Source organism: Pygocentrus nattereri, chromosome 21, assembly GCF_015220715.1.
Source record: "Pygocentrus nattereri isolate fPygNat1 chromosome 21, fPygNat1.pri, whole genome shotgun sequence".
Taxonomy (NCBI): domain Eukaryota; kingdom Metazoa; phylum Chordata; class Actinopteri; order Characiformes; family Serrasalmidae; genus Pygocentrus; species Pygocentrus nattereri.
The window spans coordinates 1739590-1807455 of record NC_051231.1 but is presented as its reverse complement, the minus strand read 5'-3'; the positions used below and the strand labels follow the sequence as shown (position 1 = coordinate 1807455).

Sequence of the window (67866 nt, the reverse complement as noted above, 5' to 3'; positions counted from 1 at the left end):
TCTTGCTTAGTCATTTTGGGTCATTTCTTTTAGTCTGTTCATCATGAAATTTACATACAATGTAAAGGGTAACAGGCATTTTCAGATTAGGTCAAAAAATGTCAAAAATGGCGATACGAAGTTTTCTTTCAGCGACTCAAACTGTAGACCACTGCTGCCAAAGCAACTGGCCTGCTATGTTTGAGAAAGCTTGCTGGTGTGTTGGTGAGGTTGCCAGCCTTATGAATAGCAACAGTCGTATTTTGACGCCTAAATGACCTCATAACTGAGCCACACATTTGGTGGAAAGAATGTACATACAGGAAAATATATGTGGTTTGGAATATTTTAGTTTACGACAGTAGCAACTGCCTTTATTTTTCTCATAGAGAAAACCAGATTAGAGCTCCTAATATGAGCATGACTCAACTTAACCTCCACTGACAGCAGGTGATAATCTAGCTCATCTCAGTAGCGTGTCGAGTCTATAGGCCGAGCCGTTTCTTTAGCATAGCGATCTATGCCATCTGTTCTAAAACTGTGGAGGTTTTCGGTGCAGCGATTCATATTTGCTGAAAGCACAAAGCCAGTGTTTACATTGGTACATTTCATCGTAACGGTACATCATAGTTCCTTTCTTTCCATTGTGTTTCTAACCACTGGCCCTGAGGTTTACGTCTCTGTAGGAGGCTAACTGCTCCATTCGTCTCCCTGTTTCAGTTTCTGTCCATCCTTTCATTTACTGGAAGGCTGCATAGACCTCAAGAGTTGGAATAAATGAGATATGATGGCGAGAGTGTGAAAGAATGTTATGCAGAGCGAGTCGGCCTTGCTTATTGGCCTTTTTCATATGGACTGTCTCACCACAGGACCAGTACTTCTCACCACAACTTACACACGCCGGAATTTATAGGTATTTGTCATCCGTTGCAGGTCACGATGAGGCCTCAAAAGGTGCTAGGCCAGATGGCTTAATGGAACGTGTAAACAAACTCTCAACAGCCGTCACTTCGCAGGCCGGTTATTAAAATAATCGTTGCCATCGTTGAGCTGGCGACAGTTGCATTATGCGGACTTCATCGCAACTGCCAATGCGCTCGCTCACTATTGGCAAGTATAAACATGATTGGCCCTGCACTGTAGTCCATTCAAAACCCCCTCGATAAAAACTGAGGGCGACGGCAAGCTGTGAACGGCATATGCTTCCAGTCTCTGCAGAACCGTTCGCCAACTGTGTGCCAGTTGTAAAATGCAAGCGAAAAACCATTATGTCTCAGTATTACAGTGATCATGGCAGTTGAACGTAAACACAAGCTGGCCCTGGCTCCCTCTCACGGCTCTGTGTTGTGGCCCGTGTCCTCCAAATATGGTCAGAAGCGTAGTTTCAGAGAGAAAATGGCTCCTGAACACACTGCCGTCGCTCACAGCATAAGAGCGTCCTCTGGTGGCGGGATGGCAATACTGCAGGGTGGCCGTGAACGAGCTTCCCTGAGTTTCAGCCCTGTGTCTCCTCACAGGGCAACTGGACTTTCCCTCCGGCCGGCCTGTGCAGAGCACCGACCACTGTGACAGACATGGGAGGTCCCGTTTCGATGTATAAAATGTACATTTGACTGTAACCCTGTGAATGATGTAACAATTTCATTATTTGTAATATTGTTATTGGTTTATTTTCTAAAAATTGAGCAGCCCAACTTGACTCTCCGCATTAAAAAGAAAATGAAATGAGATCTGTTATAAATCTTTGTCTTGGTGTCATTTTGTTTAACTGATTTAAAAGAACAGTTTGGTGAAAAATTCAATTTGCAGGTCTTTTGTTTTTTCTGCTCAGCGTAGATCCCATCAGTCCGCTGAGGTTTGGGGTATGAAGTTTAAAGTTTCTGAACGTTTTTTCACTGTCTGAGTTAAAAAGTAGGATAAATCCTCAACAGAGAACACCTGCACACTTTCAGGCACAATTATTGTTTATTTGCTGAACTTTTTTTAGGGAAAATAAAAATAACATAAATTGTGGCTTGTGCTGAAGTAAAAGCACCTTTTATATTTTATTTTTTTTCCAATATGTGCAAAAAACGGAGTAAAAAATAAATAAATAAATCGCATGCTACAGTTTGGAGAAATGTGCCATATTTGAGCTTTATCTCTATGGAGGTTGTGTTAACTTATTAACACGTAGGAAATCAACATACCCTGTCATTTCAACTAAAGTGCTTCCCTCAGACTGGTCAGGTTGTTGTAATAGGCTTGCTTGTGTTTCTGACACTGTAAACATGGACAAAAATATGTTGCACTGCTAAAAACACCAATTAAACACTAACCAGGGTCGCCACCTGCCCAGGAACATCCTGGATCGTCATGGATTTTCGTCTGTCCTGGAAAAAATAATATTAATACCAAAGCATTTCATTTTATGACACAAAATGTCCAGGGGTCCAAGCATTTCCATCCGTTAGCTTTTCTTAAAAATATTTAATTAAATGTTTCTTTTCTTTCACATCAGTTTTGGATGTGGTTAGTCTGTAAACCATGACGCAGAAAAGTCTCTTCAGGAGTTCAGTCTCATGTTAGCCGGTGGCTTCGTCCGCCCCAATTCACGTAATGCCAAGCCAGTGTTTCCTTGGGCTGTTTGGGTCTGAACAAAGTGCAGTCGACACCACCCACCCCAGAACACTGCCTCCACTCACCACCCCCTGCCGATCCCAATGCCCGGCCTCCAGCTCGTCCCGCTTTGGAGCCCTCGTTAGTGCCTAGACGTGTGAAAGCCTGGTGACCCCTGGGTGACCTCCCTGAGAGTGGCATGCTTAAAAAAGGGAGGGAGTAGCTCCTGTGAGGCGAAAGGAGTTCAGGAGTTCACCGTCAGAAACCCGCTGACACTCCAACAGTTCTGTGGGCTAATCCGGCCCACCCGCGTTCCCCCCTTTATGCCTTGTTAACCACCGCCGGCCCAGCAGGAGCGGCACAGCCGAGAGGTCTCCAACGCGCCCCAGAGAACCTAGAGCCGACTCGGCCCACAATCGGTGTGTGCCGACTGTCCACTCGGGACACATCCGAGCCGGAATGATTCCTGCGAAATAGCTATAGCGCACTCGCTAATGTTTCCGGCTTTAGGATTTCTGAGAGGGGCAGAACTTTTCCATCATGTGGAGGTCATTCAAGTTCTTCACTGTCACACATTTACAGAACCGGTTCTTTGAAGAATCACCCTCTGAAAGGTTCTTTAGGGAACCAAGAGTGGCTGTTCTAAGGGGTCAGTTCAAAGAATCATTTTGGGAACCTTGGTGCTTTAGAGTGTAGAAGCACCTACAGCTAAAAGTGGCAGTTAGTTATGGCAGCCGTTATCTAATGAATATAGAAATATGATTTAAATATGATATATCATAAGAAATGTGATGAATTTGTTGTTGCTTGTGTTACAGCTGTATTCTCAATGGCATGAATCTCACACACACACACACACACACACACACACTACTAGTGCTACTACTATTATAATAATAATAATGCAAGATGTTACTATTCTTCTTTTCATTATTATTAATTTTATACCTATATAGCATGAATATGAATAACAGTCCAAATATTATGATTACAATGTGTTTCTATGCCCTGCATTTTGTTCATTTATTCATATGTTTTTTTGTTTATTAATTCATCCACTTATTCATGCATTTATAATTATATAATATATAATTGTATAATATTAGAAGTATAATCTTTGTGTTGGAGAACCTGTTCTAAAAACGTATTTTAATAGTTCTTCCAAAAATTGTTCTATGTAGCACCAGCAGGAGCTCTGCTGTTGTAAAACGCCCTATTGCAAATAGAACCTTTTTAATGGTACTATAGAGAACCTCTGTATGTCTGGATGTATTTTTGAAACTCAGATTCTAAAGAAACTATAACATTAAAATCTCTTTTTACTGTTGTAGATCAAAATGAAATGTTGCAGAAACAGAAGCAGCCCTGGTGTTATTGAAATCCCTGCAAATGATGGACGGTAATGGACGCACTGATGGGCCACAGGAGGTTAACATGGAGCGATTCACAGAAAGGAAATCGGAATGATGGATCTCGCCATTCCAAACAGTTTGCAGTAAAGTGCTTCGTTCCACACACCATTTCTCGTCAAGATCATTTTTAACACATTACGTCTCAGTCAAACTCGCTGCGAAGGGAAGCCGCAAACCCAACTGAACGGTCATCTCGCGTTTCCCTGTGTGATTCACTTCTCTGAATAGCGGCTAATGGTGCTTCCTACTATGTAATAGTGACTGATCAATGCTGCGGCTCTTTCCATTGTAACTCATGTGTGTCCAGCAGACATTTAATAGCAACTCCGGGCAATTAAAGAGCGATCGCCGGGCTCTGCTCTCCGAAGGCTGTGGTGTGTTCCTCCCATTCGACCAGAAGGACACTTTTCCAGCCAAGTCCAGCTGTGAGTTACCATCCATCACTGCAGAGAAATGTTTAGCCTATAACGAGCCGTTTATTCTGGCTTACTTGCCTGTGTATGATGCTTTGAGCCCATCACCTCCTGCCATGTTCAGATTCTCTAATGTGGATAGCAGCAAATTTACAGCTCAACGTTTAAAAAAAATGGACATGAATCTTTGGGGAGATTTATTTCAAAGGTCCGTTTGTTGGCAGAAATTATAAGGAATCATAAACTCTCAGAAATAAAGGTCCTAAACCGTCTCTGGGTCAGTTCCCCTCTGGTCACTGGGGTGGTTCCCTCAAGGCTCCGTCTCAGTGCCTTTAGTCAGGGAACATAACTGAACCATAATCCACTGAGATGATCTGTTCTAAGCTGGACTGACTCCACACACCCCGCCTCGCCTCGCCTCCAGGCTTTTACTCTACTGCTCTGTTTTAAAACATTCGGTTATGAAAAGGAACAAATACCAACTTTTCACCTGGAGGACCTGATTTAAGCTCCACAATCAGACCTTAGAACCACTGCTGGAGCTTTGAGGGAACATCTACACTGTTTGTACCTTGATGAACGAAAAATGGACCTGAACAGAACCTTCATTTCTAAATGTGTGTTGAAGATTTTTTCTTTTCTTTGTGTCTACAATCGCACACTTTTAAAAGGTTCCTCAGTGGTTCTTGGCTTGGACATGCAGTTCTAGGAAACCGGCGTAAAACTGGCAGGTTCTTTGAACTTCAAAAAGGTTCATCGTACTCACATCAGATTTAAAAACATGTTTTTAAGAGCCGTCCACCGAGCAGACCAAAAGTGGTTCTTCCGTTTGGGGCGGCGTCCTGAAGAATCTGTATTCTTAAAAAAGCAGCACAGCTTGGTTCTCTGAGAATATAACATACGCCTGAAGATACAACTGGGTCGTTCTACAGAAGCGTCCACTTTTCTGTCTCTCCACAGGAGTCACTGGTGTGACTGACCGTCATCGGTGTTCCTCATAATAAAGGAAACACCAGAGACGTTTTTAATGATCAACGCATTTTACAGAACATCAAACCACACGCTGTCCATCAGGGAACGTCCACTAAAATATGGAATTTAATCCATTTGCGTTTCTATTTTTCCACAGTGACCTCAGAATAAAGTCGGTCACACCAGTGACGTCAGCTAGAAGCTTCATATGAGATCATGAGCTGAATGAGAAGATCTCTGAGAACTGAGAGACACAGTGGACTCACCATGAGCTTTTCTTCATAGATCCTCAGAAAGCAGGTCAAAGGAGGTCGAGTGACGTCATCAGTGTGACTTATTTCAAAATAAAAGACTTTTAGATAGGCAGTGACACCAGTGACACGACTCCTGGGGGACTTTCATTCTATAGTTTATAATGTTTATTTGGTGTTTGTTTTCTATATTTCATATTCATGTAGAGATTATTGTAGTTAAAATATGGCCTCAGCCTTCACACATGACTGTGGGGACGAGCTCTTCTGTGGTGCTTGGAGTTTTATGTGATTGATTTAAAAACCAATATTGCTAAATTGAGGCTGAAAAAGGTGGAATATTTTAAAATATAAATAAATTGTAACCCTAACAAGTTTTTTCTTTCAAGTGTAACATCTATAAACGCTTGGGACACAAAAAATGGAAGTTTCTGTAGAATGACCCAGATACATAAAACATGCCTAAACAGGTGGAGCAGGGCTGGACTCCGGCAGGAATACACAAGGAAAGTCTCCGCTCCTCATGTTTAATTGCAGTTAACCAGCATGTATTTATATGATACTTCATAAATCCACGGAGAGCACTGGCCGCAGCATGATCACATGTAATTGGGCTTGAAAGTAACGTGGCCGCCTGCCAGCTGTGTGAAAACTTTTTCAGGAACGTTCTCATGGTTTTTGAGTGCTTATAGAGGGAGGAGAGCCCGTTAGCGGTGGGAGATATTAACACTCATTAGGGGGCCTGAAGTACAGCATGGCAGCACTTTGCCTGAAGAGCTTTCATTTGGTTATGAATATAGAAATATCATCACTGGTAAGGTTTGTTTTTATTCAAATACGCATCATTTTTCTCAAAGTGTTCTTAATTTAACTGATTTCAAATATATGTTTTATATTTACATGTATTTCATATCAATGCTGTCAGAACAAAACCTCAAAAATATAACAACTTCATGTATTAGTACCTTTACGGGAGAAATAATAAAATAGCACCTTTATGGGAGAAATAATAAAATAGTACCTTTACGGGAGAAATAATAAAATAGCACCTTTATGGGAGAAATAATGAAATAGTACCTTTACGGGAGAAATAGTAAAATAGCACCTTTACGGGAGAAATAATAAAATAGCACCTATACGGGAGAAATAATAAAATAGCACCTTTACATGAGAAATAATAAAATAGCACCTTTACGGGAGAAATAATAAAATAGCACCTTTACGGGAGAAATAATGAAATAGCACCTTTACGGGAGAAATAATAAAATAGCACCTTTACGGGAGAAATAATAAAATAGCACCTTTACATGAGAAATAATAAAATAGCACCTTTACGGGAGAAATAATAAAATAGCACCTTTACGGGAGAAATAATAAAATAGCACCTTTACATGAGAAATAATAAAATAGCACCTTTACGGGAGAAATAATAAAATAGCACCTTTACATGAGAAATAATAAAATAGCACCTTTACGGGAGAAATAGTAAAATAGCACCTTTACGGGAGAAATAATAAAATAGCACCTTTACGGGAGAAATAATAAAATAGCACCTTTACGGGAAAAATAATAAAATAGCACCTTTACGGGAGAAATAATGAAATAGCACCTTTACGGGAGAAATAATAAAATAGCACCTTTACGGGAGAAATAATAAAATAGCACCTTTACGGGAGAAATAATAAAATAGCACCTTTACGGGAGAAATAATAAAATAGCACCTTTACATGAGAAATAATAAAATAGCACCTTTACGGGAGAAATAATAAAATAGCACCTTTATGGGAGAAATAATAAAATAGCACCTTTACGGGAGAAATAATAAAATAGCACCTTTACGGGAAAAATAATGAAATAGCACCTTTACGGGAGAAATAATAAAATAGCACCTTTACGGGAGAAATAATAAAATAGCACCTTTATGGGAGAAATAATAAAATAGTACCTTTATGGGAGAAATAATAAAATAGCACCTTTACAAGAGAAATAATAAAATAGCACCTTTACGGGAGAAATAATAAAATAGCACCTTTATGGAAAGAGGAAAAAACCCGTTTTACTTTTAATGTAAGTCGATGGAACAAGAATTTCTTTCCAAGTGATTTTGGGCTGTTTCTTTTGGGTACATTCTTCATGAAATTTACATCTAATATAAAGGGTAATAGGAATTTTCAAATTGTGTCAAAAACTGAAAAACGTGTATATATATATATATATATATATATTCTAAATACCAGAAAATGTTTATGTAATGAAAATAAACATGAGCAACAAGAACAAAAAATATAAAATTTTACATTTTTACTTCATTATAATTTAAATAATTGAAAAGTAATGTATATTTTATTTATGGTACGTGTTGATGATATTATCATCATTATTATTGTTAATATCATTAAAATTTTACCAATCCAATTTATGAAAATATCACTACAATAATCTATTTATAGCTTGTAAAAATATACGATTCCTTTACTGTTATAAAATATTACTGTGGCAATGAATAACAATTTGTTATTTATACATTAACAGTGTAAAGTACAGAATATCTGACTTTTTATGTATTAAAATAAATGTATAAGATCAGATTACATTATATAACGCAAAATTATTCAATTTAATATTGTTATTATAAACAACAGTTACAACAATAGGACAATGTATATTATTATTATTATTATTAATGTTGTGTGAACACAAAATGATTTATTTGAAATAAAGAAAATATTTGAAAAACACTCCTAGATCTGCTTTGTTTGATGTTTACGCTCGCTTTGTTGTGCTTAAGCTGCAGTTTGTAATCCCCCATTTCTCATCCTCATGTTCTGTCCCTGCCATTTAAATTAAATGAAGGATTTCTCATGAATATTCAATCAAAATATCAGCCCTGATGTATTTCAGCACTCTGTAGTTTGTCATGTAGGCTAAAGAGAAGAAATATTAGAATAATGTATGATTTAAAATAACTGGGTTTACACTAAAAACTCACAGATTATCAGCATGAATTTAAGGCTTTAAGGCTTTAATCATTTGTTTTCCTTTTTCTATGTAGTAATGGGCTGGATGTAAGTTTAATGTGAGCCTCTCTAATTTTTAGACTTTAGTTTCGATTTAAAGCAACCATTTTCCATAACGGCAGGGAGCAGACCGGAGTAATCAATGGGCGAAAATTGCATCCTCTGGACCCAGCGAGAGTGATAACGATCACACAGCAGTGCAGACACTGAGCGCCTGCTCGGTAATAATTTCCTGTACGTATACGTGCCAGAAGGAGAGACCACCGGTTCATAACTATTAACATCACACACACAGTGGCTTCATGGGTCTAAAGCAGCCCTGGTAGTCGATGAACAGGGTCCAGCATTTCACAGCTACACAGGTAGAGCAGAACATCGCTCAAATCATCACTGCTTTGGTTAAAGGGTTAAACGGGAACCCCACTGTATTCAGCCTAATCTCTAATCTGGGCATCAACAACATATGGTCACTTTCCACAGACACTCACTTACACATTTCTTAGGCCGTGTAAAATAATCATAAATCTGTTCATGCCTGTAACGTGTCAGTGGACAGAGGACGAAGCACCTCTCCAGTGCAAGTACAGAGAAAAGCATTATAATCAATAATAATCAATAAGTACTAACTGACCACACGCTACAGGAAAACAGACTAGAGATTAAGATGAAAACACCCTTTAAAGAGACAGTGGAGACAGTCATGAGGACGTTTATACGTTTAATATTTATTATCACAGTCACCGCCACTTCACTGTATTCATAAGAGCTTAAATCTCGTGGACATTTTGCAATTTTCTCTTTATCTTTGTTTTAAATGATTAAAGTGTTTATTCTTTTAAATGGTTGCAACTGTAACAACAGCAGTTTCCCTCTGGGATCAATAAAGGATTCGGATTCGGATTCTAAAGGTGGATGTATTCCTTCTTTTCCTCTCAAAGCACATTCGAAACACGTTGATGACGCTCTGGGTGGAAGGCAGTTCCTCTGCTGGCAGGTCACTCAATCATCTGTGCAGTGCTCAGTGTGGAACCACAGACATTCAGAATGAGTTGGAAACTCATTACGACGCAGATTCTCTTAATCTCAGCAGCTCGTTTTGAGCAAATTTGTCCCAGACGTACATTTGGCTAAGATACACAAACAGAGAGTGAGATAAAGCATACACTCACTCACACACACACACACACACACACACACAGACACACTTTCACACACCCTCACATAGACACATACTTCCACTCACGCTCACACATAGGGAGAAAGAGAGAGACACAGAGACAGAGACAGAGGGAGAGGACTGGAAGAGAGAAATGGTAAAGAGAGAGGGAGAGAGGGGGAGGAAAGGAAGAGAGAATTGGTAAAGAGAGAGGGGGAGGAAAGGAAGAGAGAATTGGTAAAGAGAGAGGAAGAGAGGGCGAGGAAAGGAAGAGAGAAATGGTAAAGAGAGAGGGGGAGAGGGGGAGGAAAGGAAGAGAGAAATGGTAAAGAGAGAGGGGGAGAGGGGGAGGAAAGGAAGAGAGAATTGGTAAAGAGAGAGGGAGAGGAAAGGAAGAGAGAATTGGTAAAGAGAGAGGGAGAGGAAAGGAAGAGAGAATTGTTAAAGAGAGAGGGAGAGGAAAGGAAGAGAGAATTGGTAAAGAGAGAGGGAGAGGAAAGGAAGAGAGAAATGGTAAAGAGAGAGGGGGAGAGGGGGAGGAAAGGAAGAGAGAAATGGTAAAGAGAGAGGGGGAGAGGGGGAGGAAAGGAAGAGAGAAATGGTAAAGAGAGAGGGAGAGAGGGGGAGGAAAGGAAGAGAGAATTGGTAAAGAGAGAGGGGGAGGAAAGGAAGAGAGAATTGGTAAAGAGAGAGGGGGAGAGGGGGAGGAAAGGAAGAGAGAATTGGTAAAGAGAGAGGGGGAGGAAAGGAAGAGAGAATTGGTAAAGAGAGAGGGGGAGGAAAGGAAGAGAGAATTGGTAAAGAGAGAGGGGGAGAGGGGGAGGAAAGGAAGAGAGAATTGGTAAAGAGAGAGGGGGAGAGGGGGAGGAAAGGAAGAGAGAAACGGTAAAGAGAGAGAGGGAGAGGGGGAGGAAAGGAAGAGAGAAATGGTAAAGAGAGAGGGGGAGAGGGGGAGGAAAGGAAGAGAGAAATGGTAAAGAGAGAGGGGGAGAGGGGGAGGAAAGGAAGAGAGAAATGGTAAAGAGAGAGGGGGAGGAAAGGAAGAGAGAAATGGTAAAGAGAGAGGGGGAGGAAAGGAAGAGAGAAATGGTAAAGAGAGAGGGGGAGAGGGGGAGGAAAGGAAGAGAGAAATGGTAAAGAGAGAGGGGGAGGAAAGGAAGAGAGAAATGGTAAAGAGAGAGGGGGAGGAAAGGAAGAGAGAAATGGTAAAGAGAGAGGGGGAGAGGGGGAGGGGGAGTTCATATGTGCAATAACAACAATTGTGTGCGCAAAAACTCAGAGGGACTCTAACTTAATTTAAATCATTGTAACTGCTTTATACCTGATGTTTCACATTACTGTCACAATCACCGTCACCTTACTATATTCATAAGTACTTAAATCTGGTGTACATACTGTACATTTCTCTATATTGTCTTAAATTATTAGTAAAGTGTTTATTTTTACATAAATGTAACTGCAACTGTAACAACTGCAATTAGATCAATAAAGGAATCTGAAAGCAAGAGAGAAAAGGTAAAGAGAGAGGGAGAGAGGGGGAGAGAGGGGAAGAGAGAAATGGTAAAGAGAGAGGGAGAGGACTGGAAGAGAGAAATGGTAAAGAGAGAGGGAGAGGACTGGAAGAGAGAAATGGTAAAGAGAGAGAGAGGGGAAGAGAGAAATGGTAAAGAGAGAGAGGGAGAGGACTGGAAGAGAGAAATGGTAAAGAGAGAGAGGGAGAGGACTGGAAGAGAGAAATGGTAAAGAGAGAGAGGGAGAGGACTGGAAGAGAGAAATGGTAAAGAGAGAGAGGGAGAGGACTGGAAGAGAGAAATGGTAAAGAGAGAGAGGGAGAGGACTGGAAGAGAGAAATGGTAAAGAGAGAGAGAAATGATAGAGTCAAAACAGTGAGGTAGTGTGTTATAAAAATTATTTGTGTGCTAAAACAAACATATTTTAAAGGGAACGACTTCAACATGAGTATTTCAGCATATCAACTTTAAGTATTGCAAATTACTGAATCAATATATCGATGGGAATCGAGCTCCATTCAAATGTCATGCAATGCTATGATAAAGTGCCACAGACAGCAGTCAATCTCAAATCTAAAACTAGTACCACACTGCCATCTGGTGGTCTGCATGTAGTGGTACACAGCCAGAAGCTTTAAAGGGAAGTCCATCATTTCCATTATTTATGCATAATTAAATGGTCAGGATGTAAACAAGGTCAAGGGGTTTGGTGTGAAACTTTCAGAAACGTTCACAGTGGTGGTGATGGGAACCAGATGTCTGAAGTGTTTCTCTCTTACAAGCCGAATCATAGAAAGTTATATGAAGTGATTACAGATACACTGCTTAAGATATTGCTTATAACTTTTACTATTATTGACACTACATATGTTCACTGGTCAGTTGGGATAGCAAATAAAATGGCTATATTTGCATTGTGACCCCTGGCTCCCATCACCAGTTGAGCTGAGTGAAGCCTGAGCTTTGAAGCAAAATATACCCAAAAGAGGAATTGTTTTGTGTTTTTTGTTAAATAAAATAAAGATACTCTTATTGACCTGTTACTTTCATGTTTACTTTCACCGACTTAGAACCAATATCTAACAATAATAAACCAATATAATAGATCATAGTTAACAATTGTTGGTTATATTATGCTTTACATACTGGTGATGTCAGATGATAAAAAAAAATAAAAAAAAATTCTACATTTGAGTTTGTGACATAATCCGAAAATAACAGTTGTTATTCTTGAACAATGGACCAAAAGAAACGGCCCAAAGTGACTTGGAAATATGTCTGGCTCCATTGATTAAATTAAAAGTAAAGTAGGTTTTTTCCTCCTCCTGTGAAGTGACCATTTTGAACATTGAGATACGAAGGGTAAGAGGAGGGGCTGCTGATGTCTCAGTACTTAAAAAAACAAAAAAAAGAAAACCCACACACAACCATGACTGAATACAACAGAGCGAAAGATGAGGCCTTTTGTCCAGTATACAAAATACAAACAAAAACATAACCGTCAGGTAACCAACAATCACAACAGTTGTTCTTTACCACAAATATACTAAAATTAACTCCAGAACTAGCCATCACCTCTAAAAACAAATGAGGTGCAGATGGCTTTCTAATAGACTTCTATATAAAAAAATTTAAAAAAAGATCTAGACATAAAAAGCTCCTATATTGAGTTTTATTTAGAGGCATTCAAATCTGTATCCCTGCCTGCAACATTCAACAAAACTTTATATCCATCCATCCATCATCTCTTTTTTGTGTTAATATAAACACACTGCTTTCATTGATGAGGGCAAGGGGTACAGAATTAGAATGACGGTCTTGGTAAACTCCCTGACCCATATTCTTGTACGCAAGGCTTAACTTTGGCATAAAGCCGTTTGGCTAGACCAATTCTGCACAGTAAAATACTCCAAGAGCACACTTGCACTTAAAACAAGCATGCCAAAAAGAATGCAGATATTTAGAAAAGCTTTGAATTAAAGCTCAGTTGCTGCAACAACCTAACCTGAAAGCAGAAACAGTACAAGTTCAACAAAGGCAGGTGTAGAAAAATGGGGCAAGAACTGAAACATTAAAAACTGACTTACCATAGGGTGGAAGTTAACAGCTACTCCAGCACCTTGAGTAAATGTTAAACTTGGAGAGCCAGAAGAGGGTTGAGAGCTGTCTACAGAACTCAGGAATAGGACTATGGTGATCTGAAAGCATGAGCAAATACTTGAGCCAAGCCAGGCCTGGAAGCCATGTCTTGGGCAGGCTAGGCCAAAGCTAGCTGTTGTAAAGGGCCTTCAACAGGCATAGAAATGCTAGGGAGGGGGAGAGGGGGTTTACAGCTTGAACCATAGGAACAACCTGAAGAGCTGTACACCCTTGAGTCACTTGATCCTAGTCCAATCCCACTAGAAACCAACATTTTGGGAATAGAGGCCAGTGTGATAGCTGCTCACTGCAGGCTGAGCTGAATATACTCTCTGGGAAGCAATTTGGAAAGGCTGGTCCAAAGGTCCTTGCTAGTAGCTGCTTTGCACAGGCTGTGAACCATTGGCAGAGGTCTTAAAGCTTGTGGTGTCCTTGAGCAAAGTGATCCCGCTGCACTAGAATCAACACCAACATTTGGGGAAACAAAGCTAGATGAAATACTCCACACAGGCTGGGCTGAAGCTACATGCTGGCAAGTGCTTTGGACAGGCTGGACCGAGGCTTGCTGTAAGGAGGTGCTTTGGACCAATTGAGAAGAACTAGTAGAGGGTTTATAGCCTGAGGTGTAGAAGTAGTATTAAGAACTGTAGCCACATGAACCACTTGCTCATACTGTAGTAAAATCGAAGACTACTAGAGGCATATGAGCCAAGTGCAGGTTGAGCTGAAGTGACTGCCCGGTAGTTGCCTATGGACAGGCTGGTGGTAGTGGTAGAGAGCTTAAGGTTTGCTGGATAGAAAGACATCCTCAAACCTGTTCCCATTGCTGCACTAGAATCAAAGCCAATATTTGTGGTAACAAAGCTGGGCAGAGAAATACTCTGCACAGGCTGACCTGAAGATGCTTGCAAGTAACCTGACTAGATAGGCTGGGTTGAAGCCTGTTTAAAGGAGGTGTCTAGGGCAGGCTTGGAAACACTAGTTAATGGCTAGAAAGCTTGAGGTATAGGTAGACCCCTGAAATCTGCATGCCCCAAAAGCCACTTGATCCCACTCCCTTAGAATCAAAGCAAAGACTTGGTGAAAAAAAGGCAAGTGCAATAGCTGCTCTGTACAGATTAAGAAGAAAATGGCAGCTGCTTGGGACAGGCAGGGCTGAAGCTTTGTTGGTATGTTATCTGCACAGATTGGTCAGATTGTCTCCATATATTCCCTCAAGCCCTTTCCCTATAAGGCAGGCTTGACTTTGGGCTAAAGCCATCTGGCTAAACAGCAATTCTGCACAGTTAAATACCTTATTGGGTAATGCAGATTTTAGAACCCCAAATAAACTTCCCAAACACTTGCATTGAGAACAAAACACAAGACATCCCAAAAGAGTTGAATATTTATTTAGAAAGTTTTGAATCAAAGGTTCAGCTGCTGCGACAATCCCACCTGAAAGCGGAAACAGTACAAATTCAACACGTGCAGGTGCACAAAATTGAGACGAGCTGAAACAAATTAAGAATAGACTTACCATGGAGTGGAAGCTATCAGCTACTCCAGCACCTTTTGTGTCCATGTTAATCTTGGAGAGCCAGCAGAGGGTTGAGAGTTGTCTAGGGAACTCAAAGCCTGAGCATAGGAATATGGTGATCTGAACGCTTGAGCAGAAGCCACCGAGTCTGAAGGGGTATACAGACTCCTTGAACCAGTTGAAGTCACACCACTCAAACTAGCACCATAGCTGGTTTGGGAAAAAGGCACATCTTGGTATCGGCTCTGAACGGGCTGGGCTGCAGTCACCTGTCGGCAAGTACTTTGGGAAGGTGTAGATATGCTGGTGAAAGGCCTGTAGTTTAATCCAGTTGTAGCTACTTCAGAACCGTAGTCATTTCTCAAGACACTTCCTACCACTTCAGTCAAAGAAGAATCCATTCTAATATTTTGGGAAGCAGCTTCAGGCGGGTAGCTACTCTGAGCTGGCTGGGATAAAGTTACTTGCTGGTAGCTGCTTGGGACAGGCTGAGCTGAAGATATGCTCTGGGAAGCAGTTTGGACAGGCTTTTGCTGGTAGGTGCTTTGAACAGGCTGTGAAGCACTAGTAGAGGGCTTCAAGCTTGTGGTGTAAGAATATGCCCTTGAGCCACTTAATCCCACTGCACTAGAATCAAAGCCAACCTTTTGGGAAACAAAGCTAGGTGGAGAACTACTCCACACAGGCTGTGTGGAAGCTACCTGCTGGTATGCTGACTGGACAGGCTGGGCTGAAGATACTCTCTGGGAAGCAGATTGGACAGGCTGATCTGATGCTTTTTGCTGGTAGCCGCTTTGGACTGGCTTTGAAGTGCTAGTAGAGGGCTTAAAGCTTGAGGCGTACGGATATGCCCTAGAAACAAAGCTGGATGGCAAAGTGCTCTGCACAGGCCGATATGAAACGCCCTGCTGGTACGTGCTTTGGGCAGGTCCTAGAGCGCCAACAGAGGGCTTGTAGGTTGAAGTAGAGGAAACGTCCTGAGAGCTGTACAGACTTGAAGCACTTTGTCCGGTTCCCACAGCACTAGAACCAAAGCCAACACTTGGGGAAGAAAGGCCAGACTGATAGCTGCTCTGTACAGGTTGAGCTGAAGATACTCTCTGGGAAGCAGATGGGACAGGCCGGGCTGAAGCCACGTGTTGGTAGCTGCTCACTACAGGCTGGGCGGAAGCAACCTGATGGTAGCTGCTCGCTACAGGCTGGGCGGAAGCAACCTGATGGTAGCTGCTCGCTACAGGCTGGGCGGAAGCCAACTGTTGGTAGCTGCTCGCTACAGGCTGGGCGGAAGATACTCTCTGGGAAGCAGATGGGACAGGCTGGGCTGAAGCCACGCGTTGGTAGCTGCTCACTACAGGCTGGGCGGAAGCAACCTGCTGGTAGCTGCTCAGGACAGGCCGGGCTGAAGATGCTCTCTGGGAAGCAGATGGGAAAAGCGGGGCTGAAGCCACCTTTTGGTAACTGCTCGCTACAGGTTGAGCTGAAGCAACCTGTTGGTAGCTGCTCGCTACAGGCTGGGCTGAAGATACTCTCTGGGAAGCAGATGGGAAAGGCGGGGCGGAAGCCACGTGTTGGTAGCTGCTCGCTCCAGGCTGGGCGGAAGCCACCTGTTGGTAGCTGCTCGCTCCAGGCTGGGCTGAAGATACTCTCTGGGAAGCAGATGGGAAAGGCGGGGCGGAAGCCACCTGTTGGTAGCTGCTCGCTACAGGCTGGGCTGAAGATACTCTCTGGGAAGCAGATGGGACAGGCTGGGCTGAAGCCACACGTTGGTAGCTGCTCGCTACAGGTTGAGCTGAAGCCACGTGTTGGTAGCTGCTCGCTACAGGCTGGGCGGAAGCCACCTTTTGGTAGCTGCTCGCTACAGGCTGGGCGGAAGCCACCTTTTGGTAGCTGCTCGCTCCAGGCTGGGCTGAAGATACTCTCTGGGAAGCAGATGGGAAAGGCGGGGCGGAAGCCACCTGTTGGTAGCTGCTCGCTACAGGCTGGGCTGAAGATACTCTCTGGGAAGCAGATGGGACAGGCTGGGCTGAAGCCATGCGTTGGTAGCTGCTCGCTACAGGCTGGGCGGAAGCCACGTGTTGGTAGCTGCTCGCTACAGGCTGGGCGGAAGCCACCTTTTGGTAGCTGCTCGCTACAGGCTGGGCGGAAGCCACCTGTTGGTAGCTGCTCGCTACAGGCTGGGCGGACGATACTCTCTGGGAAGCAGATGGGACAGGCTGGGCTGAAGCCACGCGTTGGTAGCTGCTCGCTACAGGCTGGGCGGAAGCAACCTGTTGGTAGCCGCTCGCTACAGGCCGGGCGGAAGCAACCTGTTGGTAGCCGCTCGCTACAGGCCGGACTGAAGCCACGTGTTGGTAGCCGCTCGGGACAGGCCGGGCTGAAGCTACCTGTCGGCAGCTGCTCTGGACAGGCCGGGCTGAACCTGCCTGCTGGTATGCTGTCTGCACAGACTGGTCTGAGGCTTGTTGGAAGGAGGTGCTTAGGGCAGGCTTAAGATCCCTAGTTAGTGGCTGAAAGCTTGAAGTGTAGGTAGTTCCCTGAAAACTGAATGCCCTTGAGCCTGCATTGGTCAAACTACTATCAAAGGCCTGAGTTTTTGAGAAGTCCTGGGTTTCCTCAAAATAAGCTTCTTGACTAGGCACAAATCCAGAATCAGAGCTTGTCTGAGCAGTAGTACTTTCAGTGCTCCCATCCTGAGCACCATCTTTTGTACAATGATGCCTGTAAACTAAGTATAGTTCACATTCAAAGCATGTAGTTTGTTAGAACTTTTCATCTTGCTAATGGAGAGTGAAAACTTACCACTTCCTGCATCAGCATAACTCAGTACTAGTAACAAAATCCTGTTGAAAACAGATATAATTAACAAAGAAAGCAAGCTGTTTTCTGTTAAAGATCACTAAATGAAATCGACATACCACAAAGGCTTCCAGAGTGTTTCTGCCATTGCAAAAATCAAAGCTCCAAAAACAACCCTGGCCACCCTCAAAAACAGACAAATGTTTCTGTCCTACTTCTCCAAGCAGCCACATGTTCCTTTAATATCATCAAAATGCACCTGCCCCACCTCTCCCTATTGGCTGCTTGGATGACGTGCTCACATCACCTGTTTGTTGAGGTGATGAACAATTGACAGGTCCCAATTAGGCCTCATTACCTCATTGTTTTCAAAGCGCAAGACCTTGTGTTGCAAAAGTCTTTTAAATGTTCATTACTTAGTACCAGTTAAATGTGCTTTTTCATGAAAGAAATGCATTTGGGAAATGCTTTTTGAAGGATTTCTGCTCATTTCCAGTCAAGGATATTGCATTGCTAATAAACACATTATATGATAATCAAATCAAATCATGTTTATTTTCACATCACATTTACACAGATGGAAAGTGAGTGAAAATCTTAGATGCTTAGCCCCCTTATAGAATTTAAATACCATACCATAACAATGGAGGCGGCCTCCGGGCACGCCGTCTCCTGCCAGTTAACAGCCTCGAACAGTTTCCCAAGCAACAGCTCTGTATGAGCCTGTGATGGGATGTACAGGGTGGTGACAGTGAGCCCTGAAATCTCTCTAGGCAGCCACATCGGTCTGCACGAGATGATTAGATATTCCAAGTCTGTGGAGCAGAAAGACTCGATGAAGTGCACATTCCTCTGATCACACCAAGCATTGCTGATCATAAAATATACACCTCCCCTTTGCTCTTCCCAGACAGGTCCTTTGTTCTGTCCATGCAGTGCACAGAGAAGCTCGCGGGCTCAATGACCTCGTTGGGAATCTCTGCTGATAGCCAGGACTCTGTGAGGCAGATGACACAGCAGCCCCGTGTCTCTCGCTGGAAAGAGATTCGTGCCCCGAGTTTGCCGATTTTGTTGTCCAGGGACTGCACGTTTGCCAGTAGTATGCTGGGGAGTAGGGGGCGACTAGCACGCCGTCTCAGCCTGACCAGAACGCAGGCTGTCCTGCCTCTTTTCCTGCGTCTGCGGCGTTTCCTCGGCCGGTCGGCCCAGATGAACGGTGCCTCTTTGAGGTTCCTGAACAATGGATCTGCGTTCAGGAATTCAAAGTCTGGTTTTCAGTGGGTGATCGTCAAACTGATTTCCACAAGTGTTTTTCTGTCATAAACGAATGTGCTGGCAACATCGACTGCAAAAGTGTCACAAATAAAAACAAAATTGCACAACAATCCGAAGTCAAGGGAGCTCGCAACACGGCAGCCGTGCTCGGCACCATCTTGGACAGGTTACTTTCATACATGTCAGTCACAAAAGGATGTCAGACAAAATAAGATGCCAGAATACCCATTTAATATGTCTTTTGGAAGATTGAGGGTGTCTGATTTCTGAGCGTACACTTGCAACAAAAATTTTGTGCAATTTTATATCACTACGTTGCCATCTAAAAGATTTTTGCTCAGTAAAAAGGTTTTAAACCTTCATGACTGCTGTTGCTTGATGAATCAGATTCAAAATTGATTTTCTTTTCAATTATATTGTTAGAGAAATATAGCACAGAGCAACTTTGGTTTAATCTTTATTTTATGAGATTAAAATATGAGGCAGACTACCTGTGATAATGAAAGCTAGTGGCAGTTAGTTACTGTAGGCTGCAGTTCTCCTCTGGATTCAGAACAAAAGCTCTATTCTTTTGCCCCTTTTCTTATGACACACCTGAATACATCAGTGGCAAGTTGGTGGTGGTGTCTAATAGAAAATGTATGATCCCAAAATCCTACTCCCTTCCACAAATTTCTGCGATTCTTAGAGAAATATTTCTTTCTGTGGGCATCTTTATTTGTGCAATGGGATCAAACTACACCTGTAACCTTCTTGCTCCAAAAGGGAATGCGTATTTCCAAGGCTGTAGCTATTTTTATAGCCACTGTTTTCTGAAAGTCAACCCATTGAGTCATTCACTAATCTTGATCTTCTGAAGAGAGTTTAACCTCCACCTCATGCTTAAGCATGTCATGACCACTCAAGGGTCCCCCCTCCCTTCACAAAACATTAGATCTCATTTTCAGTAATGAATGAATTAAGCCAAGACACCCTCCCACCAACTCCATATTCCTCTTTAACCCACCTTCCCAACAGTGGCCAATAACTGAGCTTACCTTTTACTTTAATAACCAGATGACCCAAAAGTCAACAGATTGTCTTAGAGCCCCAAATAAACTTCCCGAACACTTGCATTTAGAACAAAACACAAGACATCCCAAAAGAGTTGAATATTTATTTAGAAAGTTTTGAATCAAAGGTTCAGCTGCTGCGACAATCCCACCTGAAAGCGGAAACAGTACAAATTCAACACGTGCAGGTGCACAAAATTGAGACGAGCTGAAACAAATTAAGAATAGACTTACCATGGAGTGGAAGCTATCAGCTACTCCAGCACCTTTTGTGTCCATGTTAATCTTGGAGAGCCAGCAGAGGGTTGAGAGTTGTCTAGGGAACTCAAAGCCTGAGCATAGGAATATGGTGATCTGAACGCTTGAGCAGAAGCCACTGAAGCCACCGAGTCTGAAGGGGTATACAGACTCCTTGAACCAGTTGAAGTCACACCACTCAAACTAGCACCATAGCTGGTTTGGGAAAAAGGCACATCTTGGTATCGGCTCTGAACGGGCTGGGCTGCAGTCACCTGTCGGCAAGTACTTTGGGAAGGTGTAGATATGCTGGTGAAAGGCCTGTAGTTTAATCCAGTTGTAGCTACTTCAGAACCGTAGTCATTTCTCAAGACACTTCCTACCACTTCAGTCAAAGAAGAATCCATTCTAATATTTTGGGAAGCAGCTTCAGGCGGGTAGCTACTCTGAGCTGGCTGGGATAAAGTTACTTGCTGGTAGCTGCTTGGGACAGGCTTAGAAATGCTAGTGGGGGGCCTAAAGCTTGAGGTATAGGAGGACACCCCGGAGCCTGTCCCCGCACTAGAATCAAAGCCAACACTTTGGGAATAAAGGCCAGACCGATAGCTGCTCAGTACAGGCTGAGCTGAAGATATGCTCTGGGAAGCAGTTTGGACAGGCTTTTGCTGGTAGGTGCTTTGCACAGGCTGTGAAGCACTAGTAGAGGGCTTCAAGCTTGTGGTGTAAGAATATGCCCTTGAGCCACTTAATCCCACTGCACTAGAATCAAAGCCAACCTTTTGGGAAACAAAGCTAGGTGGAGAACTACGCCACACAGGCTGTGTGGAAGCTACCTGCTGGTATGCTGACTGGACAGGCTGGGCTGAAGATACTCTCTGGGAAGCAGATGGGACAGGCCAGGCTGAAGCCACCTGTTGGTAGCTGCTTGCTACAGGCTGGGATGAAGCAACCTGTTGGTAGCTGCTTGTTACAGGCTGGGATGAAGATACTCTCTGGGAAGCAGTTTGGACAGGCTGATCTGATGCTTTTTGCTGGTAGCCGCTTTGGACTGGCTTTGAAGTGCTAGTAGAGGGCTTAAAGCTTGAGGCGTATGGATGTGCCCTAGAAACAAAGCTGGATGGCAAAGTGCTCTGCACAGGCCGATATGAAACTCCCTGCTGGTACGTGCTTTGGGCAAGTCCTAGAGCGCCAACAGAGGGCTTATAGGTTGAAGTAGAGGAAACGTCCTGAGAGCTGTACAGACTCGAAGCACTTTATCCGGTTCCCACAGCACTAGAACCAAAGCCAACACTTGGGGAAGAAAGGCCAGACTGATAGCTGCTCTGTACAGGTTGAGCTGAAGATACTCTCTGGGAAGCAGATGGGACAGGCCGGGCTGAAACCACGTGTTGGTAGCTGCTCACTACAGGCTGGGCGGAAGCAACCTGATGGTAGCTGCTCGCTACAGGCTGGGCGGAAGCCAACTGTTGGTAGCTGCTCGCTCCAGGCTGGGCGGAAGCCACCTGTTGGTAGCTGCTTGCTCCAGGCTGGGCTGAAGATGCTCTCTGGGAAGCAGATGGGAAAAGCGGGGCTGATGCCACCTGTTGGAAGCTGCTCGCTAGAGGTTGAGCTGAAGCAACCTGTTGGTAGCTGCTCGCTACAGGCTGGGCTGAAGATACTCTCTGGGAAGCAGATGGGACAGGCCAGGCTGAAGTCACCTTTTGGTAGCTGCTCGCTACATGTTGAGCTGAAGCCACGTGTTGGTAGCTGCTCGCTACAGGCTGGGCGGAAGCCACCTGTTGGTAGCTGCTCGCTACAGGCTGGGCGGAAGCCACCTGTTGGTAGCTGCTCGCTACAGGCTGGGCGGAAGCCACCTGTTGGTAGCTGCTCGCTACAGGCTGGGCGGAAGATACTCTCTGGGAAGCAGATGGGACAGGCTGGGTTGAAGCCACCTGATGGTAGCTGCTCGGGACAGGCTGGGCGGAAGCCACCTGTTGGTAGCTGCTCGCTACAGGCTGGGCGGAAGATACTCTCTGGGAAGCAGATGGGAGAGGCTGGGTTGAAGCCACCTGATGGTAGCTGCTCGGGAAAGGCTGGGCGGAAGCCACCTGATGGTAGCTGCTCGGGAAAGGCTGGGCGGACGATACTCTCTGGGAAGCAGATGGGACAGGCTGGGCTGAAGCCACGCGTTGGTAGCTGCTCGCTACAGGCCGGGCGGAAGCAACCTGTTGGTAGCCGCTCGCTTCAGGCCGGGCGGAAGCAACCTGTTGGTAGCCGCTTGCTACAGGCCGGACTGAAGCCACGTGTTGGTAGCCGCTCGGGACAGGCCGGGCTGAAGCTACCTGTCGGCAGCTGCTCTGGACAGGCCGGGCTGAACCTGCCTGCTGGTATGCTGTCTGCACAGACTGGTCTGAGGCTTGTTGGAAGGAGGTGCTTAGGGCAGGCTTAAGATCCCAAGTTAGTGGCTGAAAGCTTGAAGTGTAGGTAGTTCCCTGAAAACTGAATGCCCTTGAGCCTGCATTGGTCAAACTACTATCAAAGGCCTGAGTTTTTGAGAAGTCCTGGGTTTCCTCAAAATAAGCTTCTTGACTAGGCACAAATCCAGAATCAGAGCTTGTCTGAGCAGTAGTACTTTCAGTGCTCCCATCCTGAGCACCATCTTTTGTACAATGATGCCTGTAAACTAAGTATAGTTCACATTCAAAGCATGTAGTTTGTTAGAACTTTTCATCTTGCTAATGGAGAGTGAAAACTTACCACTTCCTGCATCAGCATAACTCAGTACTAGTAACAAAATCCTGTTGAAAACAGATATAATTAACAAAGAAAGCAAGCTGTTTTCTGTTAAAGATCACTAAATGAAATCGACATACCACAAAGGCTTCCAGAGTGTTTCTGCCATTGCAAAAATCAAAGCTCCAAAAACAACCCTGGCCACCCTCAAAAACAGACAAATGTTTCTGTCCTACTTCTCCAAGCAGCCACATGTTCCTTTAATATCATCAAAATGCACCTGCCCCACCTCTCCCTATTGGCTGCTTGGATGACGTGCTCACATCACCTGTTTGTTGAGGTGATGAACAATTGACAGGTCCCAATTAGGCCTCATTACCTCATTGTTTTCAAAGCGCAAGACCTTGTGTTGCAAAAGTCTTTTAAATGTTCATTACTTAGTACCAGTTAAATGTGCTTTTTCATGAAAGAAATGCATTTGGGAAATGCTTTTTGAAGGATTTCTGCTCATTTCCAATCAAGGATATTGCATTGCTAATAAACACATTATATGATAATCAAATCAAATCATGTTTATTTTCACATCACATTTACACAGGTGGAAAGTGAGTGAAAATCTTAGATGCTTAGCCCCCTTATAGAATTTAAATACCATACCATAACAATGGAGGCGGCCTCCGGGCACGCCGTCTCCTGCCAGTTAACAGCCTCGAACAGTTTCCCAAGCAACAGCTCTGTATGAGCCTGTGATGGGATGTACAGGGTGGTGACAGTGAGCCCTGAAATCTCTCTAGGCAGCCACATCGGTCTGCACGAGATGATTAGATATTCCAAGTCTGTGGAGCAGAAAGACTCGATGAAGTGCACATTCCTCTGATCACACCAAGCATTGCTGATCATAAAATATACACCTCCCCTTTGCTCTTCCCAGACAGGTCCTTTGTTCTGTCCATGCAGTGCACAGAGAAGCTCGCGGGCTCAATGACCTCGTTGGGAATCTCTGCTGATAGCCAGGACTCTGTGAGGCAGATGACACAGCAGCCCCGTGTCTCTCGCTGGAAAGAGATTCGTGCCCCGAGTTTGCCGATTTTGTTGTCCAGGGACTGCACGTTTGCCAGTAGTATGCTGGGGAGTAGGGGGCGACTAGCACGCCGTCTCAGCCTGACCAGAACGCAGGCTGTCCTGCCTCTTTTCCTGCGTCTGCGGCGTTTCCTCGGCCGGTCGGCCCAGATGAACGGTGCCTCTTTGAGGTTCCTGAACAATGGATCTGCGTTCAGGAATTCAAAGTCTGGTTTTCAGTGGGTGATCGTCAAACTGATTTCCACAAGTGTTTTTCTGTCATAAACGAATGTGCTGGCAACATCGACTGCAAAAGTGTCACAAATAAAAACAAAATTGCACAACAATCCGAAGTCAAGGGAGCTCGCAACACGGCAGCCGTGCTCGGCACCATCTTGGACAGGTTACTTTCATACATGTCAGTCACAAAAGGATGTCAGACAAAATAAGATGCCAGAATACCCATTTAATATGTCTTTTGGAAGACTGAGGGTGTCTGATTTCTGAGCGTACGCTTGCAACAATAATTTTGTGCAATTTTATATCACTACGTTGCCATCTAAAAGATTTTTGCTCAGTAAAAAGGTTTTAAACCTTCATGACTGCTGTTGCTTGATGAATCAGATTCAAAATTGATTTTCTTTTCAATTATATTGTTAGAGAAATATAGCACAGAGCAACTTTGGTTTAATCTTTATTTTATGAGATTAAAATATGAGGCAGACTACCTGTGATAATGAAAGCTAGTGGCAGTTAGTTACTGTAGGCTGCAGTTCTCCTCTGGATTCAGAACAAAAGCTCTATTCTTTTGCCCCTTTTCTTATGACACACCTGAATACATCAGTGGCAAGTTGGTGGTGGTGTCTAATAGAAAATGTATGATCCCAAAATCCTACTCCCTTCCACAAATTTCTGCGATTCTTAGAGAAATATTTCTTTCTGTGGGCATCTTTATTTGTGCAATGGGATCAAACTACACCTGTAACCTTCTTGCTCCAAAAGGGAATGCGTATTTCCAAGGCTGTAGCTATTTTTATAGCCACTGTTTTCTGAAAGTCAACCCATTGAGTCATTCACTAATCTTGATCTTCTGAAGAGAGTTTAACCTCCACCTCATGCTTAAGCATGTCATGACCACTCAAGGGTCCCCCCTCCCTTCACAAAACATTAGATCTCATTTTCAGTAATGAATGAATTAAGCCAAGACACCCTCCCACCAACTCCATATTCCTCTTTAACCCACCTTCCCAACAGTGGCCAATAACTGAGCTTACCTTTTACTTTAATAACCAGATGACCCAAAAGTCAACAGATTGTCTTAGAGCCCCAAATAAACTTCCCGAACACTTGCATTTAGAACAAAACACAAGACATCCCAAAAGAGTTGAATATTTATTTAGAAAGTTTTGAATCAAAGGTTCAGCTGCTGCGACAATCCCACCTGAAAGCGGAAACAGTACAAATTCAACACGTGCAGGTGCACAAAATTGAGACGAGCTGAAACAAATTAAGAATAGACTTACCATGGAGTGGAAGCTATCAGCTACTCCAGCACCTTTTGTGTCCATGTTAATCTTGGAGAGCCAGCAGAGGGTTGAGAGTTGTCTAGGGAACTCAAAGCCTGAGCATAGGAATATGGTGATCTGAACGCTTGAGCAGAAGCCACTGAAGCCACCGAGTCTGAAGGGGTATACAGACTCCTTGAACCAGTTGAAGTCACACCACTCAAACTAGCACCATAGCTGGTTTGGGAAAAAGGCACATCTTGGTATCGGCTCTGAACGGGCTGGGCTGCAGTCACCTGTCGGCAAGTACTTTGGGAAGGTGTAGATATGCTGGTGAAAGGCCTGTAGTTTAATCCAGTTGTAGCTACTTCAGAACCGTAGTCATTTCTCAAGACACTTCCTACCACTTCAGTCAAAGAAGAATCCATTCTAATATTTTGGGAAGCAGCTTCAGGCGGGTAGCTACTCTGAGCTGGCTGGGATAAAGTTACTTGCTGGTAGCTGCTTGGGACAGGCTTAGAAATGCTGGTGGGGGGCCTAAAGCTTGAGGTATAGGAGGACACCCCGGAGCCTGTCCCCGCACTAGAATCAAAGCCAACATTTTGGGAATAAAGGCCAGACCGATAGCTGCTCAGTACAGGCTGAGCTGAAGATATGCTCTGGGAAGCAGTTTGGACAGGCTTTTGCTGGTAGGTGCTTTGCACAGGCTGTGAAGCACTAGTAGAGGGCTTCAAGCTTGTGGTGTAAGAATATGCCCTTGAGCCACTTAATCCCACTGCACTAGAATCAAAGCCAACCTTTTGGGAAACAAAGCTAGGTGGAGAACTACGCCACACAGGCTGTGTGGAAGCTACCTGCTGGTATGCTGACTGGACAGGCTGGGCTGAAGATACTCTCTGGGAAGCAGATGGGACAGGCCAGGCTGAAGCCACCTGTTGGTAGCTGCTTGCTACAGGCTGGGATGAAGCAACCTGTTGGTAGCTGCTTGTTACAGGCTGGGATGAAGATACTCTCTGGGAAGCAGTTTGGACAGGCTGATCTGATGCTTTTTGCTGGTAGCCGCTTTGGACTGGCTTTGAAGTGCTAGTAGAGGGCTTAAAGCTTGAGGCGTATGGATGTGCCCTAGAAACAAAGCTGGATGGCAAAGTGCTCTGCACAGGCCGATATGAAACTCCCTGCTGGTACGTGCTTTGGGCAAGTCCTAGAGCGCCAACAGAGGGCTTATAGGTTGAAGTAGAGGAAACGTCCTGAGAGCTGTACAGACTCGAAGCACTTTGTCCGGTTCCCACAGCACTAGAACCAAAGCCAACACTTGGGGAAGAAAGGCCAGACTGATAGCTGCTCTGTACAGGTTGAGCTGAAGATACTCTCTGGGAAGCAGATGGGACAGGCCGGGCTGAAACCACGTGTTGGTAGCTGCTCGCTACAGGCTGGGCGGAAGCAACCTGATGGTAGCTGCTCGCTACAGGCTGGGCGGAAGCCAACTGTTGGTAGCTGCTCGCTACAGGCTGGGCGGAAGCAACCTGCTGGTAGCTGCTCAGGACAGGCTGGGCTGAAGATGCTCTCTGGGAAGCAGATGGGACAGGCTGGGCTGAAGCCACGCGTTGGTAGCTGCTCACTACAGGCTGGGCGGAAGCAACCTGCTGGTAGCTGCTCAGGACAGGCTGGGCTGAAGATGCTCTCTGGGAAGCAGATGGGAAAAGCGGGGTTGAAGCCACCTGTTGGTAGCTGCTCGCTCCAGGCTGGGCGGAAGCCACCTGTTGGTAGCTGCTCGCTCCAGGCTGGGCGGAAGCCACCTGTTGGTAGCTGCTCGCTCCAGGCTGGGCGGAAGCCACCTGTTGGTAGCTGCTCGCTCCAGGCTGGGCTGAAGATGCTCTCTGGGAAGCAGATGGGAAAAGCGGGGCTGATGCCACCTGTTGGAAGCTGCTCGCTAGAGGTTGAGCTGAAGCAACCTGTTGGTAGCTGCTCGCTACAGGCTGGGCTGAAGATACTCTCTGGGAAGCAGATGGGACAGGCCAGGTTGAAGCCACCTTTTGGTAGCTGCTCGCTACAGGTTGAGCTGAAGCCATGTGTTGGTAGCTGCTCGCTACAGGCTGGGCGGAAGCCACCTGTTGGTAGCTGCTCGCTAGAGGCTGAGCTGAAGCAACCTGTTGGTAGCTGCTCGCTACAGGCTGGGCGGAAGATACTCTCTGGGAAGCAGATGGGACAGGCCAGGCTGAAGCCACCTTTTGGTAGCTGCTCGCTACATGTTGAGCTGAAGCCACGTGTTGGTAGCTGCTCGCTACAGGCTGGGCGGAAGCCACCTGTTGGTAGCTGCTCGCTACAGGCTGGGCGGAAGCCACCTGTTGGTAGCTGCTCGCTACAGGCTGGGCGGAAGATACTCTCTGGGAAGCAGATGGGACAGGCTGGGCGGAAGATACTCTCTGGGAAGCAGATGGGACAGGCTGGGTTGAAGCCACCTGATGGTAGCTGCTCGGGACAGGCTGGGCGGAAGCCACCTGTTGGTAGCTGCTCGCTACAGGCTGTGCGGAAGCCACCTGTTGGTAGCTGCTCGCTACAGGCTGGGCGGAAGATACTCTCTGGGAAGCAGATGGGAGAGGCTGGGTTGAAGCCACCTGATGGTAGCTGCTCGGGACAGGCTGGGCGGAAGCCACCTGATGGTAGCTGCTCGGGACAGGCTGGGCGGAAGATACTCTCTGGGAAGCAGATGGGACAGGCCGGGCTGAAGCTACCTGTCGGCAGCTGCTCTGGACAGGCCGGGCTGAACCTGCCTGCTGGTATGCTGTCTGCACAGACTGGTCTGAGGCTTGTTGGAAGGAGGTGCTTAGGGCAGGCTTAAGATCCCTAGTTAGTGGCTGAAAGCTTGAGGTGTAGGTAGTTCCCTGAAAACTGAATGCCCTTGAGCCTGCATTGGTCAAACTACTATCAAAGGCCTGAGTTTTTGAGAAGTCCTGGGTTTCCTCAAAATAAGCTTCTTGACTAGGCACAAATCCAGAATCAGAGCTTGTCTGAGCAGTAGTACTTTCAGTGCTCCCATCCTGAGCACCATCTTTTGTACAATGATGCCTGTAAACTAAGTATAGTTCACATTCAAAGCATGTAGTTTGTTAGAACTTTTCATCTTGCTAATGGAGAGTGAAAACTTACCACTTCCTGCATCAGCATAACTCAGTACTAGTAACAAAATCCTGTTGAAAACAGATATAATTAACAAAGAAAGCAAGCTGTTTTCTGTTAAATATCACTAAATGAAATCGACATACCACAAAGGCTTCCAGAGTGTTTCTGCCATTGCAAAAATCAAAGCTCCAAAAACAACCCTGGCCACCCTCAAAAACAGACAAATGTTTCTGTCCTACTTCTCCAAGCAGCCACATGTTCCTTTAATATCATCAAAATGCACCTGCCCCACCTCTCCCTATTGGCTGCTTGGATGACGTGCTCACATCACCTGTTTGTTGAGGTGATGAACAATTGACAGGTCCCAATTAGGCCTCATTACCTCATTGTTTTCAAAGCGCAAGACCTTGTGTTGCAAAAGTCTTTTAAATGTTCATTACTTAGTACCAGTTAAATGTGCTTTTTCATGAAAGAAATGCATTTGGGAAATGCTTTTTGAAGGATTTCTGCTCATTTCCAGTCAAGGATATTGCATTGCTAATAAACACATTATATGATAATCAAATCAAATCATGTTTATTTTCACATCACATTTACACAGATGGAAAGTGAGTGAAAATCTTAGATGCTTAGCCCCCTTATAGAATTTAAATACCATACGATAACAATGGAGGCGGCCTCCGGGCACGCCGTCTCCTGCCAGTTAACAGCCTCGAACAGTTTCCCAAGCAACAGCTCTGTATGAGCCTGTGATGGGATGTACAGGGTGGTGACAGTGAGCCCTGAAATCTCTCTAGGCAGCCACATCGGTCTGCACGAGATGATTAGATATTCCAAGTCTGTGGAGCAGAAAGACTCGATGAAGTGCACATTCCTCTGATCACACCAAGCATTGCTGATCATAAAATATACACCTCCCCTTTGCTCTTCCCAGACAGGTCCTTTGTTCTGTCCATGCAGTGCACAGAGAAGCTCGCGGGCTCAATGACCTCGTTGGGAATCTCTGCTGATAGCCAGGACTCTGTGAGGCAGATGACACAGCAGCCCCGTGTCTCTCGCTGGAAAGAGATTCGTGCCCCGAGTTTGCCGATTTTGTTGTCCAGGGACTGCACGTTTGCCAGTAGTATGCTGGGGAGTAGGGGGCGACTAGCACGCCGTCTCAGCCTGACCAGAACGCAGGCTGTCCTGCCTCTTTTCCTGCGTCTGCGGCGTTTCCTCGGCCGGTCGGCCCAGATGAACGGTGCCTCTTTGAGGTTCCTGAACAATGGATCTGCGTTCAGGAATTCAAAGTCTGGTTTTCAGTGGGTGATCGTCAAACTGATTTCCACAAGTGTTTTTCTGTCATAAACGAATGTGCTGGCAACATCGACTGCAAAAGTGTCACAAATAAAAACAAAATTGCACAACAATCCGAAGTCAAGGGAGCTCGCAACACGGCAGCCGTGCTCGGCACCATCTTGGACAGGTTACTTTCATACATGTCAGTCACAAAAGGATGTCAGACAAAATAAGATGCCAGAATACCCATTTAATATGTCTTTTGGAAGATTGAGGGTGTCTGATTTCTGAGCGTACACTTGCAACAAAAATTTTGTGCAATTTTATATCACTACGTTGCCATCTAAAAGATTTTTGCTCAGTAAAAAGGTTTTAAACCTTCATGACTGCTGTTGCTTGATGAATCAGATTCAAAATTGATTTTCTTTTCAATTATATTGTTAGAGAAATATAGCACAGAGCAACTTTGGTTTAATCTTTATTTTATGAGATTAAAATATGAGGCAGACTACCTGTGATAATGAAAGCTAGTGGCAGTTAGTTACTGTAGGCTGCAGTTCTCCTCTGGATTCAGAACAAAAGCTCTATTCTTTTGCCCCTTTTCTTATGACACACCTGAATACATCAGTGGCAAGTTGGTGGTGGTGTCTAATAGAAAATGTATGATCCCAAAATCCTACTCCCTTCCACAAATTTCTGCGATTCTTAGAGAAATATTTCTTTCTGTGGGCATCTTTATTTGTGCAATGGGATCAAACTACACCTGTAACCTTCTTGCTCCAAAAGGGAATGCGTATTTCCAAGGCTGTAGCTATTTTTATAGCCACTGTTTTCTGAAAGTCAACCCATTGAGTCATTCACTAATCTTGATCTTCTGAAGAGAGTTTAACCTCCACCTCATGCTTAAGCATGTCATGACCACTCAAGGGTCCCCCCTCCCTTCACAAAACATTAGATCTCATTTTCAGTAATGAATGAATTAAGCCAAGACACCCTCCCACCAACTCCATATTCCTCTTTAACCCACCTTCCCAACAGTGGCCAATAACTGAGCTTACCTTTTACTTTAATAACCAGATGACCCAAAAGTCAACAGATTGTCTTAGAGCCCCAAATAAACTTCCCGAACACTTGCATTTAGAACAAAACACAAGACATCCCAAAAGAGTTGAATATTTATTTAGAAAGTTTTGAATCAAAGGTTCAGCTGCTGCGACAATCCCACCTGAAAGCGGAAACAGTACAAATTCAACACGTGCAGGTGCACAAAATTGAGACGAGCTGAAACAAATTAAGAATAGACTTACCATGGAGTGGAAGCTATCAGCTACTCCAGCACCTTTTGTGTCCATGTTAATCTTGGAGAGCCAGCAGAGGGTTGAGAGTTGTCTAGGGAACTCAAAGCCTGAGCATAGGAATATGGTGATCTGAACGCTTGAGCAGAAGCCACTGAAGCCACCGAGTCTGAAGGGGTATACAGACTCCTTGAACCAGTTGAAGTCACACCACTCAAACTAGCACCATAGCTGGTTTGGGAAAAAGGCACATCTTGGTATCGGCTCTGAACGGGCTGGGCTGCAGTCACCTGTCGGCAAGTACTTTGGGAAGGTGTAGATATGCTGGTGAAAGGCCTGTAGTTTAATCCAGTTGTAGCTACTTCAGAACCGTAGTCATTTCTCAAGACACTTCCTACCACTTCAGTCAAAGAAGAATCCATTCTAATATTTTGGGAAGCAGCTTCAGGCGGGTAGCTACTCTGAGCTGGCTGGGATAAAGTTACTTGCTGGTAGCTGCTTGGGACAGGCTGAGCTGAAGATATGCTCTGGGAAGCAGTTTGGACAGGCTTTTGCTGGTAGGTGCTTTGAACAGGCTGTGAAGCACTAGTAGAGGGCTTCAAGCTTGTGGTGTAAGAATATGCCCTTGAGCCACTTAATCCCACTGCACTAGAATCAAAGCCAACCTTTTGGGAAACAAAGCTAGGTGGAGAACTACGCCACACAGGCTGTGTGGAAGCTACCTGCTGGTATGCTGACTGGACAGGCTGGGCTGAAGATACTCTCTGGGAAGCAGATGGGACAGGCCAGGCTGAAGCCACCTGTTGGTAGCTGCTTGCTACAGGCTGGGATGAAGCAACCTGTTGGTAGCTGCTTGTTACAGGCTGGGATGAAGATACTCTCTGGGAAGCAGTTTGGACAGGCTGATCTGATGCTTTTTGCTGGTAGCCGCTTTGGACTGGCTTTGAAGTGCTAGTAGAGGGCTTAAAGCTTGAGGCGTATGGATGTGCCCTAGAAACAAAGCTGGATGGCAAAGTGCTCTGCACAGGCCGATATGAAACTCCCTGCTGGTACGTGCTTTGGGCAAGTCCTAGAGCGCCAACAGAGGGCTTATAGGTTGAAGTAGAGGAAACGTCCTGAGAGCTGTACAGACTCGAAGCACTTTGTCCGGTTCCCACAGCACTAGAACCAAAGCCAACACTTGGGGAAGAAAGGCCAGACTGATAGCTGCTCTGTACAGGTTGAGCTGAAGATACTCTCTGGGAAGCAGATGGGACAGGCCGGGCTGAAACCACGTGTTGGTAGCTGCTCGCTACAGGCTGGGCGGAAGCAACCTGATGGTAGCTGCTCGCTACAGGCTGGGCGGAAGCCAACTGTTGGTAGCTGCTCGCTACAGGCTGGGCGGAAGCAACCTGCTGGTAGCTGCTCAGGACAGGCTGGGCTGAAGATGCTCTCTGGGAAGCAGATGGGACAGGCTGGGCTGAAGCCACGCGTTGGTAGCTGCTCACTACAGGCTGGGCGGAAGCAACCTGCTGGTAGCTGCTCAGGACAGGCTGGGCTGAAGATGCTCTCTGGGAAGCAGATGGGAAAAGCGGGGTTGAAGCCACCTGTTGGTAGCTGCTCGCTCCAGGCTGGGCGGAAGCCACCTGTTGGTAGCTGCTCGCTCCAGGCTGGGCGGAAGCCACCTGTTGGTAGCTGCTCGCTCCAGGCTGGGCGGAAGCCACCTGTTGGTAGCTGCTCGCTCCAGGCTGGGCGGAAGCCACCTGTTGGTAGCTGCTCGCTCCAGGCTGGGCTGAAGATGCTCTCTGGGAAGCAGATGGGAAAAGCGGGGCTGATGCCACCTGTTGGAAGCTGCTCGCTAGAGGTTGAGCTGAAGCAACCTGTTGGTAGCTGCTCGCTACAGGCTGGGCTGAAGATACTCTCTGGGAAGCAGATGGGACAGGCCAGGTTGAAGCCACCTTTTGGTAGCTGCTCGCTACAGGTTGAGCTGAAGCCACGTGTTGGTAGCTGCTCGCTACAGGCTGGGCGGAAGCCACCTGTTGGTAGCTGCTCGCTAGAGGCTGAGCTGAAGCAACCTGTTGGTAGCTGCTCGCTACAGGCTGGGCGGAAGATACTCTCTGGGAAGCAGATGGGACAGGCCAGGCTGAAGCCACCTTTTGGTAGCTGCTCGCTACATGTTGAGCTGAAGCCACGTGTTGGTAGCTGCTCGCTACAGGCTGGGCGGAAGCCACCTGTTGGTAGCTGCTCGCTACAGGCTGGGCGGAAGCCACCTGTTGGTAGCTGCTCGCTACAGGCTGGGCGGAAGATACTCTCTGGGAAGCAGATGGGACAGGCTGGGCGGAAGATACTCTCTGGGAAGCAGATGGGACAGGCTGGGTTGAAGCCACCTGATGGTAGCTGCTCGGGACAGGCTGGGCGGAAGCCACCTGTTGGTAGCTGCTCGCTACAGGCTGTGCGGAAGCCACCTGTTGGTAGCTGCTCGCTACAGGCTGGGCGGAAGATACTCTCTGGGAAGCAGATGGGAGAGGCTGGGTTGAAGCCACCTGATGGTAGCTGCTCGGGACAGGCTGGGCGGAAGCCACCTGATGGTAGCTGCTCGGGACAGGCTGGGCGGAAGATACTCTCTGGGAAGCAGATGGGACAGGCCGGGCTGAAGCTACCTGTCGGCAGCTGCTCTGGACAGGCCGGGCTGAACCTGCCTGCTGGTATGCTGTCTGCACAGACTGGTCTGAGGCTTGTTGGAAGGAGGTGCTTAGGGCAGGCTTAAGATCCCTAGTTAGTGGCTGAAAGCTTGAGGTGTAGGTAGTTCCCTGAAAACTGAATGCCCTTGAGCCTGCATTGGTCAAACTACTATCAAAGGCCTGAGTTTTTGAGAAGTCCTGGGTTTCCTCAAAATAAGCTTCTTGACTAGGCACAAATCCAGAATCAGAGCTTGTCTGAGCAGTAGTACTTTCAGTGCTCCCATCCTGAGCACCATCTTTTGTACAATGATGCCTGTAAACTAAGTATAGTTCACATTCAAAGCATGTAGTTTGTTAGAACTTTTCATCTTGCTAATGGAGAGTGAAAACTTACCACTTCCTGCATCAGCATAACTCAGTACTAGTAACAAAATCCTGTTGAAAACAGATATAATTAACAAAGAAAGCAAGCTGTTTTCTGTTAAATATCACTAAATGAAATCGACATACCACAAAGGCTTCCAGAGTGTTTCTGCCATTGCAAAAATCAAAGCTCCAAAAACAACCCTGGCCACCCTCAAAAACAGACAAATGTTTCTGTCCTACTTCTCCAAGCAGCCACATGTTCCTTTAATATCATCAAAATGCACCTGCCCCACCTCTCCCTATTGGCTGCTTGGATGACGTGCTCACATCACCTGTTTGTTGAGGTGATGAACAATTGACAGGTCCCAATTAGGCCTCATTACCTCATTGTTTTCAAAGCGCAAGACCTTGTGTTGCAAAAGTCTTTTAAATGTTCATTACTTAGTACCAGTTAAATGTGCTTTTTCATGAAAGAAATGCATTTGGGAAATGCTTTTTGAAGGATTTCTGCTCATTTCCAGTCAAGGATATTGCATTGCTAATAAACACATTATATGATAATCAAATCAAATCATGTTTATTTTCACATCACATTTACACAGATGGAAAGTGAGTGAAAATCTTAGATGCTTAGCCCCCTTATAGAATTTAAATACCATACGATAACAATGGAGGCGGCCTCCGGGCACGCCGTCTCCTGCCAGTTAACAGCCTCGAACAGTTTCCCAAGCAACAGCTCTGTATGAGCCTGTGATGGGATGTACAGGGTGGTGACAGTGAGCCCTGAAATCTCTCTAGGCAGCCACATCGGTCTGCACGAGATGATTAGATATTCCAAGTCTGTGGAGCAGAAAGACTCGATGAAGTGCACATTCCTCTGATCACACCAAGCATTGCTGATCATAAAATATACACCTCCCCTTTGCTCTTCCCAGACAGGTCCTTTGTTCTGTCCATGCAGTGCACAGAGAAGCTCGCGGGCTCAATGACCTCGTTGGGAATCTCTGCTGATAGCCAGGACTCTGTGAGGCAGATGACACAGCAGCCCCGTGTCTCTCGCTGGAAAGAGATTCGTGCCCCGAGTTTGCCGATTTTGTTGTCCAGGGACTGCACGTTTGCCAGTAGTATGCTGGGGAGTAGGGGGCGACTAGCACGCCGTCTCAGCCTGACCAGAACGCAGGCTGTCCTGCCTCTTTTCCTGCGTCTGCGGCGTTTCCTCGGCCGGTCGGCCCAGATGAACGGTGCCTCTTTGAGGTTCCTGAACAATGGATCTGCGTTCAGGAATTCAAAGTCTGGTTTTCAGTGGGTGATCGTCAAACTGATTTCCACAAGTGTTTTTCTGTCATAAACGAATGTGCTGGCAACATCGACTGCAAAAGTGTCACAAATAAAAACAAAATTGCACAACAATCCGAAGTCAAGGGAGCTCGCAACACGGCAGCCGTGCTCGGCACCATCTTGGACAGGTTACTTTCATACATGTCAGTCACAAAAGGATGTCAGACAAAATAAGATGCCAGAATACCCATTTAATATGTCTTTTGGAAGATTGAGGGTGTCTGATTTCTGAGCGTACACTTGCAACAAAAATTTTGTGCAATTTTATATCACTACGTTGCCATCTAAAAGATTTTTGCTCAGTAAAAAGGTTTTAAACCTTCATGACTGCTGTTGCTTGATGAATCAGATTCAAAATTGATTTTCTTTTCAATTATATTGTTAGAGAAATATAGCACAGAGCAACTTTGGTTTAATCTTTATTTTATGAGATTAAAATATGAGGCAGACTACCTGTGATAATGAAAGCTAGTGGCAGTTAGTTACTGTAGGCTGCAGTTCTCCTCTGGATTCAGAACAAAAGCTCTATTCTTTTGCCCCTTTTCTTATGACACACCTGAATACATCAGTGGCAAGTTGGTGGTGGTGTCTAATAGAAAATGTATGATCCCAAAATCCTACTCCCTTCCACAAATTTCTGCGATTCTTAGAGAAATATTTCTTTCTGTGGGCATCTTTATTTGTGCAATGGGATCAAACTACACCTGTAACCTTCTTGCTCCAAAAGGGAATGCGTATTTCCAAGGCTGTAGCTATTTTTATAGCCACTGTTTTCTGAAAGTCAACCCATTGAGTCATTCACTAATCTTGATCTTCTGAAGAGAGTTTAACCTCCACCTCATGCTTAAGCATGTCATGACCACTCAAGGGTCCCCCCTCCCTTCACAAAACATTAGATCTCATTTTCAGTAATGAATGAATTATGCCAAGACACCCTCCCACCAACTCCATATTCCTCTTTAACCCACCTTCCCAACAGTGGCCAATAACTGAGCTTACCTTTTACTTTAATAACCAGATGACCCAAAAGTCAACAGATTGTCTTAGAGCCCCAAATAAACTTCCCGAACACTTGCATTTAGAACAAAACACAAGACATCCCAAAAGAGTTGAATATTTATTTAGAAAGTTTTGAATCAAAGGTTCAGCTGCTGCGACAATCCCACCTGAAAGCGGAAACAGTACAAATTCAACACGTGCAGGTGCACAAAATTGAGACGAGCTGAAACAAATTAAGAATAGACTTACCATGGAGTGGAAGCTATCAGCTACTCCAGCACCTTTTGTGTCCATGTTAATCTTGGAGAGCCAGCAGAGGGTTGAGAGTTGTCTAGGGAACTCAAAGCCTGAGCATAGGAATATGGTGATCTGAACGCTTGAGCAGAAGCCACTGAAGCCACCGAGTCTGAAGGGGTATACAGACTCCTTGAACCAGTTGAAGTCACACCACTCAAACTAGCACCATAGCTGGTTTGGGAAAAAGGCACATCTTGGTATCGGCTCTGAACGGGCTGGGCTGCAGTCACCTGTCGGCAAGTACTTTGGGAAGGTGTAGATATGCTGGTGAAAGGCCTGTAGTTTAATCCAGTTGTAGCTACTTCAGAACCGTAGTCATTTCTCAAGACACTTCCTACCACTTCAGTCAAAGAAGAATCCATTCTAATATTTTGGGAAGCAGCTTCAGGCGGGTAGCTACTCTGAGCTGGCTGGGATAAAGTTACTTGCTGGTAGCTGCTTGGGACAGGCTTAGAAATGCTGGTGGGGGGCCTAAAGCTTGAGGTATAGGAGGACACCCCGGAGCCTGTCCCCGCACTAGAATCAAAGCCAACATTTTGGGAATAAAGGCCAGACCGATAGCTGCTCAGTACAGGCTGAGCTGAAGATATGCTCTGGGAAGCAGTTTGGACAGGCTTTTGCTGGTAGGTGCTTTGCACAGGCTGTGAAGCACTAGTAGAGGGCTTCAAGCTTGTGGTGTAAGAATATGCCCTTGAGCCACTTAATCCCACTGCACTAGAATCAAAGCCAACCTTTTGGGAAACAAAGCTAGGTGGAGAACTACGCCACACAGGCTGTGTGGAAGCTACCTGCTGGTATGCTGACTGGACAGGCTGGGCTGAAGATACTCTCTGGGAAGCAGATGGGACAGGCCAGGCTGAAGCCACCTGTTGGTAGCTGCTTGCTACAGGCTGGGATGAAGCAACCTGTTGGTAGCTGCTTGTTACAGGCTGGGATGAAGATACTCTCTGGGAAGCAGTTTGGACAGGCTGATCTGATGCTTTTTGCTGGTAGCCGCTTTGGACTGGCTTTGAAGTGCTAGTAGAGGGCTTAAAGCTTGAGGCGTATGGATGTGCCCTAGAAACAAAGCTGGATGGCAAAGTGCTCTGCACAGGCCGATATGAAACTCCCTGCTGGTACGTGCTTTGGGCAAGTCCTAGAGCGCCAACAGAGGGCTTATAGGTTGAAGTAGAGGAAACGTCCTGAGAGCTGTACAGACTCGAAGCACTTTGTCCGGTTCCCACAGCACTAGAACCAAAGCCAACACTTGGGGAAGAAAGGCCAGACTGATAGCTGCTCTGTACAGGTTGAGCTGAAGATACTCTCTGGGAAGCAGATGGGACAGGCCGGGCTGAAACCACGTGTTGGTAGCTGCTCGCTCCAGGCTGGGCGGAAGCCACCTGATGGTAGCTGCTCGCTCCAGGCTGGGCGGAAGCCACCTGTTGGTAGCTGCTCGCTCCAGGCTGGGCGGAAGCCACCTGTTGGTAGCTGCTCGCTCCAGGCTGGGCGGAAGCCACCTGTTGGTAGCTGCTCGCTCCAGGCTGGGCGGAAGCCACCTGTTGGTAGCTGCTCGCTCCAGGCTGGGCTGAAGATGCTCTCTGGGAAGCAGATGGGAAAAGCGGGGCTGATGCCACCTGTTGGAAGCTGCTCGCTAGAGGTTGAGCTGAAGCAACCTGTTGGTAGCTGCTCGCTACAGGCTGGGCTGAAGATACTCTCTGGGAAGCAGATGGGACAGGCCAGGCTGAAGCCACCTTTTGGTAGCTGCTCGCTACATGTTGAGCTGAAGCCACGTGTTGGTAGCTGCTCGCTACAGGCTGGGCGGAAGCCACCTGTTGGTAGCTGCTCGCTACAGGCTGGGCGGAAGCCACCTGTTGGTAGCTGCTCGCTACAGGCTGGGCGGAAGCCACCTGTTGGTAGCTGCTCGCTGCAGGCTGGGCGGAAGATACTCTCTGGGAAGCAGATGGGACAGGCTGGGTTGAAGCCACCTGATGGTAGCTGCTCAGGACAGGCTGGGCGGAAGCCACCTGATGGTAGCTGCTCGCTACAGGCTGGGCGGAAGATACTCTCTGGGAAGCAGATGGGAGAGGCTGGGTTGAAGCCACCTCATGGTAGCTGCTCGGGAAAGGCTGGGCGGAAGCCACCTGATGGTAGCTGCTCGGGACAGGCTGGGCGGACGATACTCTCTGGGAAGCAGATGGGACAGGCTGGGCTGAAGCCACGCGTTGGTAGCTGCTCGCTACAGGCCGGGCGGAAGCAACCTGTTGGTAGCTGCTCGCTTCAGGCCGGGCGGAAGCAACCTGTTGGTAGCCGCTTGCTACAGGCCGGACTGAAGCCACGTGTTGGTAGCCGCTCGCTACAGGCCGGGTTGAAGCCACCTGATGGTAGCTGCTCTGGACAGGCCGGGCTGAACCTGCCTGCTGGTATGCTGTCTGCACAGACTGGTCTGAGGCTTGTTGGAAGGAGGTGCTTAGGGCAGGCTTAAGATCCCTAGTTAGTGGCTGAAAGCTTGAGGTGTAGGTAGTTCCCTGAAAACTGAATGCCCTTGAGCCTGCATTGGTCAAACTACTATCAAAGGCCTGAGTTTTTGAGAAGTCCTGGGTTTCCTCAAAATAAGCTTCTTGACTAGGCACAAATCCAGAATCAGAGCTTGTCTGAGCAGTAGTACTTTCAGTGCTCCCATCCTGAGCACCATCTTTTGTACAATGATGCCTGTAAACTAAGTATAGTTCACATTCAAAGCATGTAGTTTGTTAGAACTTTTCATCTTGCTAATGGAGAGTGAAAACTTACCACTTCCTGCATCAGCATAACTCAGTACTAGTAACAAAATCCTGTTGAAAACAGATATAATTAACAAAGAAAGCAAGCTGTTTTCTGTTAAAGATCACTAAATGAAATCGACATACCACAAAGGCTTCCAGAGTGTTTCTGCCATTGCAAAAATCAAAGCTCCAAAAACAACCCTGGCCACCCTCAAAAACAGACAAATGTTTCTGTCCTACTTCTCCAAGCAGCCACATGTTCCTTTAATATCATCAAAATGCACCTGCCCCACCTCTCCCTATTGGCTGCTTGGATGACGTGCTCACATCACCTGTTTGTTGAGGTGATGAACAATTGACAGGTCCCAATTAGGCCTCATTACCTCATTGTTTTCAAAGCGCAAGACCTTGTGTTGCAAAAGTCTTTTAAATGTTCATTACTTAGTACCAGTTAAATGTGCTTTTTCATGAAAGAAATGCATTTGGGAAATGCTTTTTGAAGGATTTCTGCTCATTTCCAGTCAAGGATATTGCATTGCTAATAAACACATTATATGATAATCAAATCAAATCATGTTTATTTTCACATCACATTTACACAGGTGGAAAGTGAGTGAAAATCTTAGATGCTTAGCCCCCTTATAGAATTTAAATACCATACCATAACAATGGAGGCGGCCTCCGGGCACGCCGTCTCCTGCCAGTTAACAGCCTCGAACAGTTTCCCAAGCAACAGCTCTGTATGAGCCTGTGATGGGATGTACAGGGTGGTGACAGTGAGCCCTGAAATCTCTCTAGGCAGCCACATCGGTCTGCACGAGATGATTAGATATTCCAAGTCTGTGGAGCAGAAAGACTCGATGAAGTGCACATTCCTCTGATCACACCAAGCATTGCTGATCATAAAATATACACCTCCCCTTTGCTCTTCCCAGACAGGTCCTTTATTCTGTCCATGCAGTGCACAGAGAAGCTCGCGGGCTCAATGACCTCGTTGGGAATCTCTGCTGATAGCCAGGACTCTGTGAGGCAGATGACACAGCAGCCCCGTGTCTCTCGCTGGAAAGAGATTCGTGCCCCGAGTTTGCCGATTTTGTTGTCCAGGGACTGCACGTTTGCCAGTAGTATGCTGGGGAGTAGGGGGCGACTAGCACGCCGTCTCAGCCTGACCAGAACGCAGGCTGTCCTGCCTCTTTTCCTGCGTCTGCGGCGTTTCCTCGGCCGGTCGGCCCAGATGAACGGTGCCTCTTTGAGGTTCCTGAACAATGGATCTGCGTTCAGGAATTCAAAGTCTGGTTTTCAGTGGGTGATCGTCAAACTGATTTCCACAAGTGTTTTTCTGTCATAAACGAATGTGCTGGCAACATCGACTGCAAAAGTGTCACAAATAAAAACAAAATTGCACAACAATCCGAAGTCAAGGGAGCTCGCAACACGGCAGCCGTGCTCGGCACCATCTTGGACAGGTTACTTTCATACATGTCAGTCACAAAAGATGTCAGACAAAATAAGATGCCAGAATACCCATTTAATATGTCTTTTGGAAGATTGAGGGTGTCTGATTTCTGAGCGTACGCTTGCAACAATAATTTTCTGCAATTTTATATCACTACGTTGCCATCTAAAAGATTTTTGCTCAGTAAAAAGGTTTTAAACCTTCGTGACTGCTGTTGCTTGATGAATCAGATTCAAAATTGATTTTCTTTTCAATTATATTGTTAGAGAAATATAGCACAGAGCAACTTTGGTTTAATCTTTATTTTATGAGATTAAAATATGAGGCAGACTACCTGTGATAATGAAAGCTAGTGGCAGTTAGTTACTGTAGGCTGCAGTTCTCCTCTGGATTCAGAACAAAAGCTCTATTCTTTTGCCCCTTTTCTTATGACACACCTGAATACATCAGTGGCAAGTTGGTGGTGGTGTCTAATAGAAAATGTATGATCCCAAAATCCTACTCCCTTCCACAAATTTCTGCGATTCTTAGAGAAATATTTCTTTCTGTGGGCATCTTTATTTGTGCAATGGGATCAAACTACACCAGTAACCTTCTTGCTCCAAAAGGGAATGCGTATTTCCAAGGCTGTAGCTATTTTTATAGCCACTGTTTTCTGAAAGTCAACCCATTGAGTCATTCACTAATCTTGATCTTCTGAAGAGAGTTTAACCTCCACCTCATGCTTAAGCATGTCATGACCACTCAAGGGTCCCCCCTCCCTTCACAAAACATTAGATCTCATTTTCAGTAATGAATGAATTAAGCCAAGACACCCTCCCACCAACTCCATATTCCTCTTTAACCCACCTTCCCAACAGTGGCCAATAACTGAGCTTACCTTTTACTTTAATAACCAGATGACCCAAAAGTCAACAGATTGTCTTAGAGCCCCAAATAAACTTCCCGAACACTTGCATTTAGAACAAAACACAAGACATCCCAAAAGAGTTGAATATTTATTTAGAAAGTTTTGAATCAAAGGTTCAGCTGCTGCGACAATCCCACCTGAAAGCGGAAACAGTACAAATTCAACACGTGCAGGTGCACAAAATTGAGACGAGCTGAAACAAATTAAGAATAGACTTACCATGGAGTGGAAGCTATCAGCTACTCCAGCACCTTTTGTGTCCATGTTAATCTTGGAGAGCCAGCAGAGGGTTGAGAGTTGTCTAGGGAACTCAAAGCCTGAGCATAGGAATATGGTGATCTGAACGCTTGAGCAGAAGCCACCGAGTCTGAAGGGGTATACAGACTCCTTGAACCAGTTGAAGTCACACCACTCAAACTAGCACCATAGCTGGTTTGGGAAAAAGGCACATCTTGGTATCGGCTCTGAACGGGCTGGGCTGCAGTCACCTGTCGGCAAGTACTTTGGGAAGGTGTAGATATGCTGGTGAAAGGCCTGTAGTTTAATCCAGTTGTAGCTACTTCAGAACCGTAGTCATTTCTCAAGACACTTCCTACCACTTCAGTCAAAGAAGAATCCATTCTAATATTTTGGGAAGCAGCTTCAGGCGGGTAGCTACTCTGAGCTGGCTGGGATAAAGTTACTTGCTGGTAGCTGCTTGGGACAGGCTTAGAAATGCTGGTGGGGGGCCTAAAGCTTGAGGTATAGGAGGACACCCCGGAGCCTGTCCCCACACTAGAATCAAAGCCAACATTTTGGGAATAAAGGCCAGACCGATAGCTGCTCAGTACAGGCTGAGCTGAAGATATGCTCTGGGAAGCAGTTTGGACAGGCTTTTGCTGGTAGGTGCTTTGCACAGGCTGTGAAGCACTAGTAGAGGGCTTCAAGCTTGTGGTGTAAGAATATGCCCTTGAGCCACTTAATCCCACTGCACTAGAATCAAAGCCAACCTTTTGGGAAACAAAGCTAGGTGGAGAACTACGCCACACAGGCTGTGTGGAAGCTACCTGCTGGTATGCTGACTGGACAGGCTGGGCTGAAGATACTCTCTGGGAAGCAGATGGGACAGGCCAGGCTGAAGCCACCTGTTGGTAGCTGCTTGCTACAGGCTGGGATGAAGCAACCTGTTGGTAGCTGCTTGTTACAGGCTGGGATGAAGATACTCTCTGGGAAGCAGTTTGGACAGGCTGATCTGATGCTTTTTGCTGGTAGCCGCTTTGGACTGGCTTTGAAGTGCTAGTAGAGGGCTTAAAGCTTGAGGCGTATGGATGTGCCCTAGAAACAAAGCTGGATGGCAAAGTGCTCTGCACAGGCCGATATGAAACTCCCTGCTGGTACGTGCTTTGGGCAAGTCCTAGAGCGCCAACAGAGGGCTTATAGGTTGAAGTAGAGGAAACGTCCTGAGAGCTGTACAGACTCGAAGCACTTTATCCGGTTCCCACAGCACTAGAACCAAAGCCAACACTTGGGGAAGAAAGGCCAGACTGATAGCTGCTCTGTACAGGTTGAGCTGAAGATACTCTCTGGGAAGCAGATGGGACAGGCCGGGCTGAAACCACGTGTTGGTAGCTGCTCGCCCCAGGCTGGGCGGAAGCCACCTGTTGGTAGTTGCTCGCTACAGGCTGGGCGGAAGCCACCTGTTGGTAGCTGCTCGCTACAGGCTGGGCGGAAGATACTCTCTGGGAAGCAGATGGGAGAGGCTGGGTTGAAGCCACCTGATGGTAGCTGCTCGGGACAGGCTGGGGTGAAGCCACCTGTTGGTAGCTGCTCTTGACAGGCTGGGCTGAAGATACTCTCTGGGAAGCAGATGGGACAGGCTGGGCTAAAGCCACGTGTTGGTAGCTGCTCGCTACAGGCTGGGCGGACGATACTCTCTGGGAAGCAGATGGGACAGGCTGGGCTGAAGCCACGCGTTGGTAGCTGCTCGCTACAGGCTGGGCGGAAGCAACCTGTTGGTAGCTGCTCGCTTCAGGCCGGGCGGAAGCAACCTGTTCGTAGCCGCTCGCTACAGGCCGGACTGAAGCCACGTGTTGGTAGCCGCTCGCTACAGGCCGGGCTGAAGCTACCCGTCGGCAGCTGCTCTGGACAGGCCGGGCTGAACCTGCCTGCTGGTATGCTGTCTGCACAGACTGGTCTGAGGCTTGTTGGAAGGAGGTGCTTAGGGCAGGCTTAAGATCCCTAGTTAGTGGCTGAAAGCTTGAGGTGTAGGTAGTTCCCTGAAAACTGAATGCCCTTGAGCCTGCATTGGTCAAACTACTATCAAAGGCCTGAGTTTTTGAGAAGTCCTGGGTTTCCTCAAAATAAGCTTCTTGACTAGGCACAAATCCAGAATCAGAGCTTGTCTGAGCAGTAGTACTTTCAGTGCTCCCATCCTGAGCACCATCTTTTGTACAATGATGCCTGTAAACTAAGTATAGTTCACATTCAAAGCATGTAGTTTGTTAGAACTTTTCATCTTGCTAATGGAGAGTGAAAACTTACCACTTCCTGCATCAGCATAACTCAGTACTAGTAACAAAATCCTGTTGAAAACAGATATAATTAACAAAGAAAGCAAGCTGTTTTCTGTTAAATATCACTAAATGAAATCGACATACCACAAAGGCTTCCAGAGTGTTTCTGCCATTGCAAAAATCAAAGCTCCAAAAACAACCCTGGCCACCCTCAAAAACAGACAAATGTTTCTGTCCTACTTCTCCAAGCAGCCACATGTTCCTTTAATATCATCAAAATGCACCTGCCCCACCTCTCCCTATTGGCTGCTTGGATGACGTGCTCACATCACCTGTTTGTTGAGGTGATGAACAATTGACAGGTCCCAATTAGGCCTCATTACCTCATTGTTTTCAAAGCGCAAGACCTTGTGTTGCAAAAGTCTTTTAAATGTTCATTACTTAGTACCAGTTAAATGTGCTTTTTCATGAAAGAAATGCATTTGGGAAATGCTTTTTGAAGGATTTCTGCTCATTTCCAGTCAAGGATATTGCATTGCTAATAAACACATTATATGATAATCAAATCAAATCATGTTTATTTTCACATCACATTTACACAGATGGAAAGTGAGTGAAAATCTTAGATGCTTAGCCCCCTTATAGAATTTAAATACCATACCATAACAATGGAGGCGGCCTCCGGGCACGCCGTCTCCTGCCAGTTAAAAGCCTCGAACAGTTTCCCAAGCAACAGCTCTGTATGAGCCTGTGATGGGATGTACAGGGTGGTGACAGTGAGCCCTGAAATCTCTCTAGGCAGCCACATCGGTCTGCACGAGATGATTAGATATTCCAAGTCTGTGGAGCAGAAAGACTCGATGAAGTGCACATTCCTCTGATCACACCAAGCATTGCTGATCATAAAATATACACCTCCCCTTTGCTCTTCCCAGACAGGTCCTTTGTTCTGTCCATGCAGTGCACAGAGAAGCTCGCGGGCTCAATGACCTCGTTGGGAATCTCTGCTGATAGCCAGGACTCTGTGAGGCAGATGACACAGCAGCCCCGTGTCTCTCGCTGGAAAGAGATTCGTGCCCCGAGTTTGCCGATTTTGTTGTCCAGGGACTGCACGTTTGCCAGTAGTATGCTGGGGAGTAGGGGGCGACTAGCACGCCGTCTCAGCCTGACCAGAACGCAGGCTGTCCTGCCTCTTTTCCTGCGTCTGCGGCGTTTCCTCGGCCGGTCGGCCCAGATGAACGGTGCCTCTTTGAGGTTCCTGAACAATGGATCTGCGTTCAGGAATTCAAAGTCTGGTTTTCAGTGGGTGATCGTCAAACTGATTTCCACAAGTGTTTTTCTGTCATAAACGAATGTGCTGGCAACATCGACTGCAAAAGTGTCACAAATAAAAACAAAATTGCACAACAATCCGAAGTCAAGGGAGCTCGCAACACGGCAGCCGTGCTCGGCACCATCTTGGACAGGTTACTTTCATACATGTCAGTCACAAAAGGATGTCAGACAAAATAAGATGCCAGAATACCCATTTAATATGTCTTTTGGAAGATTGAGGGTGTCTGATTTCTGAGCGTACACTTGCAACAAAAATTTTGTGCAATTTTATATCACTACGTTGCCATCTAAAAGATTTTTGCTCAGTAAAAAGGTTTTAAACCTTCATGACTGCTGTTGCTTGATGAATCAGATTCAAAATTGATTTTCTTTTCAATTATATTGTTAGAGAAATATAGCACAGAGCAACTTTGGTTTAATCTTTATTTTATGAGATTAAAATATGAGGCAGACTACCTGTGATAATGAAAGCTAGTGGCAGTTAGTTACTGTAGGCTGCAGTTCTCCTCTGGATTCAGAACAAAAGCTCTATTCTTTTGCCCCTTTTCTTATGACACACCTGAATACATCAGTGGCAAGTTGGTGGTGGTGTCTAATAGAAAATGTATGATCCCAAAATCCTACTCCCTTCCACAAATTTCTGCGATTCTTAGAGAAATATTTCTTTCTGTGGGCATCTTTATTTGTGCAATGGGATCAAACTACACCTGTAACCTTCTTGCTCCAAAAGGGAATGCGTATTTCCAAGGCTGTAGCTATTTTTATAGCCACTGTTTTCTGAAAGTCAACCCATTGAGTCATTCACTAATCTTGATCTTCTGAAGAGAGTTTAACCTCCACCTCATGCTTAAGCATGTCATGACCACTCAAGGGTCCCCCCTCCCTTCACAAAACATTAGATCTCATTTTCAGTAATGAATGAATTAAGCCAAGACACCCTCCCACCAACTCCATATTCCTCTTTAACCCACCTTCCCAACAGTGGCCAATAACTGAGCTTACCTTTTACTTTAATAACCAGATGACCCAAAAGTCAACAGATTGTCTTAGAGCCCCAAATAAACTTCCCGAACACTTGCATTTAGAACAAAACACAAGACATCCCAAAAGAGTTGAATATTTATTTAGAAAGTTTTGAATCAAAGGTTCAGCTGCTGCGACAATCCCACCTGAAAGCGGAAACAGTACAAATTCAACACGTGCAGGTGCACAAAATTGAGACGAGCTGAAACAAATTAAGAATAGACTTACCATGGAGTGGAAGCTATCAGCTACTCCAGCACCTTTTGTGTCCATGTTAATCTTGGAGAGCCAGCAGAGGGTTGAGAGTTGTCTAGGGAACTCAAAGCCTGAGCATAGGAATATGGTGATCTGAACGCTTGAGCAGAAGCCACCGAGTCTGAAGGGGTATACAGACTCCTTGAACCAGTTGAAGTCACACCACTCAAACTAGCACCATAGCTGGTTTGGGAAAAAGGCACATCTTGGTATCGGCTCTGAACGGGCTGGGCTGCAGTCACCTGTCGGCAAGTACTTTGGGAAGGTGTAGATATGCTGGTGAAAGGCCTGTAGTTTAATCCAGTTGTAGCTACTTCAGAACCGTAGTCATTTCTCAAGACACTTCCTACCACTTCAGTCAAAGAAGAATCCATTCTAATATTTTGGGAAGCAGCTTCAGGCGGGTAGCTACTCTGAGCTGGCTGGGATAAAGTTACTTGCTGGTAGCTGCCTGGGACAGGCTGAGCTGAAGATATGCTCTGGGAAGCAGTTTGGACAGGCTTTTGCTGGTAGGTGCTTTGCACAGGCTGTGAAGCACTAGTAGAGGGCTTCAAGCTTGTGGTGTAAGAATATGCCCTTGAGCCACTTAATCCCACTGCACTAGAATCAAAGCCAACCTTTTGGGAAACAAAGCTAGGTGGAGAACTACTCCACACAGGCTGTGTGGAAGCTACCTGCTGGTATGCTGACTGGACAGGCTGGGCTGAAGATACTCTCTGGGAAGCAGATGGGACAGGCCAGGCTGAAGCCACCTGTTGGTAGCTGCTTGCTACAGGCTGGGATGAAGCCACCTGTTGGTAGCTGCTTGTTACAGGCTGGGCTGAAGATACTCTCTGGGAAGCAGTTTGGACAGGCTGATCTGATGCTTTTTGCTGGTAGCCGCTTTGGACTGGCTTTGAAGTGCTAGTAGAGGGCTTAAAGCTTGAGGCGTATGGATGTGCCCTAGAAACAAAGCTGGATGGCAAAGTGCTCTGCACAGGCCGATATGAAACTCCCTGCTGGTACGTGCCTTGGGCAGGTCCTAGAGCGCCAACAGAGGGCTTGTAGGTTGAAGTAGAGGAAACGTCCTGAGAGCTGTACAGATTCGAAGCACTTTGTCCGGTTCCCACAGCACTAGAACCAAAGCCAACACTTGGGGAAGAAAGGCCAGACTGATAGCTGCTCTGTACAGGTTGAGCTGAAGATACTCTCTGGGAAGCAGATGGGACAGGCCGGGCTGAAACCACGTGTTGGTAGCTGCTCACTACAGGCTGGGCGGAAGCCAACTGTTGGTAGCTGCTCTCTACAGGCTGGGCGGAAGATACTCTCCGGGAAGCATATGGGACAGGCTGGGCTGAAGCCACGCGTTGGTAGCTGCTCACTACAGGCTGGGCGGAAGCAACCTGCTGGTAGCTGCTCAGGACAGGCTGGGCTGAAGATGCTCTCTGGGAAGCAGATGGGAAAAGCGGGGCTGAAGCCACCTGTTGGTAGCTGCTCGCTCCAGGCTGGGCGGAAGCCACCTGTTGGTAGCTGCTCGCTCCAGGCTGGGCGGAAGCCACCTGTTGGTAGCTGCTCGCTCCAGGCTGGGCGGAAGCCACCTGTTGGTAGCTGCTCGCTCCAGGCTGGGCGGAAGCCACCTGTTGGTAGCTGCTCGCTCCAGCCTGGGCGGAAGCCACCTGTTGGTAGCTGCTCGCTCCAGCCTGGGCGGAAGCCACCTGTTGGTAGCTGCTCGCTCCAGGCTGGGCTGAAGCAACCTGTTGGTAGCTGCTCGCTCCAGGCCGGGCTGAAGATACTCTCTGGGAAGCAGATGGGACAGGCCAGGCTGAAGCCACCTGATGGTAGCTGCTCGGGACAGGCCGGGCGGAAGCCACCTGTTGGAAGCTGCTCGCTAGAGGTTGAGCTGAAGCAACCTGTTGGTAGCTGCTCGCTACAGGCCGGGCTGAAGATACTCTCTGGGAAGCAGATGGGACAGGCCAGGCTGAAGCCACCTGATGGTAGCTGCTCGGGACAGGCTGGGCGGAAGCCACCTGTTGGTAGCTGCTCGCTACAGGCTGGGCGGAAGCCACCTGTTGGTAGCTGCTCGCTACAGGCTGGGCGGAAGATATTCTCTGGGAAGCAGATGGGACAGGCTGGGGTGAAGCCACTTGTTGGTAGCTGCTCGCTACAGGCTGGGCGGACGATGCTCTCTGGGAAGCAGATGGGACAGGCTGGGCTGAAGCCACGCGTTGGTAGCTGCTCGCTACAGGCTGGGCGGAAGCAACCTGTTGGTAGCCGCTCGCTTCAGGCCGGGCGGAAGCAACCTGTTGGTAGCCGCTCGCTACAGGCCGGACTGAAGCCACGTGTTGGTAGCCGCTCGCTACAGGCCGGGCTGAAGCTACCCGTCGGCAGCTGCTCTGGACAGGCCGGGCTGAACCTGCCTGCTGGTATGCTGTCTGCACAGACTGGTCTGAGGCTTGTTGGAAGGAGGTGCTTAGGGCAGGCTTAAGATCCCTAGTTAGTGGCTGAAAGCTTGAGGTGTAGGTAGTTCCCTGAAAACTGAATGCCCTTGAGCCTGCATTGGTCAAACTACTATCAAAGGCCTGAGTTTTTGAGAAGTCCTGGGTTTCCTCAAAATAAGCTTCTTGACTAGGCACAAATCCAGAATCAGAGCTTGTCTGAGCAGTAGTACTTTCAGTGCTCCCATCCTGAGCACCATCTTTTGTACAATGATGCCTGTAAACTAAGTATAGTTCACATTCAAAGCATGTAGTTTGTTAGAACTTTTCATCTTGCTAATGGAGAGTGAAAACTTACCACTTCCTGCATCAGCATAACTCAGTACTAGTAACAAAATCCTGTTGAAAACAGATATAATTAACAAAGAAAGCAAGCTGTTTTCTGTTAAATATCACTAAATGAAATCGACATACCACAAAGGCTTCCAGAGTGTTTCTGCCATTGCAAAAATCAAAGCTCCAAAAACAACCCTGGCCACCCTCAAAAACAGACAAATGTTTCTGTCCTACTTCTCCAAGCAGCCACATGTTCCTTTAATATCATCAAAATGCACCTGCCCCACCTCTCCCTATTGGCTGCTTGGATGACGTGCTCACATCACCTGTTTGTTGAGGTGATGAACAATTGACAGGTCCCAATTAGGCCTCATTACCTCATTGTTTTCAAAGCGCAAGACCTTGTGTTGCAAAAGTCTTTTAAATGTTCATTACTTAGTACCAGTTAAATGTGCTTTTTCATGAAAGAAATGCATTTGGGAAATGCTTTTTGAAGGATTTCTGCTCATTTCCAGTCAAGGATATTGCATTGCTAATAAACACATTATATGATAATCAAATCAAATCATGTTTATTTTCACATCACATTTACACAGATGGAAAGTGAGTGAAAATCTTAGATGCTTAGCCCCCTTATAGAATTTAAATACCATACCATAACAATGGAGGCGGCCTCCGGGCACGCCGTCTCCTGCCAGTTAACAGCCTCGAACAGTTTCCCAAGCAACAGCTCTGTATGAGCCTGTGATGGGATGTACAGGGTGGTGACAGTGAGCCCTGAAATCTCTCTAGGCAGCCACATCGGTCTGCACGAGATGATTAGATATTCCAAGTCTGTGGAGCAGAAAGACTCGATGAAGTGCACATTCCTCTGATCACACCAAGCATTGCTGATCATAAAATATACACCTCCCCTTTGCTCTTCCCAGACAGGTCCTTTGTTCTGTCCATGCAGTGCACAGAGAAGCTCGCGGGCTCAATGACCTCGTTGGGAATCTCTGCTGATAGCCAGGACTCTGTGAGGCAGATGACACAGCAGCCCCGTGTCTCTCGCTGGAAAGAGATTCGTGCCCCGAGTTTGCCGATTTTGTTGTCCAGGGACTGCACGTTTGCCAGTAGTATGCTGGGGAGTAGGGGGCGACTAGCACGCCGTCTCAGCCTGACCAGAACGCAGGCTGTCCTGCCTCTTTTCCTGCGTCTGCGGCGTTTCCTCGGCCGGTCGGCCCAGATGAACGGTGCCTCTTTGAGGTTCCTGAACAATGGATCTGCGTTCAGGAATTCAAAGTCTGGTTTTCAGTGGGTGATCGTCAAACTGATTTCCACAAGTGTTTTTCTGTCATAAACGAATGTGCTGGCAACATCGACTGCAAAAGTGTCACAAATAAAAACAAAATTGCACAACAATCCGAAGTCAAGGGAGCTCGCAACACGGCAGCCGTGCTCGGCACCATCTTGGACAGGTTACTTTCATACATGTCAGTCACAAAAGGATGTCAGACAAAATAAGATGCCAGAATACCCATTTAATATGTCTTTTGGAAGATTGAGGGTGTCTGATTTCTGAGCGTACACTTGCAACAAAAATTTTGTGCAATTTTATATCACTACGTTGCCATCTAAAAGATTTTTGCTCAGTAAAAAGGTTTTAAACCTTCATGACTGCTGTTGCTTGATGAATCAGATTCAAAATTGATTTTCTTTTCAATTATATTGTTAGAGAAATATAGCACAGAGCAACTTTGGTTTAATCTTTATTTTATGAGATTAAAATATGAGGCAGACTACCTGTGATAATGAAAGCTAGTGGCAGTTAGTTACTGTAGGCTGCAGTTCTCCTCTGGATTCAGAACAAAAGCTCTATTCTTTTGCCCCTTTTCTTATGACACACCTGAATACATCAGTGGCAAGTTGGTGGTGGTGTCTAATAGAAAATGTATGATCCCAAAATCCTACTCCCTTCCACAAATTTCTGCGATTCTTAGAGAAATATTTCTTTCTGTGGGCATCTTTATTTGTGCAATGGGATCAAACTACACCTGTAACCTTCTTGCTCCAAAAGGGAATGCGTATTTCCAAGGCTGTAGCTATTTTTATAGCCACTGTTTTCTGAAAGTCAACCCATTGAGTCATTCACTAATCTTGATCTTCTGAAGAGAGTTTAACCTCCACCTCATGCTTAAGCATGTCATGACCACTCAAGGGTCCCCCCTCCCTTCACAAAACATTAGATCTCATTTTCAGTAATGAATGAATTAAGCCAAGACACCCTCCCACCAACTCCATATTCCTCTTTAACCCACCTTCCCAACAGTGGCCAATAACTGAGCTTACCTTTTACTTTAATAACCAGATGACCCAAAAGTCAACAGATTGTCTTAGAGCCCCAAATAAACTTCCCGAACACTTGCATTTAGAACAAAACACAAGACATCCCAAAAGAGTTGAATATTTATTTAGAAAGTTTTGAATCAAAGGTTCAGCTGCTGCGACAATCCCACCTGAAAGCGGAAACAGTACAAATTCAACACGTGCAGGTGCACAAAATTGAGACGAGCTGAAACAAATTAAGAATAGACTTACCATGGAGTGGAAGCTATCAGCTACTCCAGCACCTTTTGTGTCCATGTTAATCTTGGAGAGCCAGCAGAGGGTTGAGAGTTGTCTAGGGAACTCAAAGCCTGAGCATAGGAATATGGTGATCTGAACGCTTGAGCAGAAGCCACCGAGTCTGAAGGGGTATACAGACTCCTTGAACCAGTTGAAGTCACACCACTCAAACTAGCACCATAGCTGGTTTGGGAAAAAGGCACATCTTGGTATCGGCTCTGAACGGGCTGGGCTGCAGTCACCTGTCGGCAAGTACTTTGGGAAGGTGTAGATATGCTGGTGAAAGGCCTGTAGTTTAATCCAGTTGTAGCTACTTCAGAACCGTAGTCATTTCTCAAGACACTTCCTACCACTTCAGTCAAAGAAGAATCCATTCTAATATTTTGGAAAGCAGCTTCAGGCGGGTAGCTACTCTGAGCTGGATGGGATAAAGTTACTTGCTGGTAGCTGCTTGGGACAGGCTTAGAAATGCTGGTGGGGGGCCTAAAGCTTGAGGTATAGGAGGACACCCCGGAGCCTCTCCCCGCACTAGAATCAAAGCCAACCTTTTGGGAAACAAAGCTAGGTGGAGAACTACTCCACACAGGCTGTGTGGAAGCTACCTGCTGGTATGCTGACTGGACAGGCTGGGCTGAAGATACTCTCTGGGAAGCAGATGGGACAGGCCAGGCTGAAGCCACCTGTTGGTAGCTGCTTGCTACAGGCTGGGATGAAGCAACCTGTTGGTAGCTGCTTGTTACAGGCTGGGATGAAGATACTCTCTGGGAAGCAGTTTGGACAGGCTGATCTGATGCTTTTTGCTGGTAGCCGCTTTGGACTGGCTTTGAAGTGCTAGTAGAGGGCTTAAAGCTTGAGGCGTATGGATATGCCCTAGAAACAAAGCTGGATGGCAAAGTGCTCTGCACAGGCCGATATGAAACTCCCTGCTGGTACGTGCTTTGGGCAGGTCCTAGAGCGCCAACAGAGGGCTTGTAGGTTGAAGTAGAGGAAACGTCCTGAGAGCTGTACAGACTCGAAGCACTTTGTCCGGTTCCCACAGCACTAGAACCAAAGCCAACACTTGGGGAAGAAAGGCCAGACTGATAGCTGCTCTGTACAGGTTGAGCTGAAGATACTCTCTGGGAAGCAGATGGGACAGGCTGGGCTGAAGCCACGCGTTGGTAGCTGCTCACTACAGGCTGGGCGGAAGCAACCTGCTGGTAGCTGCTCGCTACAGGCTGGGCGGAAGATACTCTCTGGGAAGCAGATGGGACAGGCTGGGCTGAAGCCACGCGTTGGTAGCTGCTCACTACAGGCTGGGCGGAAGCAACCTGCTGGTAGCTGCTCAGGACAGGCTGGGCTGAAGATGCTCTCTGGGAAGCAGATGGGAAAAGCGGGGCTGAAGCCACCTTTTGGTAACTACTCGCTACAGGCTGGGCTGAAGATACTCTCTGGGAAGCAGATGGGAAAGGCGGGGCGGAAGCCACGTGTTGGTAGCTGCTCGCTCCAGGCTGGGCGGAAGCCACCTGTTGGTAGCTGCTCGCTCCAGGCTGGGCTGAAGATGCTCTCTGGGAAGCAGATGGGAAAAGCGGGGTTGAAGCCACCTTTTGGTAACTGCTCGCTACAGGTTGAGCTGAAGCCACCTGTTGGTAGCTGCTCGCTCCAGGCTGGGCGGAAGCCACCTGTTGGTAGCTGCTCGCTCCAGGCTGGGCGGAAGCCACCTGTTGGTAGCTGCTCGCTCCAGGCTGGGCGGAAGATGCTCTCTGGGAAGCAGATGGGAAAAGCGGGGCTGAAGCCACCTGTTGGAAGCTGCTCGCTAGAGGTTGAGCTGAAGCAACCTGTTGGTAGCTGCTCGCTACAGGCTGGGCTGAAGATACTTTCTGGGAAGCAGATGGGACAGGCCAGGCTGAAGCCACCTTTTGGTAGCTGCTCGCTACAGGTTGAGCTGAAGACACGTGTTGGTAGCTGCTCGCTACAGGCTGGGCGGAAGCCACCTGTTGGTAGCTGCTCGCTACAGGCTGGGCGGAAGCCACCTGTTGGTAGCTGCTCGCTACAGGCTGGGCGGAAGCCACCTGTTGGTAGCTGCTCGCTAGAGGTTGAGCTGAAGCAACCTGTTGGTAGCTGCTCGCTACAGGCTGGGCTGAAGATACTCTCTGGGAAGCAGATGGGACAGGCCAGGCTGAAGCCACCTTTTGGTAGCTGCTCGCTACAGGCTGGGCGGAAGCCACCTGTTGGTAGCTGCTCGCTACAGGCTGGGCGGAAGCCACCTGTTGGTAGCTGCTCGCTACAGGCTGGGCGGAAGATACTCTCTGGGAAGCAGATGGGACAGGCTGGGTTGAAGCCACCTGATGGTAGCTGCTCGGGACAGGCTGGGCGGAAGCCACCTGTTGGTAGCCGCTCGCTTCAGGCCGGGCGGAAGCAACCTGTTGGTAGCCGCTCGCTTCAGGCCGGGCGGAAGCAACCTGTTGGTAGCCGCTCGCTACAGGCCGGACTGAAGCCACGTGTTGGTAGCCGCTCGCTACAGGCCGGGCTGAAGCTACCCGTCGGCAGCTGCTCTGGACAGGCCGGGCTGAACCTGCCTGCTGGTATGCTGTCTGCACAGACTGGTCTGAGGCTTGTTGGAAGGAGGTGCTTAGGGCAGGCTTAAGATCCCTAGTTAGTGGCTGAAAGCTTGAGGTGTAGGTAGTTCCCTGAAAACTGAATGCCCTTGAGCCTGCATTGGTCAAACTACTATCAAAGGCCTGAGTTTTTGAGAAGTCCTGGGTTTCCTCAAAATAAGCTTCTTGACTAGGCACAAATCCAGAATCAGAGCTTGTCTGAGCAGTAGTACTTTCAGTGCTCCCATCCTGAGCACCATCTTTTGTACAATGATGCCTGTAAACTAAGTATAGTTCACATTCAAAGCATGTAGTTTGTTAGAACTTTTCATCTTGCTAATGGAGAGTGAAAACTTACCACTTCCTGCATCAGCATAACTCAGTACTAGTAACAAAATCCTGTTGAAAACAGATATAATTAACAAAGAAAGCAAGCTGTTTTCTGTTAAATATCACTAAATGAAATCGACATACCACAAAGGCTTCCAGAGTGTTTCTGCCATTGCAAAAATCAAAGCTCCAAAAACAACCCTGGCCACCCTCAAAAACAGACAAATGTTTCTGTCCTACTTCTCCAAGCAGCCACATGTTCCTTTAATATCATCAAAATGCACCTGCCCCACCTCTCCCTATTGGCTGCTTGGATGACGTGCTCACATCACCTGTTTGTTGAGGTGATGAACAATTGACAGGTCCCAATTAGGCCTCATTACCTCATTGTTTTCAAAGCGCAAGACCTTGTGTTGCAAAAGTCTTTTAAATGTTCATTACTTAGTACCAGTTAAATGTGCTTTTTCATGAAAGAAATGCATTTGGGAAATGCTTTTTGAAGGATTTCTGCTCATTTCCAGTCAAGGATATTGCATTGCTAATAAACACATTATATGATAATCAAATCAAATCATGTTTATTTTCACATCACATTTACACAGATGGAAAGTGAGTGAAAATCTTAGATGCTTAGCCCCCTTATAGAATTTAAATACCATACCATAACAATGGAGGCGGCCTCCGGGCACGCCGTCTCCTGCCAGTTAACAGCCTCGAACAGTTTCCCAAGCAACAGCTCTGTATGAGCCTGTGATGGGATGTACAGGGTGGTGACAGTGAGCCCTGAAATCTCTCTAGGCAGCCACATCGGTCTGCACGAGATGATTAGATATTCCAAGTCTGTGGAGCAGAAAGACTCGATGAAGTGCACATTCCTCTGATCACACCAAGCATTGCTGATCATAAAATATACACCTCCCCTTTGCTCTTCCCAGACAGGTCCTTTGTTCTGTCCATGCAGTGCACAGAGAAGCTCGCGGGCTCAATGACCTCGTTGGGAATCTCTGCTGATAGCCAGGACTCTGTGAGGCAGATGACACAGCAGCCCCGTGTCTCTCGCTGGAAAGAGATTCGTGCCCCGAGTTTGCCGATTTTGTTGTCCAGGGACTGCACGTTTGCCAGTAGTATGCTGGGGAGTAGGGGGCGACTAGCACGCCGTCTCAGCCTGACCAGAACGCAGGCTGTCCTGCCTCTTTTCCTGCGTCTGCGGCGTTTCCTCGGCCGGTCGGCCCAGATGAACGGTGCCTCTTTGAGGTTCCTGAACAATGGATCTGCGTTCAGGAATTCAAAGTCTGGTTTTCAGTGGGTGATCGTCAAACTGATTTCCACAAGTGTTTTTCTGTCATAAACGAATGTGCTGGCAACATCGACTGCAAAAGTGTCACAAATAAAAACAAAATTGCACAACAATCCGAAGTCAAGGGAGCTCGCAACACGGCAGCCGTGCTCGGCACCATCTTGGACAGGTTACTTTCATACATGTCAGTCACAAAAGGATGTCAGACAAAATAAGATGCCAGAATACCCATTTAATATGTCTTTTGGAAGATTGAGGGTGTCTGATTTCTGAGCGTACACTTGCAACAAAAATTTTGTGCAATTTTATATCACTACGTTGCCATCTAAAAGATTTTTGCTCAGTAAAAAGGTTTTAAACCTTCATGACTGCTGTTGCTTGATGAATCAGATTCAAAATTGATTTTCTTTTCAATTATATTGTTAGAGAAATATAGCACAGAGCAACTTTGGTTTAATCTTTATTTTATGAGATTAAAATATGAGGCAGACTACCTGTGATAATGAAAGCTAGTGGCAGTTAGTTACTGTAGGCTGCAGTTCTCCTCTGGATTCAGAACAAAAGCTCTATTCTTTTGCCCCTTTTCTTATGACACACCTGAATACATCAGTGGCAAGTTGGTGGTGGTGTCTAATAGAAAATGTATGATCCCAAAATCCTACTCCCTTCCACAAATTTCTGCGATTCTTAGAGAAATATTTCTTTCTGTGGGCATCTTTATTTGTGCAATGGGATCAAACTACACCTGTAACCTTCTTGCTCCAAAAGGGAATGCGTATTTCCAAGGCTGTAGCTATTTTTATAGCCACTGTTTTCTGAAAGTCAACCCATTGAGTCATTCACTAATCTTGATCTTCTGAAGAGAGTTTAACCTCCACCTCATGCTTAAGCATGTCATGACCACTCAAGGGTCCCCCCTCCCTTCACAAAACATTAGATCTCATTTTCAGTAATGAATGAATTAAGCCAAGACACCCTCCCACCAACTCCATATTCCTCTTTAACCCACCTTCCCAACAGTGGCCAATAACTGAGCTTACCTTTTACTTTAATAACCAGATGACCCAAAAGTCAACAGATTGTCTTAGAGCCCCAAATAAACTTCCCGAACACTTGCATTTAGAACAAAACACAAGACATCCCAAAAGAGTTGAATATTTATTTAGAAAGTTTTGAATCAAAGGTTCAGCTGCTGCGACAATCCCACCTGAAAGCGGAAACAGTACAAATTCAACACGTGCAGGTGCACAAAATTGAGACGAGCTGAAACAAATTAAGAATAGACTTACCATGGAGTGGAAGCTATCAGCTACTCCAGCACCTTTTGTGTCCATGTTAATCTTGGAGAGCCAGCAGAGGGTTGAGAGTTGTCTAGGGAACTCAAAGCCTGAGCATAGGAATATGGTGATCTGAACGCTTGAGCAGAAGCCACCGAGTCTGAAGGGGTATACAGACTCCTTGAACCAGTTGAAGTCACACCACTCAAACTAGCACCATAGCTGGTTTGGGAAAAAGGCACATCTTGGTATCGGCTCTGAACGGGCTGGGCTGCAGTCACCTGTCGGCAAGTACTTTGGGAAGGTGTAGATATGCTGGTGAAAGGCCTGTAGTTTAATCCAGTTGTAGCTACTTCAGAACCGTAGTCATTTCTCAAGACACTTCCTACCACTTCAGTCAAAGAAGAATCCATTCTAATATTTTGGGAAGCAGCTTCAGGCAGGTAGCTACTCTGAGCTGGCTGGGATAAAGTTACTTGCTGGTAGCTGCCTGGGACAGGCTGAGCTGAAGATATGCTCTGGGAAGCAGTTTGGACAGGCTTTTGCTGGTAGGTGCTTTGCACAGGCTGTGAAGCACTAGTAGAGGGCTTCAAGCTTGTGGTGTAAGAATATGCCCTTGAGCCACTTAATCCCACTGCACTAGAATCAAAGCCAACCTTTTGGGAAACAAAGCTAGGTGGAGAACTACTCCACACAGGCTGTGTGGAAGCTACCTGCTGGTATGCTGACTGGACAGGCTGGGCTGAAGATACTCTCTGGGAAGCAGATGGGACAGGCCAGGCTGAAGCCACCTGTTGGTAGCTGCTTGCTACAGGCTGGGATGAAGCCACCTGTTGGTAGCTGCTTGTTACAGGCTGGGCTGAAGATACTCTCTGGGAAGCAGTTTGGACAGGCTGATCTGATGCTTTTTGCTGGTAGCCGCTTTGGACTGGCTTTGAAGTGCTAGTAGAGGGCTTAAAGCTTGAGGCGTATGGATGTGCCCTAGAAACAAAGCTGGATGGCAAAGTGCTCTGCACAGGCCGATATGAAACTCCCTGCTGGTACGTGCTTTGGGCAGGTCCTAGAGCGCCAACAGAGGGCTTGTAGGTTGAAGTAGAGGAAACGTCCTGAGAGCTGTACAGACTCGAAGCACTTTGTCCGGTTCCCACAGCACTAGAACCAAAGCCAACACTTGGGGAAGAAAGGCCAGACTGATAGCTGCTCTGTACAGGTTGAGCTGAAGATACTCTCTGGGAAGCAGATGGGACAGGCCGGGCTGAAGCCACGTGTTGGTAGCTGCTCACTACAGGCTGGGCGGAAGCCAACTGTTGGTAGCTGCTCTCTACAGGCTGGGCGGAAGATACTCTCCGGGAAGCAGATGGGACAGGCTGGGCTGAAGCCACGCGTTGGTAGCTGCTCACTACAGGCTGGGCGGAAGCAACCTGCTGGTAGCTGCTCAGGACAGGCTGGGCTGAAGATGCTCTCTGGGAAGCAGATGGGAAAAGCGGGGCTGAAGCCACCTGTTGGTAGCTGCTCGCTCCAGGCTGGGCGGAAGCCACCTGTTGGTAGCTGCTCGCTCCAGGCTGGGCGGAAGCCACCTGTTGGTAGCTGCTCGCTCCAGGCTGGGCGGAAGCCACCTGTTGGTAGCTGCTCGCTCCAGCCTGGGCGGAAGCCACCTGTTGGTAGCTGCTCGCTCCAGCCTGGGCGGAAGCCACCTGTTGGTAGCTGCTCGCTCCAGGCTGGGCTGAAGCAACCTGTTGGTAGCTGCTCGCTACAGGCCGGGCTGAAGATACTCTCTGGGAAGCAGATGGGACAGGCCAGGCTGAAGCCACCTGATGGTAGCTGCTCGGGACAGGCCGGGCGGAAGCCACCTGTTGGAAGCTGCTCGCTAGAGGTTGAGCTGAAGCAACCTGTTGGTAGCTGCTCGCTACAGGCCGGGCTGAAGATACTCTCTGGGAAGCAGATGGGACAGGCCAGGCTGAAGCCACCTGATGGTAGCTGCTCGGGACAGGCTGGGCGGAAGCCACCTGTTGGTAGCTGCTCGCTACAGGCTGGGCGGAAGCCACCTGTTGGTAGCTGCTCGCTACAGGCTGGGCGGAAGCCACCTGTTGGTAGCTGCTCGGGACAGGCTGGGCGGAAGATATTCTCTGGGAAGCAGATGGGACAGGCTGGGGTGAAGCCACTTGTTGGTAGCTGCTCGCTACAGGCTGGGCGGACGATGCTCTCTGGGAAGCAGATGGGACAGGCTGGGCTGAAGCCACGCGTTGGTAGCTGCTCGCTACAGGCTGGGCGGAAGCAACCTGTTGGTAGCCGCTCGCTACAGGCCGGACTGAAGCCACGTGTTGGTAGCCGCTCGCTACAGGCCGGGCTGAAGCTACCCGTCGGCAGCTGCTCTGGACAGGCCGGGCTGAACCTGCCTGCTGGTATGCTGTCTGCACAGACTGGTCTGAGGCTTGTTGGAAGGAGGTGCTTAGGGCAGGCTTAAGATCCCTAGTTAGTGGCTGAAAGCTTGAGGTGTAGGTAGTTCCCTGAAAACTGAATGCCCTTGAGCCTGCATTGGTCAAACTACTATCAAAGGCCTGAGTTTTTGAGAAGTCCTGGGTTTCCTCAAAATAAGCTTCTTGACTAGGCACAAATCCAGAATCAGAGCTTGTCTGAGCAGTAGTACTTTCAGTGCTCCCATCCTGAGCACCATCTTTTGTACAATGATGCCTGTAAACTAAGTATAGTTCACAATCAAAACATGTAGTTTGTTAGAACTTTTCATCTTGCTAATGGAGAGTGAAAACTTACCACTTCCTGCATCAGCATAACTCAGTACTAGTAACAAAATCCTGTTGAAAACAGATATAATTAACAAAGAAAGCAAGCTGTTTTCTGTTAAATATCACTAAATGAAATCAACATACCACAAAGGCTTCCAGAGTGTTTCTGCCATTGCAAAAATCAAAGCTCCAAAAACAACCCTGGCCACCCTCAAAAACAGACAAATGTTTCTGTCCTACTTCTCCAAGCAGCCACATGTTCCTTTAATATCATCAAAATGCACCTGCCCCACCTCTCCCTATTGGCTGCTTGGATGACGTGCTCACATCACCTGTTTGTTGAGGTGATGAACAATTGACAGGTCCCAATTAGGCCTCATTACCTCATTGTTTTCAAAGCGCAAGACCTTGTGTTGCAAAAGTCTTTTAAATGTTCATTACTTAGTACCAGTTAAATGTGCTTTTTCATGAAAGAAATGCATTTGGGAAATGCTTTTTGAAGGATTTCTGCTCATTTCCAGTCAAGGATATTGCATTGCTAATAAACACATTATATGATAATCAAATCAAATCATGTTTATTTTCACATCACATTTACACAGATGGAAAGTGAGTGAAAATCTTAGATGCTTAGCCCCCTTATAGAATTTAAATACCATACCATAACAATGGAGGCGGCCTCCGGGCACGCCGTCTCCTGCCAGTTAACAGCCTCGAACAGTTTCCCAAGCAACAGCTCTGTATGAGCCTGTGATGGGATGTACAGGGTGGTGACAGTGAGCCCTGAAATCTCTCTAGGCAGCCACATCGGTCTGCACGAGATGATTAGATATTCCAAGTCTGTGGAGCAGAAAGACTCGATGAAGTGCACATTCCTCTGATCACACCAAGCATTGCTGATCATAAAATATACACCTCCCCTTTGCTCTTCCCAGACAGGTCCTTTGTTCTGTCCATGCAGTGCACAGAGAAGCTCGCGGGCTCAATGACCTCGTTGGGAATCTCTGCTGATAGCCAGGACTCTGTGAGGCAGATGACACAGCAGCCCCGTGTCTCTCGCTGGAAAGAGATTCGTGCCCCGAGTTTGCCGATTTTGTTGTCCAGGGACTGCACGTTTGCCAGTAGTATGCTGGGGAGTAGGGGGCGACTAGCACGCCGTCTCAGCCTGACCAGAACGCAGGCTGTCCTGCCTCTTTTCCTGCGTCTGCGGCGTTTCCTCGGCCGGTCGGCCCAGATGAACGGTGCCTCTTTGAGGTTCCTGAACAATGGATCTGCGTTCAGGAATTCAAAGTCTGGTTTTCAGTGGGTGATCGTCAAACTGATTTCCACAAGTGTTTTTCTGTCATAAACGAATGTGCTGGCAACATTGACTGCAAAAGTGTCACAAATAAAAACAAAATTGCACAACAATCCGAAGTCAAGGGAGCTCGCAACACGGCAGCCGTGCTCGGCACCATCTTGGACAGGTTACTTTCATACATGTCAGTCACAAAAGGATGTCAGACAAAATAAGATGCCAGAATACCCATTTAATATGTCTTTTGGAAGATTGAGGGTGTCTGATTTCTGAGCGTACACTTGCAACAAAAATTTTGTGCAATTTTATATCACTACGTTGCCATCTAAAAGATTTTTGCTCAGTAAAAAGGTTTTAAACCTTCATGACTGCTGTTGCTTGATGAATCAGATTCAAAATTGATTTTCTTTTCAATTATATTGTTAGAGAAATATAGCACAGAGCAACTTTGGTTTAATCTTTATTTTATGAGATTAAAATATGAGGCAGACTACCTGTGATAATGAAAGCTAGTGGCAGTTAGTTACTGTAGGCTGCAGTTCTCCTCTGGATTCAGAACAAAAGCTCTATTCTTTTGCCCCTTTTCTTATGACACACCTGAATACATCAGTGGCAAGTTGGTGGTGGTGTCTAATAGAAAATGTATGATCCCAAAATCCTACTCCCTTCCACAAATTTCTGCGATTCTTAGAGAAATATTTCTTTCTGTGGGCATCTTTATTTGTGCAATGGGATCAAACTACACCTGTAACCTTCTTGCTCCAAAAGGGAATGCGTATTTCCAAGGCTGTAGCTATTTTTATAGCCACTGTTTTCTGAAAGTCAACCCATTGAGTCATTCACTAATCTTGATCTTCTGAAGAGAGTTTAACCTCCACCTCATGCTTAAGCATGTCATGACCACTCAAGGGTCCCCCCTCCCTTCACAAAACATTAGATCTCATTTTCAGTAATGAATGAATTAAGCCAAGACACCCTCCCACCAACTCCATATTCCTCTTTAACCCACCTTCCCAACAGTGGCCAATAACTGAGCTTACCTTTTACTTTAATAACCAGATGACCCAAAAGTCAACAGATTGTCTTAGAGCCCCAAATAAACTTCCCGAACACTTGCATTTAGAACAAAACACAAGACATCCCAAAAGAGTTGAATATTTATTTAGAAAGTTTTGAATCAAAGGTTCAGCTGCTGCGACAATCCCACCTGAAAGCGGAAACAGTACAAATTCAACACGTGCAGGTGCACAAAATTGAGACGAGCTGAAACAAATTAAGAATAGACTTACCATGGAGTGGAAGCTATCAGCTACTCCAGCACCTTTTGTGTCCATGTTAATCTTGGAGAGCCAGCAGAGGGTTGAGAGTTGTCTAGGGAACTCAAAGCCTGAGCATAGGAATATGGTGATCTGAACGCTTGAGCAGAAGCCACCGAGTCTGAAGGGGTATACAGACTCCTTGAACCAGTTGAAGTCACACCACTCAAACTAGCACCATAGCTGGTTTGGGAAAAAGGCACATCTTGGTATCGGCTCTGAACGGGCTGGGCTGCAGTCACCTGTCGGCAAGTACTTTGGGAAGGTGTAGATATGCTGGTGAAAGGCCTGTAGTTTAATCCAGTTGTAGCTACTTCAGAACCGTAGTCATTTCTCAAGACACTTCCTACCACTTCAGTCAAAGAAGAATCCATTCTAATATTTTGGGAAGCAGCTTCAGGCGGGTAGCTACTCTGAGCTGGCTGGGATAAAGTTACTTGCTGGTAGCTGCTTGGGACAGGCTTAGAAATGCTGGTGGGGGGCCTAAAGCTTGAGGTATAGGAGGACACCCCGGAGCCTGTCCCCGCACTAGAATCAAAGCCAACATTTTGGGAATAAAGGCCAGACCGATAGCTGCTCAGTACAGGCTGAGCTGAAGATATGCTCTGGGAAGCAGTTTGGACAGGCTTTTGCTGGTAGGTGCTTTGCACAGGCTGTGAAGCACTAGTAGATGGCTTCAAGCTTGTGGTGTAAGAATATGCCCTTGAGCCACTTAATCCCACTGCACTAGAATCAAAGCCAACCTTTTGGGAAACAAAGCTAGGTGGAGAACTACGCCACACAGGCTGTGTGGAAGCTACCTGCTGGTATGCTGACTGGACAGGCTGGGCTGAAGATACTCTCTGGGAAGCAGATGGGACAGGCCAGGCTGAAGCCACCTGTTGGTAGCTGCTTGCTACAGGCTGGGATGAAGCAACCTGTTGGTAGCTGCTCGCTCCAGGCTGGGCGGAAGCCACCTGTTGGTAGCTGCTCGCTCCAGGCTGGGCTGAAGATACTCTCTGGGAAGCAGATGGGACAGGCCAGGCTGAAGCCACCTGTTGGTAGCTGCTTGTTACAGGCTGGGCTGAAGATACTCTCTGGGAAGCAGTTTGGACAGGCTGATCTGATGCTTTTTGCTGGTAGCTGCTTTGGACTGCCTTTGAAGTGCTAGTAGAGGGCTTAAAGCTTGAGGCGTATGGATATGCCCTAGAAACAAAGCTGGATGGCAAAGTGCTCTGCACAGGCCGATATGAAACTCCCTGCTGGTACGTGCTTTGGGCAGGTCCTAGAGCACCAACAGAGGGCTTGTAGGTTGAAGTAGAGGAAACGTCCTGAGAGCTGTACAGACTCGAAGCACTTTGTCCGGTTCCCACAGCACTAGAACCAAAGCCAACACTTGGGGAAGAAAGGTCAGACTGATAGCTGCTCTGTACAGGTTGAGCTGAAGATACTCTCTGGGAAGCAGATGGGACAGGCCGGGCTGAAGCCACGTGTTGGTAGCTGCTCGCTACAGGCTGGGCAGAAGCAACCTGTTGGTAGCTGCTCTGGATAGGCTGGGCTGAAGATACTCTCTGGGAAGCAGATGGGACAGGCCAGGCTGAAGCCACGTGTTGGTAGCTGTTCGCTACAGGCTGGGCAGAAGATACTCTCTGGGAAGCAGATGGGAAAAGCGGGGCTGAAGCCACCTGTTGGTAGCTGCTCACTACAGGTTGAGCTGAAGCAACCTGTTGGTAGCTACTCGCTACAGGCTGGGCTGAAGATGCTCTCTGGGAAGCAGATGGGACAGGCCGGGCTGAAGCCACATGTTGGTAGCTGCTCGCTACAGGCTGGGCAGAAGATGCTCTCTGGGAAGCAGATGGGACAGGCTGGGCGGAAGCCACCTGTTGGTAGCTGCTCTGGACAGGCTGGGCGGAAGCCACCTGTTGGTAGCTGCTCTGGACAGGCTGGGCGGAAGCCACCTGTTGGTAGCTGCTCTGGACAGGCTGGGCGGAAGCCACCTGTTGGTAGCTGCTCTGGACAGGCTGGGCGGAAGCCACCTGTTGGTAGCTGCTCTGGACAGGCTGGGCGGAAGCCACCTGTTGGTAGCTGCTCTGGACAGGCTGGGCGGAAGCCACCTGTTGGTAGCTGCTCTGGACAGGCTGGGCGGAAGCCACCTGTTGGTAGCTGCTCTGGACAGGCTGGGCGGAAGCCACCTGTTGGTAGCTGCTCTGGACAGGCTGGGCGGAAGCCACCTGTTGGTAGCTGCTCTGGACAGGCTGGGCGGAAGCCACCTGTTGGTAGCTGCTCTGGACAGGCTGGGCGGAAGCCACCTGTTGGTAGCTGCTCTGGACAGGCCGCGCTGAACCTGCCTGCTGGTATGCTGTCTGCACAGACTGGTCTGAGGCTTGTTGGAAGGAGGTGCTTAGGGCAGGCTTAAGATCCCTAGTTAGTGGCTGAAAGCTTGAGGTGTAGGTAGTTCCCTGAAAACTGAATGCCCTTGAGCCACTTGAGCCTGCATTGGTCACACTAGTATCAAAGGCCTGAGTTTTTGGGAAGTCCTGGGTTTCCTCAAAATAATCTTCTTGACTAGGCACAAATCCAGAATCAGAGCTTGTCTGAGCAGTAGTCCTTTCAGTGCTCCCATCCTGAGCACCATCTTTTGTACAATGATGCCTGTAAACTAAGTATAGTTCACATTCAAAGCATGTAGTTTGTTAGAACTTTTCATCTTGCTAATGGAGAGTGAAAACTTACCACTTCCTGCATCAGCATAACTCAGTACTAGTAACAAAATCCTGTTGAAAACAGATATAATTAACAAAGAAAGCAAGCTGTTTTCTGTTAAATATCACTAAATGAAATCGACATACCACAAAGGCTTCCAGAGTGTTTCTGCCATTGCAAAAATCAAAGCTCCAAAAACAACCCTGGCCACCCTCAGAAACAGACAAATGTTTCTGTCCTACTTCTCCAAGCCGGCACATGTTCCCTTAATATCATCAAAATGCACCTGCCCCACCTCTCCCTATTGGCTGCTTGGATGACGTGCTCACATCACCTGTTTGTTAAGGTAATGAACAATTGACAGGTCCCAATTAGGCCTCATTACTTCGTTTTCAATGTGCAAGACCTTGTGTTGCAAACCTTTTGTTTCTTCATTTCTTCGTTCTATCATCAGCTAATCATCCAAAAATATATATATTTTTTGTGTAAAACACTGCCTTTTAAAAATGATTTTGCATTATTATTTGTTGACTTTTGTGTAGTTATTAAAGATTGTGTGTTGCTTCACCAAATGTATTTTTAAACAGTTATACCATTTTAAAATAATTTCTGTTACTTTTTTCTTTTTTATTTTTGCATTACCAAAAATGTACTTGGTCAAACTCTTCATCTGCATCTTCATCTTCATTTTCGACCTACCCAGATTGAGACTAAAATCTATATTAAATCCAAATCCAAATCGGATCAAATTCATAGGTGGTTTGAAATGTGATTCCAATCAGATTTTTACAGATGCTTCTCAGTCTGGATGCTGTGTTTGCACAAATCTTATTTCAGCATGTCTTTTGTGCAAGACAACAAGACAACAAGCAATGACGATGTCAAATCCAGAGTGACGCATGTGCTGACTTTCAAGAATAGCACCAAAGGTTTGTGTTTATGCCAGAGAATTTTCATTTAGAATTTTATGCCAGAGTTTGGTAGTCAAGATGATGCACCCCCATTTGTGTTTGAAATCACAAATCTCATCAGAATAGCTCTGTACTTTCTGACACCATCGTGAGTCTTTGGTAGCCTTCTTGAATCCTATCATTGCATGTGACGCAAATGACCCTTTGAAAGCCGATTTGAGGGGCTAGAGTGTTCAGACTGAGATGCCTTGGTAAAAGTACAACTGGAATCACATTTCAACCCACCTCCAAATGTGTTTTGGATCCGATTTGTGAAAATCAGTTTTGTTGTGGTTTTTTGATGTGCAGACTATCAAAAATCATATCAATCTGGATACAGTCTGGTTCTACAAAAAATCAGTTTTGGCAGGAAGGAAAGTCTGCCCTGCCTCTGCTTTCTCGACCATGGTTTGTTATACATTCCCACAGCAGATCCTCACAAATGGATTTCATCAGTTTAAGCATGTCAGGTGTCAGTCATACAGTCAAACAGTCATAAAAGAGCTTTGGTGAAATGTAACAGTTTTTAGGTAGTTTAAAGGTTTTTTTTGAAGAGTGTTGTGCCATGCGGGTCTAGTGCTGATCTGGTGCTGGTTGAGCTGGTCACCCTGCAAGGTCATGCTTGCTGACCAAAATACCGGCATTCAAAACACCACGTATGCTGATTTTGCTGGTGACTATATTAATTTCCATTGCTGTGACCAGCATCCAAAGCCCAACTTATGCTCACTTTGCTAGTCATCAGCTTTCCTGGTCTGTGCTGTTTTTTCTAGAAGGGTTCATTATGTTGCTAATGTTTACATGGGCTGAGTAGGAAGAATGAATCCTGCTGGACTTTTTCTCCTCATTTTTGAAAAACAATGAAAAAATGC

At 46.6% G+C, this 67866-nt stretch overlaps 7 protein-coding genes across 23 annotated transcripts; all 7 read right to left on the bottom strand.

Annotated features, from left to right (window-relative positions):
- Positions 1–14822: 14822 nt before the first annotated feature.
- On the bottom strand, positions 14823–23290 carry LOC108439488 (endochitinase A-like). 5 transcript variants are annotated; one of them, XM_037531990.1, is made up of 6 exons: positions 23180–23290; positions 23064–23104; positions 21947–22989; positions 16650–16922; positions 14968–16454; positions 14823–14885 (listed from the first exon to the last, which is right to left on the bottom strand). In XM_037531990.1, exons 1-5 carry the CDS (start codon positions 23206–23208, stop codon positions 14988–14990), a joined length of 2853 nt encoding a protein of 950 aa, XP_037387887.1. In that variant the 5' UTR covers positions 23209–23290; the 3' UTR covers positions 14823–14885; positions 14968–14987. The 5 variants fall into 5 exon arrangements, with proteins under 5 accessions (XP_037387887.1, XP_037387888.1, XP_037387886.1 ...); XM_037531991.1 differs by having other exon boundaries at positions 14968–16922; positions 21947–22297; positions 22532–22989; XM_037531989.1 differs by having other exon boundaries at positions 14968–16922.
- Positions 23291–25476: 2186 nt separating this feature from the next.
- LOC119261908 (endochitinase A-like) lies at positions 25477–28977 on the bottom strand. 2 transcript variants are annotated; one of them, XM_037531988.1, is made up of 5 exons: positions 28867–28977; positions 28751–28791; positions 28141–28676; positions 25622–28101; positions 25477–25539 (listed from the first exon to the last, which is right to left on the bottom strand). In XM_037531988.1, exons 1-4 carry the CDS (start codon positions 28893–28895, stop codon positions 25642–25644), a joined length of 3066 nt encoding a protein of 1021 aa, XP_037387885.1. In that variant the 5' UTR covers positions 28896–28977; the 3' UTR covers positions 25477–25539; positions 25622–25641. The 2 variants fall into 2 exon arrangements, with proteins under 2 accessions (XP_037387885.1, XP_037387883.1); XM_037531986.1 differs by having other exon boundaries at positions 25622–28676.
- A 2186-nt stretch (positions 28978–31163) lies between these two features.
- LOC119261943 (cell wall protein RBR3-like) lies at positions 31164–43529 on the bottom strand (the record flags this gene model as incomplete). Its single annotated transcript, XM_037532478.1, has 3 exons — positions 31164–31226; positions 31309–31781; positions 42747–43529. Coding segments are annotated over 2 exons (1236 nt in total), but the record flags the coding sequence as incomplete, so codon positions are not given.
- Positions 36764–39952, bottom strand: LOC108439499 (endochitinase A-like). Of its 2 annotated transcripts, XM_037532006.1 has the most exons (5): positions 39842–39952; positions 39726–39766; positions 38492–39651; positions 36909–38335; positions 36764–36826 (listed from the first exon to the last, which is right to left on the bottom strand). In XM_037532006.1, the coding sequence occupies exons 1-4, from the start codon at positions 39868–39870 to the stop codon at positions 36929–36931; spliced, it is 2637 nt and encodes an 878-aa protein (XP_037387903.1). In that variant the 5' UTR covers positions 39871–39952; the 3' UTR covers positions 36764–36826; positions 36909–36928. The 2 variants fall into 2 exon arrangements, with proteins under 2 accessions (XP_037387903.1, XP_037387902.1); XM_037532005.1 differs by having other exon boundaries at positions 36909–39651.
- LOC119261909 (flocculation protein FLO11-like) lies at positions 43435–44810 on the bottom strand. The gene is made up of 3 exons (XM_037532007.1): positions 44700–44810; positions 44584–44624; positions 43435–44509 (listed from the first exon to the last, which is right to left on the bottom strand). The coding sequence occupies exons 1-3, from the start codon at positions 44726–44728 to the stop codon at positions 43530–43532; spliced, it is 1050 nt and encodes a 349-aa protein (XP_037387904.1). The 5' UTR covers positions 44729–44810; the 3' UTR covers positions 43435–43529.
- Positions 44811–46996: 2186 nt separating this feature from the next.
- On the bottom strand, positions 46997–50720 carry LOC119261942 (flocculation protein FLO11-like). The gene is made up of 5 exons (XM_037532477.1): positions 50569–50720; positions 49235–49772; positions 48824–49145; positions 47142–48705; positions 46997–47059 (listed from the first exon to the last, which is right to left on the bottom strand). Exons 1-4 carry the CDS (start codon positions 50718–50720, stop codon positions 47162–47164), a joined length of 2556 nt encoding a protein of 851 aa, XP_037388374.1. The 3' UTR covers positions 46997–47059; positions 47142–47161.
- Positions 50721–52353: 1633 nt separating this feature from the next.
- Positions 52354–66299, bottom strand: LOC108418520 (endochitinase A-like). 11 transcript variants are annotated; one of them, XM_037532001.1, is made up of 7 exons: positions 66191–66299; positions 66075–66115; positions 65824–66000; positions 59685–60535; positions 54187–54249; positions 52499–54108; positions 52354–52416 (listed from the first exon to the last, which is right to left on the bottom strand). In XM_037532001.1, the coding sequence occupies exons 1-6, from the start codon at positions 66217–66219 to the stop codon at positions 52519–52521; spliced, it is 2751 nt and encodes a 916-aa protein (XP_037387898.1). In that variant the 5' UTR covers positions 66220–66299; the 3' UTR covers positions 52354–52416; positions 52499–52518. The 11 variants fall into 11 exon arrangements, with proteins under 11 accessions (XP_037387898.1, XP_037387899.1, XP_037387894.1 ...); XM_037532002.1 differs by having other exon boundaries at positions 52499–54249; positions 59685–60066; positions 65589–66000; XM_037531997.1 differs by having other exon boundaries at positions 52499–54249.
- Between the last annotated feature and the right edge of the window lie 1567 nt (positions 66300–67866).

Coding starts and splice junctions, on each gene's coding strand:
- LOC119261909 (XM_037532007.1), bottom strand. CDS start 44,728: ATGGCAGAAACACTCTGGAAGCCTTTGTG. Junction 44,625..44,699: donor ACACTCTGGAAGCCTTTGTG/GTATGTCGATTT, acceptor TGTTTTCAACAG/GATTTTGTTACTAGTACTGA. Junction 44,510..44,583: donor TTATGCTGATGCAGGAAGTG/GTAAGTTTTCAC, acceptor AACTATACTTAG/TTTACAGGCATCATTGTACA.
- LOC119261942 (XM_037532477.1), bottom strand. CDS start 50,720: ATGTGGCTGCCTAGAGAGATTTCAGGGCTCACTGTCACCACCCTGTAC. Junction 49,146..49,234: donor GAATATCTTCCGCCCAGCCT/GTAGCGAGCAGC, acceptor TGTCCCGAGCAG/CTACCATCAGGTGGCTTCAG. Junction 48,706..48,823: donor GAGCGAGCAGCTACCAACAG/GTGGCTTCCGCC, acceptor GCTACCAACAGG/TGGCTTCCGCCCAGCCTGGA.
- LOC108439499 (XM_037532005.1), bottom strand. CDS start 39,870: ATGGCAGAAACACTCTGGAAGCCTTTGTG. Junction 39,767..39,841: donor ACACTCTGGAAGCCTTTGTG/GTATGTCGATTT, acceptor TGTTTTCAACAG/GATTTTGTTACTAGTACTGA. Junction 39,652..39,725: donor TTATGCTGATGCAGGAAGTG/GTAAGTTTTCAC, acceptor AACTATACTTAG/TTTACAGGCATCATTGTACA.
- LOC108418520 (XM_037531994.1), bottom strand. CDS start 55,604: ATGGCAGAAACACTCTGGAAGCCTTTGTG. Junction 55,501..55,575: donor ACACTCTGGAAGCCTTTGTG/GTATGTCGATTT, acceptor TGTTTTCAACAG/GATTTTGTTACTAGTACTGA. Junction 55,386..55,459: donor TTATGCTGATGCAGGAAGTG/GTAAGTTTTCAC, acceptor AACTATACTTAG/TTTACAGGCATCATTGTACA.
- LOC119261908 (XM_037531986.1), bottom strand. CDS start 28,895: ATGGCAGAAACACTCTGGAAGCCTTTGTG. Junction 28,792..28,866: donor ACACTCTGGAAGCCTTTGTG/GTATGTCGATTT, acceptor TGTTTTCAACAG/GATTTTGTTACTAGTACTGA. Junction 28,677..28,750: donor TTATGCTGATGCAGGAAGTG/GTAAGTTTTCAC, acceptor AACTATACTTAG/TTTACAGGCATCATTGTACA.
- LOC108439488 (XM_037531989.1), bottom strand. CDS start 23,208: ATGGCAGAAACACTCTGGAAGCCTTTGTG. Junction 23,105..23,179: donor ACACTCTGGAAGCCTTTGTG/GTATGTCGATTT, acceptor TGTTTTCAACAG/GATTTTGTTACTAGTACTGA. Junction 22,990..23,063: donor TTATGCTGATGCAGGAAGTG/GTAAGTTTTCAC, acceptor AACTATACTTAG/TTTACAGGCATCATTGTACA.